The sequence below is a fragment of the Microcaecilia unicolor genome, chromosome 3 (genome assembly GCF_901765095.1).
Source record: "Microcaecilia unicolor chromosome 3, aMicUni1.1, whole genome shotgun sequence".
NCBI lineage: Eukaryota > Metazoa > Chordata > Amphibia > Gymnophiona > Siphonopidae > Microcaecilia > Microcaecilia unicolor.
In genome coordinates this window covers 17,917,116-17,989,204 of record NC_044033.1, presented here as the reverse complement: position 1 = coordinate 17,989,204, position 72,089 = coordinate 17,917,116, and positions in this window count along the sequence as shown.

Sequence of the window (72,089 nt, the reverse complement as noted above, 5' to 3'; positions counted from 1 at the left end):
AGCTCTTCAAAACAGACCAAAGATGGTCAATATAGTTTGTAAACTTTGTAAACCATAATTAATCTATATTGCGCATCTTTGGTCTGTTTTGAAGAGCCTGATTCTGTTCCCACTCTTCGTTTTATCGTGTGATTCCTCATTGGACATTGGTGTTCCTTCCGCTTCTGTGGTTTCTCTGCCCAACTCAGAACACCATTTATAGAATAGCAGTCTGCACTCATTTTTTTCAGCACCGATTTTTCGACATCATATATAGGATTTGGTCCATTTTGTACAATTCTGGAGACCACGTCTTCAAAAAGATATAAACTAGATAGAGTCACTCCAGAGGATGGCTACCAAAATGGTAAGTGATCTTCTTCATGAAGCATATGGGGTTAGACTTAGAGATCTTAATACGGATAATTTGAAGAAAGGTGAGAGAGGGATGATATGATAGAGACATTTAAATACCTACGTGGTAAAAATGTGAGTCTCTTTCAATTGAAAGGAGGCTCTGGAATGAGAGGGCATAGGAGAAGGTGAAAGGGGATAGAATCAGAAGTAGCCTGAAGAAATACTTCTTTCCACAAAGGGTGATGAATTCTTGGATGGACCTCCTGGTGAAGATGGTGGAAACGAAAACAGTATCTGAATTAAAGAGATCTTGGGACAAGTACATAGGATCTTTAAGGAGAGTAGGTGGCATAGATGGGCACACTGGATAGCCATATGGTCTTTATCTGTCTTCATTTTTCTATGTGTCTATGTTTTCACTGGCTACTGACATACCGTAAGTTTCTTCAGATTGACAACTGCAAACATTTCATTAGACACAGTGAAAAGTAATGGAGATAGGGGGCAGTGACGATCCTAGGTCAGCTGCCACCCGGGGCGGATCGCCGATGCGCACCCCCCGGGTGCAGCATGACCCCCCCTGGCGAAATGACACCCCCCCGGCGCATCAACCCCCCTCCCCGGGTGCATTTTACCTGTGGGGAGCAGCTGTGTGGCTCTCGGCTCCGCTCGCTCCCTGCTCCCTCTGCCCCGGAACAGGAAGTAACCTGTTCCGGGGCAGAAGGAGCAGGGAATCAGCGGATCCGACAGGCGCGCGGCACCCCCCCCCCCAGTAGCGTGCACCCGGGGCGGACCGCCCCCACTGCCCCGCCCTTGGTACGCCGCTGAGAGGGGGCACCCTTAATCTGTTCCTCTTTTTAATAAGTGGGAAGACACCTTTGCTTAACCAAGACTGTATCTGAAGGGGAATGATAGAGGGTTCTTATCTATAGCAAAAAGTTTGGTCCAAATCCTACTTTGAGAGGACACAAAACAGGTATTGTCACTAACCCATGCCAAATGCTTCTTCAGTGTCAAACAATACCCAGTTTACATTCAAGGTTCTTAATTCGATAGATAATATTGATAAAAGTGCCTGACATTGCCAGAGTCATAAACGTTCTTTATAAATCCTGCTTGATCAGGTTGAATAATTTGTCCCATTTGATCTTCAATCCAAAAGCTTAAACTTCCTGAGCCCATACGTCTTGCCCCATCCTTGGCCACTTTTAAATCTAGACTGAAAGCCCACCTCTTTAACATTGCTTTTGACTCATAACCACTTGTAACCACTCGCCTCCACCTACCCTCCTCTCCGCGTTCCTGTACACATTAATTGATTTGATTTGCTTACTTTATTTTTTGTCTATTAGATTGTAAGCTCTTTGAGCAGGGACTGTCTTTCTTCTATGTTTGTGCAGCACTGCGTACGCCTTGTAGCGCTATAGAAATGCTAAATAGTAGTAGTAGTAGTCTCTTGTAACCAGAGCTAATATTGTGATGTCATAATGCCTCAGTCCACCAATAAGAGCCAACCTCATCAGTGATGTCACAATGGCTTGATTGTCCTATACTTGGCTCACTTTTATTACATAGCTCTTTGAGCAGGGACTGTCTTTCTTCTATGTTTGTGCAGCGCTGCGTACGCCTTGTAGCACTATAGAAATGCTAAATAGTAGTAGTAGTAGTAGTAATTTTTCTAAAGATGTTATAATCGATATTCAACAAAGAGTCTGTACTTATATTGTGGGTCTGTATTGTGGTATCTCTCCCTTCTTTTGGAATTGCTGAAATAATTTGCCTATAGTTATTTCTTCTTAATTATACACCGTCAATAGTAATGGTGCTATGTGGTCTCCTAAGCTTTGTTAAAGTTCAACTGGTAAACCATCTGGTCCAGCTGCCTCATGATTATTATTATTATTTAGAGAAGCAATTACTCTCCTAACCTTATCTATTATAAACTATTTCTCCACGATATCTTTTGCTGTAATATCTAATTGAAGAACTTTCCTTTTTTTTTTCTAACCGCCTATCAATGTTTTGAATTGGGATAGAAGAGTTCAAGGTATATAATTGCTGATAGTATTTTGCAAAACAATTTATAATTTGGACTGACTCCCAGATAAAACTGCCAGTTTTAGTTTTAATTTTCAAAATCTTCTGTTTAGCTTTGATTCTCTTTAATTGCAATAACAAAAGCTTATTAGGCTCATTAGCATGTTCATAAAAGAATCTTCTAGTCATATAATAAGCTGTGTGTGAAGTTTCTACTGCATTAAGTTCTCTTTTTATCTGAATTGATCTGCTGTGCACTCAGAGCTATGCATGGCTTTGTGTTGTGCTTCAAGTTAAGCGACTTTGCTGTTCTAGCTTTCAGATTTTCCTTCCCTTTGTTACCTAATGTTTGAAGGGAGAGAGGTGCTATGTCCCCTTCAAACTGCCTTTCATGCTTCCCAAACAGTACGAGCTGCCATATCAGAGTTATAATTAAAAATCAATTATACCTTTCATAATTGTATTAATTAGCCTGCAAATTGTGTGTTTGAGAACAATCACCTAGTCGAAGCCCATCTACATGGCGCTGAGTCTTCCAATTCATAGAACTCCTAAAGTAATGGGACCATAGTCGGAAATCAATATGTTCCCAATAGAGCATCAAGAAATCTTTCTAAATAACTCTCAAGGGAGAAGCCAATGATCTAATGATCAAACTGCCCAAAACACAGCAGCCAGACGTAGGAGTGGCCTAGTGGTTAGGGTGGTGGACTTTGGTCCTGGGGAACTGAGGAACTGAGTTCGATTCCCACTTCAGGCACAGGCAGCTCCTTGTGACTCTGGGCAAGTCACTTAACCCTCCACTGCCCTGTGTAAGCCGCATTGAGCCTGCCATGAGTGGGAAAGCGCAGGGTACAAATGTAACAAAAATAAAATAGATACTATTGGAGATTCTACATGGAATGTTGCTACTATTGGAGATTCTACATGGAATGTTGCTACTATTGGACATTCTACATGGAATGTTGCTATTCCACTAGCAACATTCCATGTAGAAGGCTGCGCAGGCTTCTGTTTCTGTGAGTCTGACGTCCTGCACGTACGTGCAGGACGTCAGACTCACAGAAGCAGAAGCCTGCGCGGCCACATTGGTGATCTGCAAGGGCCGACTTCTACATGGAATGTTGCTAGTGGAATAGCAACATTCCATGTAGAATCTCAAATAGCAACAGTGGAGGAGTGGCCTAGTGGTTAGGGTGGTGGACTTTGGTCCTGAGGAACTGAGTTCGATTTCCACTTCAAGCACAGGCAGCTCCTTGTGACTCTGGGCAAGTCACTTAACCCTCCATTGCCCCATGTAAGCCGCATTGAGCCTGCCATGAGTGGGAAAGCACGGGGTACAAATGTAACAAAAATAAATAAATAAAAAATATTTGGAAAAATGAAATATGAAAGCGCCAAACCCCTAAGAGAAAAGCTACACTGGCTCTCACTAAAGGAACAAATTGCGTTCAAAGTTTGCACCTTGGTCCATAAAATTGTTCATGGTGAAGCCCCAATCTATATGTCGGACCTCATAGACCTGCCAACCCGGAACACAAAAGGATCAGCATGCACATTCTTGAACCTACACTACCCCAGTTGAAGAGGACTTAAATACAAATCAACATATGCATCCAGTTTCTCCTACATAAGCACGCAACTATGGAACGCACTACCTAATGTTATAAAAACAATGCATGACCTAACAATCTTCCGAAAACTACTGAAAACCAACTTGTTCAAAAAAGCATACCTCAATGATCCATCCTAAATACTAGAAAACGAAACCTCACCAAAATTAGACAAAACGGAACACTCTACACTTAACAGTTTCATCCGTTCAGCCACTAATGAACGTTTCGCATTACTCACTACCACTCTACTTCTCATCCAGAATATGAACTTTCTACATTTGATTATCTAACTTACTCTATAATCTACTCTATCATTTATGAACTTTAATGCAAAACTACCTTATAATCTATCTTATCATTTATGAACCCTAATGCAATATCACTTTGTATTTCTCAACCCGGAAGCGGCGATCGCCACTCCGGCACAATGTAAGCCACATTGAGCCTGCAAATAGGTGGGAAAATGTGGGGTACAAATGCAAAAAATAAATAAAAATAAAAAAATCAATTTAATGAAAATGAATAAATAATAAAAAAAAACATCTAGCCAAGAGTAAGAGCTATATGTTACCCAATAAAATCTGTAATCTCACCTCTATGAAGCTGCTGCCACATACGCTGGGGAAATTCTATAAATGGCAATGAAAATTAGGTCAACCAACCAAATCTTCTATAGATCTTGTTACCATACATACAAGTAGTACAGCACCTCTATAAATCTTGCATGGTATCTTAATTACAAACCTTTTTACCCTTCTCAGTGTTTAATTGATGTGAATGTAAAAATTGAAAATTAGGATTTTTTATACTTTGGGCTAGATTTAGTAAATGGTGCTGTTAAACAGGAAGTGCATCAGAGAGAGCCGGAGGACGCGGCAAAGGGGAGCGGGAACGAGGCTGCCTGTGAGAATGAATGGCAGCGCTGACAGCGAAGGACAAAAATGCTGCAGGGAGTCAGAGACCGAGGCAGCGCCGGCGGGGAAGAGCGAGGCAGCATGCTGGCTGGTGGCAGGGAGACAGGGAGAGACAGTCACAGGAGCACTGTTGAGGTGATGGGGTAATGCTAGGTAGAGGTGAGCGAGAGAGGTGGGGAATGTTGGTGGGGGGAGATGCATGGGGGAGAGAGAGGGAGAAATAATACTGGATGTGGAGGAGGAGGGAGGGACAGCAAGAGAAAAGGGGAAATGTTGGAACATGGAAGTGGGAGGGAGGGAGACAGAGAGATGCTGTATGGGGATGGGAGAGATGCTAAAAGGGGAAGGAAGAGAACGAAAGAGATAGATGTTGGGCCCAGGGTGCAAGGAAGGGAGATACTGAGAGTGATGTGGGCAGTGAGAGAGAAGATGGAGGGAAGAGAGGTTGTACATGGGGATGGATGAGAGGGAGGGATAGATATACACTAGAGGGGAAAGAGAAAAAGAGGGAGATTGTGGATCCAGGGACAGAAGGGAGTGAGGGAGAAATGCTGGACAATTGGAGGGAGGGAAGAGAGAGAGGAAGAAATGCTGGACCACAGGGAAGTGGGGGCTGGAAGATGCTGGGGTGTGGGTGTGTGTGTGGAAGGGACAGGGAGATATTAGGCTACAATGGGAGAAAGGGAGCAGGCGTGCTGGGCTAGAAGGTTGGAGGGAGGAAGATGCTGCAAATGGTGGAACTATTTGGGAGAGGCCAAAGGGGAGGTGGGAAGGAAACAAATGAGAGGATGATTGTGATGGGGGGGGGGGGGGCAGAAATGTGGTAAGGGAGAGTTGATTAAAGATGAAAGGAAATGAAAGGTTGGAGGAAGGACTGAGAAGAGGAATGGGGCAGCTAGTGGGTGAGAGAAAGAAATGGAATTTGATAGCTGAAAACTAAAAAGGAGAAGGATGAGGACGAGGGTGAAATTTAAGTGATCATAAGTACATAAGTACATAAGTAGTGCCATACTGGGAAAGACCAAAGGTCCATCTAGCCCAGCATCCTGTCACCGACAGTGGCCAATCCAGGTCAAGGGCACCTGGCACGCTCCCCAAACGTAAAAACATTCCAGACAAGTTATACCTAAAAATGCGGAATTTTTCCAAGTCCATTTAATAGCGGTCTATGGACTTGTCCTTTAGGAATCTATCTAACCCCTTTTTAAACTCCGTCAAGCTAACCGCCCGTACCACGTTCTCCGGCAACGAATTCCAGAGTCTAATTACACGTTGGGTGAAGAAAAATTTTCTCCGATTCGTTTTAAATTTACCACACTGTAGCTTCAACTCATGCCCTCTAGTCCTAGTATTTTTGGATAGCGTGAACAGTCGCTTCACATCCACCCGATCCATTCCACTCATTATTTTATACACTTCTATCATATCTCCCCTCAGCCGTCTCTTCTCCAAGCTGAAAAGCCCTAGCCTTCTCAGCCTCTCTTCATAGGAAAGTCGTCCCATCCCCACTATCATTTTCGTCGCCCTTCGCTGTACCTTTTCCAATTCTACTATATCTTTTTTGAGATACGGAGACCAGTACTGAACACAATACTCCAGGTGCGGTCGCACCATGGAGCGATACAACGGCATTATAACATCCGCACACCTGGACTCCATACCCTTCCTAATAACACCCAACTTTCTATTCGCTTTCCTAGCCGCAGCAGCACACTGAGCAGAAGGTTTCAGCGTATCATCGACGACGACACCCAGATCCCTTTCTTGATCCGTAACTCCTAACGCGGAACCTTGCAAGACGTAGCTATAATTCGGGTTCCTCTTACCCACATGCATCACTTTGCACTTGTCAACATTGAACTTCATCTGCCACTTGCACGCCCATTCTCCCAGTCTCGCAAGGTCCTCCTGTAATCGTTCACATTCCTCCTGCGACTTGACGACCCTGAATAATTTTGTGTCATCTGCGAATTTAATTACCTCACTAGTTATTCCCATCTCTAGGTCATTTATAAATACATTAAAAAGCAACGGACCCAGCACAGACCCCTGCGGGACCCCACTAACTACCCTCCTCCACTGAGAATACTGGCCACGCAATCCTACTCTCTGCTTCCTATCTTTCAACCAGTTCTTAATCCATAATAATACCCTACCTCCGATTCCATGACTCTGCAATTTCTTCAGGAGTCTTTCGTGCGGCACTTTGTCAAACGCCTTCTGAAAATCCAGATATACAATATCAACCGGCTCCCATTGTCCACATGTTTGCTTACCCCCTCAAAAAAATGCATTAGATTGGTGAGGCAAGACTTCCCTTCACTAAATCCGTGCTGACTTTGTCTCATCAGTCCATGTTTTTGTATATGCTCTGCAATTTTATTCTTAATAATAGCCTCCACCATCTTGCCCGGCACCGACGGCAGACTCACCGGTCTATAATTTCCCGGATCTCCTCTGGAACCCTTCTTAAAAATCGGAGTAACATTGGCTACCCTCCAGTCTTCCGGTACTACACTCGATTTTAGGGACAGATTGCATATTTCTAACAGTAGCTCCGCAAGTTCATTTTTTAGTTCTATTAATACTCTGGGATGAATACCATCAGGTCCCGGTGATTTACTACTCTTCAGCTTGCTGAACTGACCCATTACATCCTCCAAGGTTACAGAGAATTTGTTTAGTTTCTCCGACTCCCCCGCTTCAAATATTCTTTCCGGCACCGGTGTCCCCCCCCAAATCCTCCTCGGTGAAGACCGAAGCAAAGAATTCATTTAATTTCTCCGCTACGGCTTTGTCCTCCTTGATCGCCCCTTTAACACCATTTTCGTCCAGCGGCCCAACCGACTCTTTGGCCGGTTTCCTGCTTTTAATGTATCTAAAAAAAATTTTACTATGTATTTTTGCTTCCAACGCTAATTTCTTCTCAAAGTCCTTTTTTTTGTGTCAAAGGTAGGTGTAGTGAAGGAATGGAATACGACAGGAGAGAAGAGAAAAGACAAATGGACAGCAAGCAGTTGAAGGAGAATTAGCAGAAAGACAGGAAAAGAGGAAACTGGAAACAGCATGATTGAACAGTAAAATGTCCAGACAACAAAGGTACAAAAAAGTATTTTATTTTGAATCTATTAAATGGAATATCAAATGGAAAGAAGACACTGCATAAAACAGAAGACACTGGGACCAAAGCGAATAGAAAAACTAAATGATCAGACAACAAAGGTAGAAAAACGTATTTTATTCAGAATTTATTAATTGGAATATGTCAGCTTTCTGTGAAATTTTGCATGTAAGTTTCAATTTTTCTGGTATTGCTGCATGCTGAGTCTGACTTCTTGAGTTAACTTTCCAGTTCAGTATTTTGCCTTCATATTTTTTGCTTTCTAGTTCCTTGTGTCATGTCTGTTGTGTCATGTGTTTTTCACGAGGTAGTGTATTGGTGTTTTAGAGCCTGGTGTAATTACAGTTCTGCCTTTTCACGCATAAGGTTGCAGCTCATCCTGTCCTTGGAATTAGTGCTGTTATGGTTTAGTAAGGTTATGAGTGTGTTTTTGCACAAGTTTGTGTATAGTGTGTTGCAGTGGAGAGATTGTGTGTTGGCTTTACTGAGGTGGCACCAAAACATCAGAACGGGTGTAGAGCCTAAATCATGACACACTACCTCTTGAAGGATCTACATATAGAGCTTATGCATTTCTAAGGTCAACACTGGCATGGTATGGGAAAGGGGGTGGGGAAATACTACTGGAGTGGAAGAAGGAAAGAAGGAAGGAAGGGAGAAAGAGCTGGCTTGATATCTCATACATATTCATTATGGTTATTCCCAAAAAAAGCCAGCTTTTTTTCCCTTCCTTCCTTCCTCCATATTAGCATATTCATTTGCATATGTATATATGTATCCTATATATCTTTATTCCAGCCTCTGGGGCACACTTCTTTTAGCTTAAACACTTTCACAAGCTTAAACAGTTCTTCCAGCTTAACCATTTCTTCCTACTCAGTGCAATCTTCCAGCTTAAACATTTCTTCTTGCACAGTGCAAACCCAACAGATTTCTTCCCCCTGAGCCCTCTCACACAGGCATCTGGGCTCAGTACTAACTCCGTCCTGGACACACAGTCCTTCCTTGTAGCACACAGCTCTTATACTTGATACTCTAGGGCCTTCTTACCCCAGCCGTATTAACTCAGTCCTTCTTGGTAACACACCGTTCTAGACACACAGTCTTTTCATCTTGGACACACAGTCCCTCTTTGAACACACAGTTCTTATACCTAACACTTTAGGGCCTTCTTACCCCCCAGCCAGCTTCCTTGCTTTAAACATAGTTCACCACCAGTCCAAAGGGCTCAGCCAGTACTTCTCATGGGGATCCTCCTGCTTCAGCTACCAGCTCTCTTCTTTAGCTGCTAGCTCTCCTCTTCCCTCACACTCAGGTGGGGTCTTAAGTGGATAATGGCTAAACAGGACCCAGCCCATAACCTGCTGCACCTGTTTCCTCCTCCAGGACTCTCCTCGATCCTAGCGACCTCCTGCTATACATCCCCTTACTGGCTCCCTGACTCACCCAGCCCTTCTCCCTGGACATTTTAGGGGAACAGCGCCCTCTAGGGGCCTAACCAGGGTAGGATAGCCTCTTCCTTCTCACACCTCTCACTCCCCTCCATATCCAGCGATTCTCCCCTCCCCTCCATGTCCCACGATTCTGGCCTCCCCTCCATGTCCACCGATTCTCCACTGCCCTGCCCTCCCAACTGTGTCCCGCGATTCTCCCCTCGCCTCCCATCCCATCCATGTCCAGCGATTCTCCTCTGCCCTGCCCTCCCATCCCATCCATGTCCAGCGATTCTCCTCTGCCCTGCCCTCCCATCCATGTCCAGCGATTCTCCCCTCCCCTTCATGGCCAGTGACTCTGTCCTTCCTGCCGCCCTCTTTATGCCGTTCACCTTACCTCAGGTCGCAGCGGCAGCAGGCTCAACTCGCGTCGCCTACAGCCTTTCCTTGCCTTCTCTCTTGGTGTCCCGCCTTCCTCTGATGTCATTTCGTCTTTCCGCGAGGGCGTGACACCGAGAGGGAAGGGAACGCTGAAGGCGAGCTGATGTCAGCATGCTGTTACGAACCCAGCCATCCAGCTATCCAGGGAAGCAGAGTGACCAATTATTATATAGATTAGGATTTCCTACGCTGCTTTACCCAACAAACGGAACCAAGTGGTTTACTGGCTAAATTCAGAAAGCAGAAATGAAGAACTACAAATCTGTAACAGGACAGTAAACCAGACATGGCAGAATTAGTCAGAAAGGGGCTGATATAGACAACAGGATAGACAGGGGCAGGCCCATCCACCTTTGCCCAAGGCCTACCCAGAGATGGTGCACTGCCTTCCCTCCCACACTTCTGGGATTGCTGTCGCTTCCTTCTTCTTCCCCCAACACCATTGCTGCAACGCTTGCAGCTTACATATTAAGGCCATCCCCGATTCACACAGGCACTCCGTGGCCTTCCCTCTGCCACACCCGGCCCTCACATAAACAGGAAGTTGCATCAGAGAGGGCTGGACGGAAGGCCCTGGAGTGCCTGTGTGAATCGTGGACGGCCTGAAAATGTAATCTGCAAGCAATGCAACGGTGGCGGGGGAAGGAGAAGGAAGCGGCAGCGATCCCGGACCTGTGGGAAGGAAGGCAGCGAGTGATGCTGGATTGTGGGTAGACGGGGTGCATCATCTCTGGGTATTGATGGGCTCCACTTGCCCTAACAGCATTGCTTCTTTCCTGCAATGTCCTGCTTACTGTGCTCGTCGCTCACCGCTCCACTGTTGGGTGGAAAAAAAAACTAGATGAAAGTGAAAAAAAATGTATCTTTAGTGACATGCTGCAGCCAAGGCTTTTAAATGCCTTGTTATTTCCAAGAAAATGTGTTGCCACAACTGGAAAGTTTTTGATGCTGTGTTTTCCATGCCATGCAGTTGTACTAGACTGCGCATTTGGTTTGCTATTCTCTAAGCATCTTACAAAATTTAACAGGCAAAAAATTCAACAGGAATTAGAGAGAATTAAAAAGCTTTACTCACCCACCAGCACAGCATCAGATATCAATTTCAAGTTATAACAAACTTACACAATCTACCATCGGTACCTCTAGTAATTATAAGTAATCAGACTAATTATATAAAGAAGAGAAAAAGAAGGAAGAAAGGTTTGTTCCTTATACAAAGGTCACAGAACAGAGAGAAAGAAAGGAAGAAAGAAAGATTCTTAGATATAGAGAATTAGTTTCTACGAAGGGGGGAGAACACCCCCTTCGGGAAAAAATAGGCCATTGGACGGATCTGAAACTCTCTTTCCAAGCATGCCTAGTTTTTCAGAGTTTCTTTGTCTGCAGCGTGGTTTTCTAGGCTGTGGTGAGCATCCACCTCTCCTCTACCTTGGACCAATCAATCATAGGTGCTGCATATGTGCTGGAGACTTGTAATTGGGTCTTTCATATGTGCTGGAGATTTGCAATTGGCGTCCTTGCCATACCTCTTCTCAGTAAATTACTTTTGTAACAGGATATCTGAGTTGCCTTAGCAACGGTGAGCACCAGAAATTCCTGCTTATGGCTGATAGGAAAAGAGAGAAGGGGGATGGGAAATAATGCAGCATACCTGAAGTAGTACTTTATAGCTTATAGCTAAAAATTATAGGACATCTTCCCTCTTGGCTCCCGTTAAAGGGGAAAGGGAGGCAAAACCAGAGTTGAGGTATTGGCAGATTCTTTAGCAAGGAAGTGTGGTAGGATGTGGGAGTGGTGAGAGGCATTAGTAAGTGGAGAGGTAGAATAGATGAGAGCAGAAATTTCATTAAGCAAAATTTTTGGTAAAGGTGTAGAGAACAATTTCTTACTCAGGGAGAGAACAGGGGAATAAGGAGAAAACTAGAAAACTAAGGAGTTCAAGAGGGAGACCTCGAAGAAAGGGAAGAAAATGAGAAAAACAGGAAGTGATGAGACAGCACTAGGAAGAGGCAGCAATAGAAAGAATAGGTATAAAATCAGCAACATTTGGTGTAGCAAGAGTAATAAGGTTTTCCATAGCATGGTGAACAATGTATAAGCAATTAATATCAACAGTACATAAAACACCTTCCACCTTATAATTGAAAGAGAAAAACGCCTAGATTTCGACCCAAATCGGGAGATGGACGTTTATCTCACAAAAACGAATAAATCGGTATAATGGAAAGCCGATTTTGGACGTTTTCAACTGCACTCCATCGCGGAAGCGTACAAAGTTGACGGGGGCGTGGCGAAGGTGGAACTGGGGCGTGGTTATCGGCCGAGGAGAGATGGGTGCCTTTCGCCGATAATGGAAAAAAAGTATGCGTTTGTAGCTAGAATTTAGGGCACTTTTCCTGGACCCTGTTTTTTCACGAATAAGGCCCCAAAAAGTGCCCTAAATGACCAGATTACCACCAGAGGGAATCGGGGATGACCTCCCCTGACTCCCCCAGTGGTCACTAACCCCCTCCCACCACAAAAAAATGATGTTTCACAACTTTTTATTTTCACCCTCAAATGTCATACCCACCTCCCTGGCAGCAGTATGCAGGTCCCTGGAGCAGTTGTTAGGGGGTGCAGTGGACTTCAGGCAGGTGGACCCAGGCCCATCCCCCCTACCTGTTACAATTGTGCTGCTTAATGCTTAGTTGTCCAACCCCCCCAAACCCACTGTACCCACATGTAGATGCCCCCCTTCACCCCTTAGGGCTATAGTAATGGTGTAGACTTGTGGGCAGTGGGTTTTGAGGGGGATTTGGGGGGCTCAACACACAAGGGAAGGGTGCTATGCACCTGGGAGCTCTTTTACCTTTTTTTTTTTTGTTTTTGTAAAAGTGCCCCCTAGGGTGCCCGGTTGGTGTCCTGGCATGTGAGGGGGACCAGTGCACTACGACTCCTGGCCCCTCCCACGAACAAATGCCTTGGATTTATTCATTTTTGAGCTGGGCGCTTTCATTTTCCATTTTCGCTGAAAAACAAAAACGCCCAGCTCACAAATTGTCGAATAAAACATGGACGTCTATTTTTTTTCGAAAAGACGGTTCGGTCCGCCCCTTCACGGACCCGTTCTCGGAGATAAACGCCCATGGAGATAGACGTTTTCGTTCAATTATGCCCCTCCTTGTGATGTAAGAAGATAATTCAGAAATAAAAATTTAGAAAAGTCCATAATGTGTGGTTTTGAAATGTACACAGCTAGAAAGTAGGGTATTCAAAGTCACTTTAAACTTTGTTGATTTGATAGGTAGACAATCCTGGCATTAGACAAATTGACAGAGGTCAGTGTAGGTTCTGATATTATGAAGCAGCAGTCTGTACACAGTTGCAAGGTTCACACAGGCAGGGGTTCGCATGGAAGGCATCACGTTGCATCTGGAAGGCTTCCGCTTAGAGGGTTTCATGGTTTCCAGCAAGTTAATCAGTCCACGTAATAATTATTCAGTTCCTTAACGACATGGCATTAACTCAAGGGTGTTCTCTGATTTCACGCTTTACACAGTTCAAGGTATATATAGGATACAATAAAAATCAATGGCCATGCTAGTCTGATCAAAAAGAGGGTACCAGAAATCATATACCGTATTTTTCGGACCATAAGACGCACCGGACCATAAGACGCACCTAGGTTTTAGAGGAGGGAAATAGGAAAAAAAAAAATTTCCTCTTTCCCTCCTCTAAAACCTAGGTGCTCCGGTGCGTCTTGTCCGGGTTTTGGACCTCCGTTCTGTACTTACAGGATTCCATGTTCCCTGGTGGTCTAGTGACGTCGGGGCAGGAAAGAGCCCCCTCTTTCCTGCCCATCGCGCTGCTCTCCGTGCTGCTCAATGCTTTCTGACGGTCTCGGCGAGATTCAAAATGGCCGCCGAGAATCTCGGCGGCCATTTTGAATCTCGCCGAGACCATCAGAAAGCATTGAGAAGCACGGAGAGCAGCGCGATGGGCAGGAAAGAGGGGGCTCTTTCCTGCCCCGACGTCACTAGACCACCAGGGAACATGGAATCCTGTAAGTACAGAACGGAGGTCCAAAAACGCTACCTTCGGACTATAAGACGCACCCCCCATTTTCCTCCCAAATTTTGGGGGAAAAAAGTGCGTCTTATAGTCCGAAAAATACGGTACATGTCCCTGTACAAACATTTCTGCATAGATTCAGTTTACACATGCATATTTTCAGCTCTCATTATAAACAGACCTTCTCATTTGTTTAAACATTTCCGTAACTTTCTACATAACATTTTCCAAAATTGAATGGGAGAATGCTTTCAACTTCTGCACAATTGTACTCCATACAATTCAACCTATTATTTTCAATCTTTATCATAGGGGTGTGCTGGGTAACTAGGGCTGTTACAAACAAGCCTCTTAAAAGCATTAGACAGTGCATGAGCAAATGCATCATCTTGGATGCAAAGACATCTTCCTTTATCTTTGTTTCACTTAAGCTTGGAAATTTTACAATGGAGTTACTTGAAAGTTGCTTTTGTCTTGTCCATGGTCTTGAAAAGGATTTGTCATTAGACCTAGCTTGGTGTGTAAGGGTGGCTACAAAAACTTCTTCGACTCAACAAACAACGGACGATGAACACTTTTTCTTCCAGGCTCCAATGATTGTCGGGGGGGGGGGGGGGGCAGTCTCTCTTGATGTAGTGGAGATCTCTTGCATAACTATCCCATTCACAGAGATAGCAGCAGTATTTTCTGTATCCAGTTTGCAGGCCAAGCAAGAGAAGAACCACTTTCCAGTTGCAACAAAGCTTCCACTGATGCTGGTCATAGATTATGCACCTTAACTGTTGTTTCATCTTGACATAGGTTTCCTTCAGACGAAGTGCATGGCCAACTGGAATTAGTGGGAAAACATTGCAACTATGCAGCAATACAGTTTCTATGACTCATCTTCAGTGGATCAGTGAACAGTCTCCACTTTGAATCGTGAACGATGTTGAGAGCTGCCATTAGACCACTGACGTTGTTGCAAGCTACAAGATAACCTTCCATGAAGAAAAACGGGACAAGATCTTTTTGACGGACACTGAACCTAGAAACTCTAATAATGCCTGTCAGGAGATTCCACTACTTATTGTTATAGTCTGGGGTCCAACAGTTATGCCTTACTCTTAGATAGCTCCAAATTCCTGACAAGACCATTCAGTTCACCGTGTTCTATGAGGTGTGGTTCAGATGAGGAGGATGGGAAAAAATCTGGATCATGTGAAGTTGATGGTTCAGGACCAGAAGTTTCACCCTCTTCCGTTTCCTCATCAGATTCAAATGAGAATGATTCTGATGCATCAGTAATCGGCAGTCCTTCTCTGTGAGGTACCGGGGGGGGGGGGGGTACATCTGATGGAATGTTTGGATGCTACACAGTCCACTTTTTCTTTTTTGACTGCCCTGGGCCCTCAGGTACTGTCCAAATGGTCAGTCCGCACCTGCTTTAATGACTGTATCAATATGAGACTTTAAGGATAAAGTTATATCAAAATAGACCCCACATATCTTAGTAACATTGTCAACTTTTAATGTAAAACACAAAAAAGTACCAAGAGCCTTTTATTTCACAATGTAGATCAATCGTGTACATCAAAAACTCAATCATGTACATCAATAACCCAACAAGAGCCGTGTTTCAGCACACAGCACCTGCATCAGGAGTCTAAATTAAAAATAATAAACTTACAGTGAAACATGTGAATAATTCAAACATGAGAACAAAAATAATGAAAAATAAAACATAAAACAAAATGTTGATGGAGTTGATACATGAACCAACGTTTTGTTTTATGTTTTATTTTAGCCTAAGTAATTTAGTTTTTTTTTTCTCTCTTAAGTCTGAACCCACGTACTGTACTTAATATTTACAATTTATTTTATTATTATTATTATTTTAGATCTGCCGCTTGCTCCATGATGACTGGATCATGTAGCATGGCAGTGCACAGGCATATCTTAACTCGAACGAAACTACGCATCATCTTTGATCGCTGTCTCCTTTAAGTTTAGCAGGCATAAAATATAAAATATGGAGATTAACTGCAAGCCAGTCAAAGCTCAACTTTCAGTGGGACTGGACAGTAAATTATAAATAGATAGATTGCAAAATAATGAGCAGGAACGTCTATTGGGCTTTGCAGTTTATACCTAATGGTCACAAGGCATGATTTACTAAAGCTTTTATCTTATTCCATGTCTATGAGAGAATAAAAGCTTAATACATCAGACCCAAAGTCTCTGAAACAGGCAGGAAAATGATGTGGATTGTGGATTGCATGACGCACAAGTCAAAGGTGAGAGCCAGATCTTTCAGAACGAGATGAGTTTCTGTGAGCGGGAAGTATTTGCAGCCCTTTCTGATCTGAGTGAGGCCCTCAAAGGGCTGTACTGACTCTGACCTCAAGCACAGGAGCCAACTTTTCAAAGTGAATGCCCGCAGCACCCATAGAGCTGGCGCCTATAACCCAATGATATTTTGCCTCCCAACCCAAAAGGCTTTTTTTTTTAAATTTTTACAAGCGATAAAACAACTTGCTGGAAATGCAGAGAAAGTAATATATAGGAATTATTTCAATCAGGTAATTCTATTCTCTTCCTTAGACCACTAAATAGGGAGAGTGAATCAAGACAAGGAGATCAATTAAACAGTAAACAGAAAAAAAAAACGTGGTATTAACCTGATTATCCCCAGATATTACTCGTCTAATTCATTATTCCACATTGATCATCTGATTGGCTTCTTCAAGGCCAATACGGTGTAAAGTCAAATCATTTCATTGAAAACATACTTATTGTCCAATATTAGTTAGAAATAATACATCTGATTACATTCTTTCTCTTTTAAAAACCAGAAGTTATTTAACAATACATATACTTAACTCTTTAGTTCAAATTCACCCAAAAGGCTTTTTATAACAACAGTGCAAAGTAAACTTTGTAGCAACATGAGTGGAAAGTGGGTAATGAACTCATTAGCAATATCTACTGGAACTTTACTATCTCTGTGAGAGCTGCAGCTGATTTTATGTCTTATCTAGGTTTGTTGTTTTTTTTTTTGGGGGGGGGGATGAGAGTTCGTTTTTGAATTGTGAATTGGCTGTAAAGTAGTGGTGTTCACGAACAATCCTTGAGGGCCGCAAATGGTTCCGATTTTCAGGACATCCCTAATGAATATGCATTCCCTTCTAATGAGTAATTCAATTCCACTCGAGTTATAGAATCAATGCCTCCTTTGCAAGTAACTACAATCGTTATTTTCTCGTTCAATGTTATTGAAAATTATCATTATGAAAACAATTTTCCAAATTATAAATTTGATCAGCTTCTCTATGCTACTTATATCAAATACACTGTTGGCGGTTCACTCTGTGTATGCAGCCGATGTAGGGTTGAAACCATTAATAAGGTAAAAACTCATCTACATTTTTAAGGTTGTAAGAGGGTTGGGGGGAATAGTGAAGGTATCGGTTTTCTCCATGCTGCGTCATTTTTTTAAAATATTTAGTTAAACCCCTGATGACGCATTTTGTGAAACGCAGCGATTGTGTCGGGGTTGACGCCAGCTCCAACTGCAGAATGACTCAATACGAAGAGTGCCGTAAAGGATCCAAGTTAATGGACATAAATTTGTCACTTGATCCAAGAAGGGAATAAGGATTGTTGGTTTGACTGATAAATATGGTACAAGCACTTTGACATTGGGTTCAGTTGGTCATTGGTGAGATGCACCTAATGAAGGATGTATTAATCGTAAGGTGCTATTGGTTGTCTGTAGCTGCATTTAACGAAGGACGTATAAGACATAATAAGTTACACGTAACATGCTATTAGAGTTGTCAGTGTATTAAAAACGTGAGAGATAAAGAGTGAAGCTGTAAGATAAACATCTGTTAGAATGGAACGGAGCCAGTATATGTATATATATCCTTCCTTCAGAAGATAGAGGGTAATTATATTTTAATTCTAACAGTGGAATGTGAATGTGGTTGAATGTGTGTGAGTGTATTCGATACAGTACGTGTTTTCTAGCAAAAAAGGTGCAGGTACTCAAATGCCAGGCTACCCTTCAGGGGTGGGGTGATCACTGAGGGACCCACCCCACAATAGCCAGGCCCCCTGCAACCAGTCACAGAATCTATGACAAGGCAGAATTGGTGTGTAGAGCCTGAGCTCTTTCATTAAAACTTGGGATCCATGGGTCAATTTTTGCAGACAATGGAAAAGGTGCCGGTACTCAGTACCCCCAAGTACCCCCCTCAAAAAAAGCCCTGATTTGATATCAGTAGAGAAGCTGATCAGATTTAAAAATTTAAAAACTGTTTTCATAACGATTGCAGTTACTTGTAAAGGAGTTAATGAATATGCATGAGACAGATTTGCATCAATCTACCTCATGTATATTCATTAGAGATATCCTGAAGACTCAATCCATTTGTGGTCCTTCATAGTGGAAGTGAACACCACTACTGCCACTTTTCACCGCACAAAATGGATGGTGTTCTAGGAGCCACATTCATTGTGTTGTTGTGTCTTGTTTTGGCAAGTGACACTGATTGTGCAAAAAGACAGCAAATTCCAAGATGGCTGATAAAAGTTCTGTTTCCCCCCTCCACAGTGTCATAACAACCATATATTACAAATCAGATATTATGTGACCGATCAAGCTTAGTGTCTGCAGGAATAAATGTGCAAATCAGTACACAAGAGTGGCTACACAAACAGCAATCAGCAAAAAGTCATTTTGAGACCATGAAATTGGAGATGCACTTGAGAGAAGGAGGCCCTAGGACAGTCATATTGCACATTCTACAGTTTCGTTCTCTTAGCTAACATCATTTATTCTCCACTTCACTGGACACCCTGCTCATTGTGTGTCTGCAAGCTTCATTCCGAAATCACTCCAAGAGAGGAATAAACAAGTACAAAATGAATCTCCCCCAAACAACTTTGTGCTACGTTTGTCCTCAATTGTCTGTTTTAAATTATTCTGACTTTAGATTAGTTTGCCCTTGAAGGCAAGCATGCCTACAGGAAATCAAAGCTCTCAGAGGTAAATAAGAGATTTTCCATTTTCAGCATGCTCCCATGCTCGGAAATAAGTGAGGTGGCTCTCCAAAATTAAGTTGAAAGATCAGCTTACGATGAGAATGGTTCCTGAAGGGAAGAGTATTTTGTGAGGTTGTTGTGGTTAATCATTGAAGAAGGTGATTGAGAAGAACAGATACTTTAATCTGAGGCTAAAAGCTTCATTTGGAGAACCTCTTTATTCAGCTTCTGCCAGTCAATATTTTCAGAATAAATATTAAATTGCAAATAGAGGCGAGATGCTATGTCTGATCTATTAGGGGCTGCAGCTTTGTTGCCGATTAATATTCACGGGTAGAGCTGATGCTTTTGTTTATAGATATGTGAATCAGTGGCATTACTCAAAGCTGTGAACTCTCTTTATGTCTACGCTGTGATCAAGTCCAGATTTCCTAACGAAGATTGGCCCCGTGGAGAAGTGGTGAGCATGTTGCACTGAAGAATGAGACATCAGGGCTCTCCTCGTGATTCTGGTTCCTGATTCTTTGACTAAAGGAACTGTAAGTCAGCTTCTGAGGGAATATTCCAGGCAATAACTAGATTGCTGGTAGCATTATTCTAAGCAGCAGACCTACTGTGATCCTGAATGAATTATAGCCTAGTATCAGTCTTGTGTTGCTTGAAAACAGGCAATAGCAGGGGAGCTGGAAGATGACAGGCCCTAGAGTGAAGCAGAGAAAGATGATCTTAGGTGTAGCAACTACTGCACCTCCAGACTATAGGACATTCCCATGGTGCAGCTCCTCAGTACCTCTCCACTCTCATCTCTCCCTACATTCCTCCCCGGGAACTCCGTTCACTGGGTAAATCTCTCTTATCTGCACCCTTCTCCTCCACCGCTAACTCCAGACTCAGTTCCTTTTATCTTGCCTGGAATAGACTTCCTGAGCTGGTACGTCAAGCTCCATCTCTGTCCGTCTTCAAATCTAAGCTAAAAGCCCACCTTTTTGATGCTGCTTTTAACTCCTAACCCTTATTCACTTGTTCAGAACCCTTATTTTATCATCCTCACTTTAATATTCCCTTATCTCGTTTGTCCTGTTTGTCTGTCCTAATTAGATTGTAAGCTCTGTTGAGCAGGGACTGTCTCTTCATGTTCAAGTGTACAGCGCTGCGTACATCTAGTAGCGCTTTAGAAATGATAAGTAGTAGTAGTAAGTAGTAAAAATCACCCCCTTTTTTTAAAAGGCTGGCCTTCCTCTACCTCTCCTGTATCAATCAAGAGCAAAGCTTTCATTTTGTGAACAGATTTAATTTAATTTTGCAACCATAAATTAAAAGAACATCATGAGAAACCAAGTGTAAAACCAATGATCCTATGAAAAATAACATGACTTAAGAATTTCATGCCCAGTGAATCATGAAGTCCTGAACGTCAAGACCTACAATCATCCCTCTGACCAAGGCGAGGCCCGGAGCAAGTCAAACTCCTGAAAGCATAAAAATGTATTTTAAGTCATTGAGGGGCCCTTTTACTAAGTCATGCAAGCGGGTATGTGCACCCTAGCCACATCAATTTTGAGCTACCGCGGAATCTCGATTTTGACGCGTGTCTGCTCCGCTACGTGCGCCGGAAAATATTTTTTTATTTTTCGGCACGTGGTGCTAACTAGGCGGTAATCGGCATTGTACGCCTGCTGACGATTACCGTCCAGTTAACGCGCGAGATCTTACCGCTAAGTCAATGGGTGGCGGTAAGGTATCAGGCCCAAAATGGATGCGTGGCAAAAAAAAAAGGGCCTTTTTTCTCTGGTGCGCTGAAAAATGGACCTGCACACACCCAATACCTGTGCATACACCAGCACGGGCCATTTTTCAGTGCACCTTAGTAAAAGGACCCTTTAGGACCATGTTTACTGTAGGCATACTAGCGTTTTTAGCGTGCGCTAAAAATTAGTGCACACTAATGCTAGAGACACCTATATATTCCTATAGGTACTCTAGTGTTAGCTCGCACTAAAAATGCTATTGAGACAGACATGGGGAAGCCACTGCTTGCCTTGCGATCTGTAGCATGGACTGTTGCTACTATTTGGGTGTCTGCCAGGTGACCTGGATTGGCTACTGTTGGAAAAGGGATACTGGGCTAGATGGACTATTGGACTGACCCAGTATGGCTAGTCTTATGTTCTTAGCTGTTGTAGTTGGTGTTTCAATCATTAGGTGAGTAGATAGCTAGGTGGCTGGTGGACATGAGGATTGCGTGATCACTTGCCTGCCTGGTGCAAAGCTGGATGACCTCATGTGTCACCTAGATGGGAATTTAGACAGGTACTTGTGACCTGGATCGGCCACTGTTGGAAACAGGATACTGGGCAAGATGGGTCATTGGTCTGATCCAGATTGGCTATTTTTATGGCCTACAATTCTCCATCTGTTGGATGTTCATCTTATCCTTCTTCAATAGCAGGCATACAACCTCCTGCCTCAGTCCCCTGGAATTGGGTCCTGAGATAAAGAGGTATTTATCAATTCGGTCCATTTATCAAGGATCATTGGTCCCAATGCCTTTATCAAAAAGGTGGGACAAAGATCCAGGGGGCAAGTGATGAACCTAGCAGTCTGCAGAATCTGACCCATTTCTTCCTCTCTGACTAAGTTGAACATACCAATTAGACCTTCTCTCCACTATCTCTTCCTGTGCTTCTGCCCCATCAGATAAGATAGAGATAGGTCCTATCTCTACCTTATCTCCCATTTCTTGAACAACATCCTTCATATTCTCCTTATCCTATTCCTGTAGCATCCTGTGGTATCCCCTGACAACTAAAATGAACTGTACTATCGTATTGACCTTTAAATGCATCCACTCTGCAGCCCCCCCCATTACCTCTCCACTCTCATCTCTCCCTACATTCCTCCCCGTGAACTCTGCTCACTGGACAAATCTCTCTTGTCGTCCCCTTTCTCCTCTACCGCTAACTCCAGGCTTCGTTCCTTTTCCCTCGCGGCACCTTATGCCTGGAATGGTCTTCCTGAGCCTGTACGCCTAGCTCCATCTCTACCTGTTTTCAAATCTATGCTGAAAACCCACCTTTTCACTGCTGCTTTTTAGCTCCTAGCCACTACTCAATTGCCCTCCCCTTGACCCTTTCTTCCTTCTTACCTATTACTTCCCTCACTCGTAACTGTCTTGTCTGTCTGTATTATTTAGATTGTAAGCTCTTTTGAGCAGGGACTGTCTTTGTATCAGATTTTCAGCGCTGTGTGCGTCTGGTAGCGCTATACAAATGCTAATAATAATAATAATAAGGCCAGGGCTTTTTTTTCAGAGGGTACTGAGTACCAGCACTTTTTCCATTGTCCACTAAAATTGACTCATGCCCCCAAGTATTAATGAAAGAGCCCAGGCTCTGCATGCCAAATGTGCCTTTTCTTAGCTTCTATGGCTGGTTGTAGAGGGCCAGGCTATTGTGGGGGTGGGTACCTCAGTGATCACCCTACTCCTGAAGGATGACCTGGCATCTGAGCACTGGCATCTTTTTTTGCTAGAAAAAATGCACTGGATAAGGCTTTTAGAGACCCTTTAACAAAGGTGCGCTGAAAAATGGCCTGCAGTAATGTAGATGCGTGCTTTGAGTGCGCGCAAAATCATTTTTAAGCGCACCTGTAAAAACTGCCTGTGTAATATTTTTGTCGAAAATGGATGTGCAGCAAAATGAAAATTGCTGTGCATCCATTTTGGGTCTGAGACCTTACCGCCAGCCACTGACTTGGCGGTAAAGTCTCATGCTGTAACCGGGTAATGACCTGCACATATCAAATGCCAGTTGGTGCGCGTCTGAAAATAAAAATTATTTTTCAGAAGCGCGTATCAGACACGCCAAAAATGAAATTACTGCAAGAACCACTCAGTAGCCGAGTGGTAACTCCATTTTGGCGCATAGATGCTTATGCGGCTTAGTAAAAGGGCTCCTTAGATTGCCTTCCCATTTTCTCACCTAATCAATGTCACTTTAATTCTGACATAGGACTGCGTAATGGGGCAGAATTATCCCTTGAGGTCTGCAGGGCCGGAGGTAATCCAACCTCAGATGGACACCCCTGAGATATTGAAAAGTGGAAGCAGGGCCGCCGAGAGGGGGGGGCAGGGGGGACAAAATTCCCCGGGCCTGGGCCTCCAAGGGAGAGCCCGGCGCCGCAGTCCCTTCCACTCGCCACCCTCCGTCCACCACCGGGCCCGCCCCCCCTCCCCGAGGTCATCGTCGTCGCCACCCCCCTCCGTCCACCATAGCGCCTCACCTTGACCTCGCCCCGTGTGAAAGAAGTGCAGCACCAGCAGTCTGCAGATTGCCTCCCTTCGGGCCTTCCCTCCCTGTGTCCCGCCCTCGAGGGTGGAACAAAGGGAGGGAAGGCCCGAAGGGAGGCGATCTGCAGACTGCTGCTGCACTTCTTTCACACGGAGCGAGGTCGAGGTGAGGTGCTATGGTGGACGGAGGGGGGGTGGCGACGACGATGACCTCGGGGGGGGGCGGGCCTGGCCTAGTCTCTTGGCAGCCCTGAGTGGAAGGTGCTGGGGCTCCTTCCCCACCCATTCTCCTGAAGAACTGATCTTAGACACGAAGGAGTTACATTTACCATAGCACACGAGGTCCCTCAAGGCCTTAATTGATTCCCTCACAGAAGTATGACCCTGCTTGGCAGCAGTGGTTGGAATGAATTCAAAACAACTTAGAGTAGATTTTGCAATCCTGAGAAGGATTTTTATTTTAATAGAGCTCCTGCAAATTTCTAGGCAATTATTTTCTTTGGTTTTTTTTGTTTTTATTTCTTTAAGGTACTGGGATATTTATAAAAAATATATACAACAGGCTGAACAAGAAAGAACAATAGTCTTCCTACATCAATAGTGCAACTCAGAGCCAACTGTTGAACGATCAGAGAAGTAGGCTATATTTATCCATTCTCTTCGTTATTGCTAAGAGTGGAAGAAACAGGCAGCAGTAACCATGGCAGCTGATATACTGCATGGTACGGGGACTGACAGTATGCCAAAGCCATGAACAAAGCTTCTTAACACGTAACAGCAGGCGGGACCTCAAAAAGCTGCTGCTTGTGTATGCATGCTGCCACGGAACTGGAGCTAGGAGTATTTGAATATGTTTCCATCCTCTCGAACTCATCCTTCCGTGGAGGTGTTGTGACCTAAAAACAGCTGCCACCGCTGTGGTAACCCCTCCTGGCTAACAAAAAACAAAACCCTGTGGTACTGATAAGGCTCATAGAAGATTTCCTTCCAACCTTCAAAGTTGATGACACTTCTAATGTCATCCTGACCCTCTGCTCAGTCTTGGGGATAATAAGAGGGATGCTATGAAGAGATAAAAATTGGACAACACAACTCAGCCAAACCTTGTGTTTCTATTATAGAAAAGGACATTTACAGGGGTTCTTCTATAACTGGGCACCTGACTGGCACATAATCTATAAAGGAAAGGAGGCACCCAGGGGGATTCTAGAAATAGCGTTCAGAATTCAGCACGGGAAAAAATCATTGCTATGCGCAATTCCATAAATGAAATCTCTAACTACCGTCCAGTAGCATCCATTCCGTTGTCAGTCAAGCTGATGGAAAGCATGGTAGCCAAACAACTTACAGATTATATAAACAAATTCTCAATATTACACGAATCACCGTCAGGTTTTCGTCCCCTCCACAGCACAGAAATAGTACTACTCACTCTCCTAGCCAAATTCAAGCAGGAAATAGCAATAGGCAAAAACATCCTCTTCCTCCAATTTGACATGTCTAGTGCATTCAACGTGGTAAGCCATAATATATTAATAAGATCGGGATTGGTGGAAACATACTTAGCTGGATCAAGGGTTTCCTAACCACAAGAACATATCAAGTAAAATCAAACTCAAACATATCATCACCGTAGAAAGCAGACTGTGGAGTACGCAAGGATCACCGCTATCACCGATCCTCTTCAGCCTAATGATGACCCCACTAGCCAAGACCTTATCCAACCAAGGCCTTAACCCTTTCATCTATGCAGACGATGTCATAATATTCATTCCTTACAAATCTAAACTGACTGAAATCACTAACGAAATCAAGATCTCATCCTCTCATCCTCTCATCCCTACACAGCGCGGACAACCCCACTATTATCAACACCCCAGATTACATCATCCCTATCTCAGACAGCCTGAAATTCCTCGGCGTTACAGTGGACCACAACTTAACACTAGAGAGCCAAGTGACATCCACAACAAAGAAAATGTTCCACTCATTGTGGAAACTCAAACGCGTGAGACAATTCTTCCTGAGGGGAACATTTCGCAACCTGATACAATCAATGGTACTAAGCCATGTAGACTACTGCAATGGAATTTATGCGGGATGCAAAGAACAAACCTTAAAGAAACTTCAGACCGCTCAAAACACGGCAGCTAGGCTTATCGTTGGAAAAACGTGATTTGAAAGTGCAAAACCTCTCCGTGAAAAACTACACAGGCTGCCAATCAAAGAATGCATTGCTTTCAAAATCTGCACTCTGGTTCACAAAATTATCTACGGTGAAGCCCCGGGATGCATGACAGACTTGATCGACCTACTAACTAGAAACACATCCGAATCAACACGAACGTACCTAAATCTGCACTACCCAAGCTGCAAAGGACTCAAATACAAATCAACTTACGCGTCCAGTTTTTCCTACATAAGCACACAACTGTGGAACGCATTACCAAAAGCCTTGAAAACTACGAATGACCACCTAAACTTGCGGAAATCACTAAAAGCCAACCTGTTTAAAAAGGCATACCCTACCGATCCAACTTAAATGCCTAATCTCTGCAACACAACCAAACTAAAGCACGTAATGGACATAACACAACTCTTCCATTTTCCGATTTCATAATGTGGCTGTGCCACATGAACTTGATGTTACCACATCACCCTGTATTTGTTCACACCGGAGCCTGCAAAGGCCTCTCCGGTACTATGTAAGCCACATTGAGCCTACAAATAGGTGGGAGAATGTGGGATATAAATGTAACAAATAAAATAAATAAAGGGCACACAGCCTTTATTGAGTAGCGATTAAAGTGGATTCCCATGCTGAACACTGGGTTGTTGGAGTTATGCCAGCTGAAACCTGGTGTAAATCCTGCTGTGCGAGTTGTGTGCAGTTCCCCGATCCACTGCAACACTGCATCCAACATTTCTAGTACCCCTGACTTGCCCATGCAACTGCCATGGCCATGCTCCCTTTTGGGGGATTTGGGGGAGGGAATTGGGCATGGACCTGGGGGTTCTGAGAAGGTGGTCTTGCCACATCAGGGGGTGGAAGGTGGGTATTGCCACATTGAGGGGTTAGAGCGGGAGGGGAATATGGATCTTACCGGGGGGGGGGGGGGGGGGGGGGGGGCGGTAGGGACTTGCTATGTCGGGATGGGAGGGAGGGGGATTAAAATAGGAGCACTATGCTTACAGGCAAGTGAGAGGGAGGGAGGGAGATTGGGGAAAATTGTGTTTGCAGGGGGGGGGAGGGAGGGGAATCAGAAGGGGTACTTTGTGCTTCCCCAGGGGAGAGGGAGCTGGTAAACTGGACACCGGCCGATATTAAGAACAGTGCTCAGTTAATTACTACTTACTACTACTACTTATCATTTGTATAGCGCTACCGGACGTACGCAGCGCTTCACATTTGAACATGGAGAGACAGTCCCTGCTCAATAGAGCTTACAATCTAATTACGACAGACAGACAGACAGGACAAGTAAGGGATAAGGGTTAGGACATACAGGACATATCAGGGATAGGGAACAGTTGAAGGTTTAGGTTTAGGAGTTAAAAGCAGCATCGAAGAGGTGGGTTTTTAGCCTAGATTTGAAGATGGCCAAAGATGAGGCTTGGCGTACCGGCTCAGGAAGTTTATTCCAGGCATACGGTGCAGCAAGATATTCTGTTCCAACTGGGAAAATCGCCACAAGCCAGCTAAGCTTCTGCTCTGCCCAAACTCTATTGCCCACAAACTAGTCAGTTTTAGCATGGGTAGTTAGAGAAGATATCCTGCGACACTATACAGTTAAGTGCTACTGAATATCCCTGGGTAGCCATGCACAAGCGATTGCGCCTCTCCTGATCATTTAAATCACTTAGGGGCCAATATTCAGCACTAATTAACTGGGAAGGACCGAGTCCCCACAGGATCATTGGTAGCATATAACCAGATAACGTTGCTGAACATCCATCCTGTCTGAAGGCCGTGGGACCATCTGGTTAGTGCCTGGTAGTGGGGACGGAGTCAGGCTGGAGTTGGGCGTTACCAGGGCACTGCAAATGTTCAGCTGCAATACTTAGAGAAGTATCCGGCTAACTTAAAAAACGTCTTCAGCACCGGTCTCCGGTGCAGCCGCGTTCGCTGCCCTGCTCTTTCTTCTTGCTGGCGTCCTGTGCACGCTCCTTCACGTGAAACTGAGCATGCTCAGTTTCACTTACATAGTAACATAGTAGATGACGGCAGAAAAAGACCTGCACGGTCCAAACCGGTCTGCCTAAGAAATGTGCCACTTTTTTGTGTATACCTTACCTTGATTTGTACTTGACTTTTTCAGGACACAGACCGTACAAGTCTGCCCAGCACTATCCCCCCTCCCACCATTAGCTCTGGCACAGACCGTATGGAACGTGCAGGACGTCAGAGGAAAAAAGAGCGCAGGGCAGGGAACACGGCGTGCCAGAGACCGGCGCTGAAGAAGGCTTCGGCTGGTGGGGGTTGGGGACCCCTGCCAGTAAAACCAGGGGCCTGGACAAAATTTGGGGGGTCCAGGCCCCTGTGGCCCCACCTAGCTATGCCACTGGGGGTGAGTAACTTCTCTGGGAGGATTTAGGAGTTAAGAAAAGTCATTGCATGAGAAAGCACATGGTCTTTTGGTTGCTTATGGGTTTTTTTTTTTTTACAAAGATGCACTAAACACTAGAGATACCCATAGACATATATGGATGGCTCTAATGTTTAGCTCATGCTTATTTTTAGCGTGTGCAAAACACGCTAGCATGCCTTTCTGAAAGGACCCCTATGTCTTTTGGCTGTCTGAAAATTCCCTGCCAATAGATCAAAAGAAGAGAGGAGACTCTACTACTACTACTATTTAACATTTCTATAGCGCTACAAGGCATACGCAACGCTGTACACCATACACAAAACAGACAGTCCCTGCTCGAAGAGCTTACCATCTAGATAAGACAGGTAAACAGACAGAACAGTTAAGGGGAAGGGAATAAAGAGGTGAGGATGAAGGACAGGGCAAATGAGTAGAGGTTAGGAGTTAAAAGCAATGGCAAAGAGGTGGGCCTTAAGTTTGGACTTGAAAACGACCAAAGACGGGGCTAGACGCACAGGCTCGGGAAGTCTATTCCAGGCGTGAGGTGCAGCAAGACTAAAGGAACAGAGTCTAGAATTAGCAGTAGAGGAGAAGGGGACGGATAAGAGAGATTTATCTACAGAACGGAGTACCCAAGGGGTCCTGTTGGAAGGAATGTAACCTTTGGCTGACAAGGAGGGGGCCACTCCACAAAGTGGCAACCGGTGAATTACAAGAGCTACGGATGGGCAGAGAAGGGTCCCAGCCCGGAAGCAGTTGGATTGGAGCCAAGGAGAGCTCAGTCCCAGGTCCAGGGTGGATCTTGACAGAGGTCACCACTGGAGAAGAGTCAGACAGTGAGGAGTCTGAGCCGCTGGAGAAATTTGATTGAGAGAGGAGAAGAAAGTTTGAGGCATGGACGGGAGAACTTGTCTCTATGTAAATAGTCCTGACATATCCCTGTAAATCAGGGGCGTAGCTACGGGTGGGCCTGGGTGGGCCCAGGCCCACCCAATCACAGCTCAGGCCCGCCCAGTTTTCCCTACTCCTCCAACCAACCAGTGCACAGCCTTTCAGTCCTGCCATGGCAGCGTACCCGACAGGAAAACAGCACCGTCTCCCCGCTCCCGCCGCAGACTGCAGTGATGCTGCGGCCACCATCACTCCCAGTCCCGAGCACCGCGAGCGCCAGCTTCCTCCTCCTGCACCGCATGGCCCGGAGCTGCAGCTCCTCCTCCCCGGTCAACCCCCGATGTCGCCTCCTCTCGGATCAAGGCCCTCACTGCTCCCATCTTTCTCTTCTTCCAGCATTGCAGCGCCATTGCTCCCCCCTCCCGAGTCCTCCAATCCCCGAGCCGCCGGCAGCAACGAGAAAGCAGTACACACGCTGCTTTAGACCTGCCAAAGAAGCCTTTCTCTCTGCTTCAACTTCCTGTTCCCGTGTAGGAGGGAAACTGTAGGAGAGAGAAAGGCTTCCGAGTTAGGTCTAAAGCAGCGTGTGTACTGCTTTCTTGTTGAAGCTGCTGGCGACTCCAGGGATTGGAAGACGTGGGGGGGGGGGGGGGGGTGAGACCGGCTGGCGAAGGCTAAAAAAAAAATGAGACCACCGGGGGTGGGGGATGGGAAGAGAGTAAGAGTGAGATGGAGGAGTACAAGATGGGACTAAGGGGTGTGAGAGAAGGGAGAGGGAGGGAGCAGAAGATGGATGGGACTAGTGGGAGAGAGTAGGAACAGCAGATGGATGCAAGTAGGGGTATGGGAGAAGGGGAACAGAGAAGAAGATGAGTGGGACTTGGTGGGGGAGGCACTGGGAGAGGGAGCAGAAGATGGATGAGACTAGAGGGTATGGGTGGAGGGAGGGAGAAGGAGCAGTAGATGGATGTGACTAGGGGTGTGGGGGGAAGGGGAACAGAGCAGAAGATGAGTGGGACTTGGGGATTGAATGGAAAGGATGACAAGAGGAGAGACAAGAAATGGAAAAGACAGCCTGGAAAAGAATTTAGAAGACTGACACATGGAAAGTGGAAGAGCGTGGGACTAACCCGAAAAAAATATTTTTATTTAATATTGTTTAAAGATTGAGATGTGCCTGCTTTGTGAAATGTACCTTTTTAAAAAATGTAAAATGTTTATTATTTTTTTAGTTTTGTATTTTGCAGAGTACAGGAGAAAAAAAACCCATGTATATTTCTCTGTTACCCGTATTGCCCTGCTTGTAGAGACTGGCTTTCTTGGGTGGAGGAAAATGGGGGTGGGGGGGGGGTCTCCATTTCAGTTTTTGTCTGAATGTTTTTTGTGAGTGTAATGTTGGTGGTGGGCTTCTGGTTGGGGATGGGCTCTTTACTGCCTAGGGGAACAAAGGTATATTTAATCTTTTTTACCTAGCCAGTGAAGAGCCCACCCCCACCCAGTAACTCACCAATAATGTTGGGGTAGGCTCATTGCACAAGTTAAAAAAACAAACAAACCTTTTTTTTTAAATTTTATGTTGGTGGGTTTTGGGGTAGGGATGGTCTCTGCAGTGCCCAGGTTTAAAATAAAAAAAAAACCTTTATATTTAATGTAGGCAGGTTCCTGGATAGGGGTGATATTAAAAAACAAAAAGTTTTATATTTAATGCTGGTGTGCTTCAGGGTTGGGAGGGGGGGTGCCAGACTATGGGGGATGGGTAGGGGATAGGACAGGACTGACACTAGACTATAGGGAGGGGTGGGGGTTAGGGTGGGGCTGATGCATAGCAGTGGGATGGATGATGAGGAAGGGAAGGGCTGATGCTGGGCTATGGGTGGGTGGGGGGGGGGGTAGAGAAGAGAAGGGCTGATGCCGGGCTATGGGACTGGATGGAGGGGTAGAGAAGCAAAGTTTGAAGGATAATATCATTGCTGTAATTATACCGTAGGATCCTGTCATGTGTGTTGAGATGTTTACTGTTATAGTAGACTTACGCCTGGTCAAGGTTAAGATGTGGGATAATGTAACCATGTTTAAAAATATTGGTTTTTCCATATGTTGATGCAGGGCAGATGTTGGGCATACTACTTATTAATCCATCATCAAGTGCATTGTAATGCATTATTTTGTAGCAAGAAACATTACTCATACCTACATACACAGTGCCCACCCATATTAGCTCTGGGCCCACCCAAAATGTTAGGTCTGGCTACGCCACTGCTGTAAATATGCCCATGAAGTAAGTGATATAGGTTTTCCCTACAGAACAACAAAAGCTGACTTTAAAGAGTTCTTCAATCAATTGTGTTACCAGTATATATATATATTTTTTTTTTTTGTTACATTTGTACCCTGCGCTTTCCCACTCATGGCAGGCTCAATGCGGCTTACATGGGGCAATGGAGGGTTAAGTGACTTGCCCAGAGTCACAAGGAGCTGCCTGTGCCTGAAGTGGGAATCGAACTCAGTTCCTCAGGACCAAAGTCCGCCACCTTAATCAGTAGGCCACGCCTCCACTGTTGCTACTATTTGAGATTCTACATGGAATGTTGCTATTCCACTAGCGAAGTCGGCCCTTGCAGATCACCAATGTGGCCGCGCAGGCTTCTGCTTCTGTGAGTCTGACGTCCTGCACGTACGTACAGGACGTCAGACTCACAGAAACAGAAGCCTGCGCAGCCTTCTACATGGAATGTTGCTAGTGGAATAGCAACATTCCATGTAGAATCTCCAATAGTATCTATTTTATTTTTGTTGCATTTGTACCCTGCGCTTTCCCACTCATGGCAGGCTCAATGCGGCTTACATGGGGCAATGGAGGGTTAAGTGACTTGCCCAGAGTCACAAGGAGCTGCCGGTGCCTGAAGTGGGAATCAAACTCAGTTCCTCAGGACTAAAGTCCACCACCCTAACCGCTAGGCCACTCCTCCACTCCATTCATTTACCAGCTGCTTGTTGCAGAAGTTCAATAAAAGTTGAGTTGTTGTTAAGCTCCAGAGTGCAGCGTGGTTCCTGCACTGAAGAGCTGAGTGGAACCCTAAATGGCAAAGTATCTCCCAAACCCCCAGATTGCTATTCCGGACCATTGACCCACCCCAGCTTGACTGTAAGTGGTCTGAAAGGTGGTGGGGGGTAAGAGTGGCCCCCAACCGTGAAAGCGAAGACTGCGAGGTTTGAAATGAGAAAGATAGTGAACATTCTTTTGTGGCCTGGGTCCAGAGATAGAACCGGGTGAGACCCGGGTTACACATACATTTATGGATGCAAGTGTTGTATAACTGTAAACACTGTTAATTACAGAATTCCCCTTTTAGCTTGCATGCAAAGCTCTAGTACATTGATCCCAAAATACTGAAATACTGTGTCATTTTATTTTACACACCACCCCTGATTTGATAAAAGTCAGCAAAATTTGTGTGCCTGATTTGCACATTGTAACCAGGTCATCCTTCCAGGTGAGGCCAAGGCTGTTCCTGCTTAACTTCAACCGGACCAGATAAACCAGCCCAACTCTTGACAGGGACCTCCTCCTTCCCGTTCTGTGTCTCCCTCTGTTAGTCAGCACCCTTCATGCTCACTCATCATAGGATCCCATCACTCAAGCCAACTTTTCAGGATTATTGGGGGTGCTAAGCTGAATGGAAATAACCCCTCCCTGGACACATACAAGGAATTCTCTCAATATTGGGGGTGCTCAAGCACCCACAGCACCCACAAAGGCGGCTCCTATGGATCCCATGGACTCCAACACGCTCAAGATTCTTAGAAAAACACTAGGCTTTATTGTTCAAGCTCTTTCATCACAGCATTAAGCCTTCATTTGATCACCTCCTTCACCTGGAGGATTCAGCTTAACATTTACATTCACTTCCTCAACACAGTTCAGTTCTATTTCCAAACAGCAACTGCTGGTCTCGCTCAGAAACATATCATAACCCTCGTCAGCACTACCTTCTATAAGCAGACAGTTGCTGGGTTAATTGCTTCCACCAGTTTCTTCCCCACTGGCTCACTTTGGCTCCCCCCATCCTCCACAATCTAGGGAATACAGAAGCCACCAAAGCTTTTTACCTTTCCTCCTTGAGTTTGAGCAAAACCAGACACCTCCATACCAGGGTTGCCAGGTGGAAAATTTTTTTCCCACCCAAACGAGCCCAAATCCAGCCCAAAACCCGCCCAAACTCAAACCCCACCCCTGACACCCCCACCCCCGCGTCATCACCCCGCCCCCGCTGTTATCAACCCCGCCCCGCCGTCATTGGCCCCGCCTCCCCCGTCATCGGCCCCGCCTCCCCGTCATTGGCCCCGCCCAAAACATCACTAACCCTGCCCCCCGCGGCCTTAAAAACGCTTAAAAAACCGCCCAAAAGACACAAAACAAGCCCAAAAAACCGCAACCCGCCGCGGGCAAAAATTTCCCGCGGCGGGTCACGGAAAACCGCCCAATTGGGCGGTAAAACCGGCCACCTGGCAACACTGCTCCATACACTCTACCCCTTCTTCTTCCCCTTCTTCCTCTTTATTGCATTCCATATCCTCCTCCACCCTGAGCTCCCCCCCCCCCCCAGCTGATGCTCATTCCCTGAATCAGAACTCATTTCCCAGTCATTCATTCCTCCCTCCCCTTCCTGAGAGTCCTGATGGAACCGCAGTGGCTTCTGGGGAGGGTAGTTCCTTCCCTGAACTAGTGGCTTCTGGGGGAAGTAGTTCTTTCCCTGAACTAAAGACTTCACCGGCACTTTGGCCACCAGAGGGCGACCTGCTCGTCTAGAAGGGGTGACAGAGGAAGGACACTGACTTTTAAAGGAACAGCTCCCCCCCTTGTTCTTGCCCTAGCACTGCAGAGTGCTCACAGCATGCAGTTTATTAGAATAACAAGCTAATTAGTGGTAGTAACTGGCTTTTTTAACAAGTAATTATTGGTAGTAATTAGATTTTATTGGGGCTAACATATGTAAATTTAGGCATGGGATCCGCCCCTAAAATTTATATAGGGCTTGAAAAAGGGTGCGCGGAAATGGCACGGTCATAGGCATTTTGGGGCAGATAGGGGGTGTGGTTTTGAGTTACACACGTAATTATAGAATAACGGTGCTCTGCGCGTAAATTTCGGCGCGGGCATTTCTGCCACGTTTTTGTTGGTGCAAGTGGCAGCGCCTCAATTTACATGCGACCTCTCCGCTTAAGCATCATTCTGAAACAGCGCAAAACTTTAGGCACGACTTATAGAATACCGTTTAAACGTCTTATTTTTTTTAGGTGTCATATAGGGCTCCTTTTACAAAGTGGCGGTAAGCCCAACACGGGCTTACTACTCGCTAAAAAGAAAGTACCGCTGGGCTACCGCAGCAGCCCAGTGGTTGTTCCCACCCCCGGTGCGCCATCATATCCGGCGCTACAAAAATATTTTTATACTGTAGCGCCAGTGTGTACCCGGCGGTAATCGGGCAGTGCCGTGTGCTGCCTGGTTACCGCTGAGTTTGCATGGGAGTCATTACTGCCACCTCAATGGGTGGCGGTAAGGGCTCCCCCCACCCCCACAATGGCTGGCAGCAACTGCTTCACTTGCCGCACGGCCATTTCCTGAAAAAAAGAAAGACCTACCTTTTACCCGCTGTGGTAAAAACACGCACTGATGCCAGAGCAGGTCCCCCTTCTGCCGCAGCTTGGTAAAAGGGTCCCATAATGAATCTGGCCCCGTATTCACAGATTATCGACTTATGGGCGTCAGGCGATGTTCCCACATTCATTTCTCTGAAACCAGCTTTTCACATCACTTTAAAATTCTTTGACTTCCCTTTATACGTTGGGAAATAAAAAAGGATCATACGGGTGTAAATCAAGGCAGTGGAACTGTGTACACCGAGAGATGGGCAGATGAATAGATTAGAAACACTTGAACGGTCTTATTCAGCTCATTATAGCTGCAGATGAAGAACCTGATCCAATATTCAACAGCTGCGGCGCTGCTGTCAGATTCTTCTTTTACAGGTAACTTACGAGCCTCAGAGAGAATGCTGAAGACCGCCAAGAAAAAAGAAGCCATTTACGGCCTGATTTCAAAGTAGTTGAAATGCAGAATACAGGGTGGCGGAGCCTCTCCTGCACCTCAGCACAAATAAGAAAGACATTTCTAATCAACTGGGAAAAGACCAACCAAATGTGTGTGTTTTCCAAGTGCTTTGCCTTATTTACTGCCTCTGAAAACGTGTCAGCTCTTTGTACGGAGCTCTCACTGATCCATTAGAGGGAAATTACCATAGATTTGCTTCTCCCAGTCATAGTCTGTGCAATTTATGGTGGCTATGCTTTTTCTTTTCTTTTCTTAATCTCGTTTTGCAACATTCTCCCCGTCCTCTTCATAGGGTCTACATTTGAAACGATTACAGTAGAGGAAAGTCCTCTTCAAAGCTTTCCAGGACCTGTGGGAACATGAATGAAAATATATCACCAGGAGTTGGTGCTGATTATTTCATTAGTCACATTGGTCACTTTCTCGGTCAGTTTCCTGAACAAACTTAGAAGGGAATTCTATAACTTGGCGTCTTCATTTAAGAGTACCAATTCTATAACGATATCTACGTACTAAGATACTATTATACAATACTAATATATATTAATATATATGAGCCTGCAAATAGGTGGGATAATGTGGGATACAAATGCAATAAATAAATACCCAAATTGGTGTGCCCAAATTTTGGTGCTGTCACACACGCCAGGCCAATGGCAGGCATTAATGGGCGTGCCTAAGTGCAGTATGCAAATTATGTAATTTACAGAATTCTATAAGATATACAGTTAAGTTGGAGACATGCCCATAGCTCTCCCATGCTCTGCCCACATGTATGTCACCAGTGGCGTAGCCAAGGGTGGGCCCACGCCTACCCAGTTTGGGCTCAGACCCACCCAGTAGCAGCACACCTATGATGTGGCTGGCAGGGATCCCCAAGCCCCACCAGCTGAAAACTCCCAACAACTGTCCCTCCTGCAGACCTTGTAAATAACAGCTTTGCGTGCAGTGAGCAGCGACCGATACCTACTGCTCACACTGGCCCCCCCCAGCCTTGCCTCTGATGTATTCCCGCCTATGCAGAAACAGGAAGATGCATCAGAGAGAAGGCTGTGGGGTCAACATTAGCAGTGTGTATTAGTTGCTGCTTGCTGCCAGTGAAAATCTGCCACTTAAAAGGTATGTGTGGGGAGATGGGTTGTTTGAGAGACCATATAGCATGCAGGTGAGAGAGGAGAGACCAAATCACTTGAGGGACAAAGCAGAGTTCTTCTGCCCACCCATTTTGGACCCAGGCCCACCCAAAATTGGATGTCTGGCTACGCCGTCACTTTTGCAGTTACGCGTTTGCCCTTTTAAATTAGTCCTTTGGGACAGGAAAATACCTGAATCTAACTCACCTTAAGCTACTAGTGAAAAGGCATGAGTTAAATCCAAATTTTTATTTTAGTTACATTTGTACCCTGCGCTTTCCCACTCATGGCTTTCCCACTCATGGCAGGCTCAATACGGCTTACATGGGACAATGGAGGGTTAAGTGACTTGCCCAGAGTCACAAGGAGCTGCCTGTGCCTGAAGTGGGAATTGAACTCAGTTCCTCAGGACCAGAGTCCACCACCCTAACCACTAGGCCACTCCTCCAAATCCTTTTACCTCCAGATTCTATATATGGCACTTTGAGTTACTAATGCAAATTTGGGGCGCATGCCCAATGTGCATACGCAATTTAATTGAATAACGAGCCAATTAGCACCAGGGCCGCCGAGAGACTGAGCCAGGCCTGGGACAAGGCCACCTCCGGGCCCCCCCCCCCCACCCAAGGACGCCGGACCCTCTCTCCACCCCCGGGCCCTCTGCACTGACCTTAAGCGCCTCACCTTTGAAAGCGCAGCAACAAGCAGCGGCAGACCACTCCTTCCTTCCGTGTCCCATCCTCGCGGCAGTTACGTCAGGCGAGGGCGGAACACGGAAGGAAGGAGTGGTCTGCCGCTGCTTGCTGCACTTTCGAAGGTGAGGCGCTTAAGTTCAATGCCAGGGAGCGACAGAGGGCAGGCCGGTCGGACTGCGGTGCCGGCCCCCCCCCCCCCTGGAGGCCCGGGGAATTTTGTCCCCCCTGTCCCCCCCTCTCGGCGGCCCTGATTAGCACTGATAATTGGTATCCTAACAAACCATTATTAGTGCTAATTGAATTTAATTAGCAGTTATGCACATACATTTAGGTGCCGGATCCACACCTAAATTTGAAGATCAGGGGCATTCCTATAATTTATGCACGTAATTCTAGAATGATGGGGATACACCTAATTTAGGCACAAAGATTTGCACCTCATTTCAGGTGATGCAAATGGCCGCGCCTAAAGTCAGGCACGATTCCCAGGCGTAAGCACTATTCTATAAACTGTGCCTAACTTTAATCACTGTTTATATAATAGCAATTTGGTTTTTTGGTGTCACGTATAGAATCTAACCCTTGGTGTTTACCTTCACCCTATGTCTTGGACCGATCTTGCTTAACTCTCCTGTCAGCCAAACCCTACATTTCCTCTTGTTGCTCAGCATTGGCCCCCTCCTGCCCCCCTTTTGTAGGGATATCCTTTTCTTAGTGCCCATTTGGTTTGTTATTCTTATTAAAAATTTTACATATCACACACAACATCAAGAAAACGTCAAATCAGAGCACGTACTAAATTAAAAGATTCATAAAATCACAGCTCATCTACAAACACTAGACAAGACAACTTGAAAACAAATCTTGCTGCCCATTAGGGATGTGACTTCATTTCAAGTGACATAGGAAATGCCATTTTTGTGTCAATTTTAATTCAAAATGGACAGGGAAAAAAACCTGAAATGTTGGCTTTTTTAGAAACATAGAAACATGACAGCAGATAAGGGCCAAGTTGCCCATCCAATCTGCCCTTCCTCAGTACCTACTAACTCCTCCTTTTCCTAAGGGATCCCACGTGCCTATCTCATGCTTTCTTAAATTCTGACACAGTCTTTGTCTCCACGACCTCCACCGGGAGGCCATTCCATGCATCCACCACCCTTTCCGTAAAAGAGTATTTTCTTAGATTCCTCCTACGCCTATTTCCTCTTAACTTCATCCTATTGTCCTCTCATTCCAGAATTTTCTTTCATTTGAAAAAGGTTCACCTCCTGTACATTAACGCCACTGAGGTATTTAAATGTCTCTATCATATCCCCTCTCTCCCACCTCTCTTCCAGCGTATACATGTTGAGATTCATGAGCCTATCACTATATGTTTCATGACCAAGACTGCTTACCAGTTTGGTAGCCGCCTTCGGACCGACTCCATCCTGTTTATATCTTTCCATAGGTGAGGTCTCCAGAATTGCACGCAGTACTCTAAATGAGGCCTCACCAGAGACATATACAAGGGCATTATCACTTTTTTTTCCTGCTGGTCATCCCACTTCTTATGCACCCAAGCATCCTTCTGGCTTTGACCGTCACCTTTTCTACCTGTTTGGCCACCTTAAGGTCATCAGACACAATCACCCCCAAGTCCCGCTCTTCTTTTGTTCACAGGAACACTTCACCCCCTATATTGTATCGTGCCCTTGTGTAACCCGCTCCTCTCACCAAGAAGTGGGTTCACACTCAGGAGGTGAACTCCTTGAGTTAATCTTAGGTTTGGGAGACTGTGTGCTCAATACTCACTTCAGGGTCCCTCCAGGTCACACATAGGAACCACAGAGCAACCAGGAGAGTCAAGAAAAAGTAACTGAACTTTATTTAACAATCGGAACTCTGCAACAACAGTTATAAGAATCCTCAACACACAGCTATGATGGTAATCATTCACGATCTTATGCAGTTACAAGAGCAATTAGCCTGTCCGTATTGGACTGTGTACTCATGCACATCTCCTTTCACCTGACCTGCAACCAGTTGGTATAAATCACCATCTATGGAGAAATGGATCAGCATTCACTGTCCAAGCCTTTCAGGGTTCACCCTGGAAGGGATCACCAGCTAAGGGCAGTCAGCGTACTACCCTTGAGCCTGGGTTGCAGCGAGATTCCCCAATCTCCAGCCTGCAAGTTGGCTTCTCAATACAGCTCAAGGAGTTAACAGCAATGCTTAAATCCTGCTCCTTTCTCAAGGTCTTAGCAGGTACCCCTCTTCAACACCAACGGGTCTCTTGGTGTGTGTGTGTGTGTGTGTGGGGGGGGGGGGGGGTTCTGGTCTTCTAGAATACAGGCAACCAAGGGCAAGTTTACATAGCACTGTCTTCCCTTAAATAGCAAATGCATCAGCTCCACCCCACACTGGGATTCCACTAATCAGGACATCCTCCAGTGTGCGATAGACTCATGATTATTTCCATGCTGGGTTCCTTCCACACAAGGCTCAAACACAATAGTGGATTACACTTGGATTCTTGTAACCCAAGTGCATGACCCTACATTTCTTAGCATTAAATCTTAGTTGCCAGTTGTTGGATCATTCTTCAAGCTTCGCTAGATCCTTCTTCATGCCATCCACACCCTCCGGGGTGTCCACCCTATTACAGAGTTTGGTATCATCCACAAAGAGACAAACCTTACCAACAGCCCTTCTGCAATATCACTCACAAAGATGTTAAAAAGAGTTGGCCCTGCGGTACACCACTGATAACATCCCTTTCCTCAGAGCAAGTTCCATTACCATTACCCTCTGTCTCCTCTCGTTTAACCAGTTTTTAACCCAATCACTCACTTTAGGTCCCATACCGAGGACATTCAGTTTATTAATCAGTCACCTGGCGCGGAACTGTGTCAAAGGCTTTGCTAAAATCTAAGTATGCCACATCTAGCGCCCCTCCCACATCCAGTTGTTTGGTCACCCAATCAAAGAAACTAATCAGATTTGTCTGACACGACCTGCCTCAAGTGAAGCCATGCTGCCTTGGGTCCTGCAGGCCATTTGATTCGAGAAACCTCACGATCCTCCACGTTAGAAGCGTTTCCATTAGTTTACTGACCACCAAGGTCAGACCGACAGGTCTGTAATTCCCAACCTTCTCCTTACTTTTGCTCTTGTGCAGAGGAACCATATCTGCCCTTCTCCAGGCCTCCGGGACCACTCCAGACTCTATGGAAGCATTGAAGAGATCTGACAGTGGAGTCGTCATAACATCTCCTGAGTTCCTTAAGTACCGTCGGATGTATCCCATCAGCCCCCATCACTTTGTCTACTTTTAGTTTAGCTAGCTCCTCACGAACATAGGCCGCTGAGAATCGGTCTTGTCTACCATACTTCCATCGCATTAGCGTTTGTTTTGTGAGGTCCAACGCCTCGCCTTTCATCCGTGAACATAGAACAGAAGCAATTGTTAAGCAGTTCAGCTTTATCCTTATCAGCTTCTACATACTCCTCCCCCTCAGCATTGAGCCTCACAATGCTATTATGGCACTCCCTCCTGTCACTTATATATCTGAAAAATGTCTTGTCCCACAATTTTATCATGTCAAACTCTTTGCAAATATTCCAGCTGATATTCAGACTGCGGGAGGCAGGCCATCTAAGTGCAGCAATCAGCGTTGAGCCCAGATATCCAATGCCAGGCTATTTCCGGTGACCGGCATTGAATATCCATTTTTCTTTTTGGCTAGCTTAAACTTAATCAGCTAAATTAATATTCAGTGCTGGATGATTTAGTAGCCAAAGACACAATTGATATTTACGTGGTCTGATTAGGCCGCTATACTTATCTAGCGAGGCACTGAGTATGTGGCCAAAGATAGGATTGCTGTTTACGCAGTCCGATGTGGCCACTATACTTAGCTAGCGAAGAACTGAATATATATCATGCGATATAGCTGGTTAGGCACTAACCACTAATACTCAGCTGAGATAACCGGCTATCTTGCGCTGAATATTAGTGTTGTCATGAATTCTGCCACACAACAAAACTCAAGTACGTAATGGACATTACTCAACTCTTCCGTTGTACGACTCCGTAATGTGACAGTGCTACATGAACTCTATCCTATCACAACATTACCTTGTATTTGTTCACCGGAGACTTCAAAGCCTCTCCGGTACTATGTAAGCCACATTGAGCCTCAAATAGGTGGGAAAATGTGGGATACAAATGTAACAAATAAATAAATAAATTACCAAAACCTCATAATAGATCAACAACCGAAACACAAATAAAAATACTAGGAATCATTCTCGACAAACATCGGACCCTGGAAGACCAAATTGCTGCAATCATATCAAAAAAGCTTCAAAACACTATAGAAACTGAGAAGAATCAGAGACTATTTTCCCAGACAGTCATTTCATCTTAAGTATAGACACTGATATTGTCCCAACAAGACTACAGTAATGCAGCAAATGTCAGCTGCAAAGAAAACCTACTACGATAATTGCAGACTGTCCAAAACATAGCAGTGAGATTGATATTCAAAAAGTCAAAATATGATATAGCAAACCCAGTATTCATAATGCTGTTTGGCATGTCAGCGGACTACATGTTAGACATGATCAAACTATCACCAAGAAATGCAAACTCAGGAACCAGAGTTCACCTACATACTATACAAGTCCACCTGGACAGCAGGATTTAGCTACCTGGGTTCAAAATGGTGGAACTTAATTTCCATAGTCATAAGAAGCATCACAAACCACCTCCAGTTCAGAAAAGACCTAAAGACCTACTTCTTCAGGAAAGTCTATGAGTAAAATAAGCACTAATCATTATGGAATAACAATACACAACACAACCTCCAACTGTAATGCATCTGTTCATTTAAGAAATGAACTAAGACATATGTTCTCAAGAAACCCAATGACTATTCCATATGCACTAATAGTTATCTTGCCAACTACTGTAAAACACAGCATCATACAACCCTGTAAATATTGTTGAATCAATAAAAATGTAAATAAATAAATAAGTGCTATTTTACCGGCCAGGAGCCGTTCCTGGTCAGTTAAATAGCACTGAATATATTGGATGGACTGTGCACTATTTATGCCATTACCCCCAAACAAAAGTTTTAAAAAACAAAAACCCAACAAAGGAAAAATATGTGCTCTTGTGTGGTACAACCAAAGCAGTTTACCTACTACATACAGGAACTTTCTCTGTCCCTAGTGGGCTCACAATTTAAGGGCACTGTTACTAAGGCGCGTTAGCATTTTTAACGCACTGTGGCTTGTTAACTTGAGGCCCCAATATCTTGGAGTATAACCTTGGCACACAGTCACACCTGGAGTCTCTATTATTTTTTTGAAGCCTCTTTTATTTGAATAAATCACAGATAATTTACTCACAGACAGATGTTCAGAAGTGCTGCTCCAGGGCACAGAGACTCCTTCATCTGAGAGCTGTTGGAGGTGGAGATCTGAGGAGAGGTAGCTTTATTGCAGGGGAGAAAGATAGTTGGACAGGTAGAAATGGTTCAAAGCTGGGTGACTGGAATGTGCGATATCTCATTAGGGAGGAGATATTTTCAAGGTAAAAAACCAGGTTCGTTGCAGGGAGTTTCAGCAGGACAGAGCTGTCTGGAATAAGATGGTGCATGCTCCATGTCTCTAGCAAGATGGTGGAATGCCTCATGGCTGAAGGGACAAAGAGGTGTTGAGCCTCACACAGGCTCAGGGAGGAACAGATAGAGACCAATGGGGACAGAGCCTGCCATCGGGTAGCAAGGGTCCTAGAGGACGGCTCTCGATTGGAGGCAAAGGTCATACCTGGCTGACCTCTCAGGACAGAGATAGTAAGACTGAACAGGAAATGATAGCAGGAAGACACAGGATCCAGGCTTGGCAGAGAGAGAGAGAGGAGGTCTGGGCAGCCTCACAACCAGTGGCAACAGTTCTTACACAGCCAAGCAAGTGTGGTTGCATTGCTTATGAACTACATTACACACAATGCCTTGCTCACATACATTTGCAGAGTGAGAACTGCAGCAAGGATAGTCCTTAGAAATGAGAATAACAGTAAAGGCATTACACACATTTTAGGATCACGTTATAAACTAGTGTGAGGCTGTCAGAGGACGGAACATGCACCTACAATTAGCACATGCGCTAACTGTGTAGTCGCCTACAGGGATATTGTAGGCGCATACACAGTTAAAGTGTGTACATGGTTAACACGCGTTAAAAATGCTAATGCGTCTATAACACGGCTTAGTAAACAGGGCCCTAAATTTTGTACACGGTTAAGGGATCTTTTTACTAAGCCACGGTAAAAAGTGGCCTGCGGTAGTGCACGCTGGGCCAGTTTCTACTGCGTCTGCAAAAAAGGGCTTTTTTTTAATGGGACAGGAAAAGGGCCTGCGGTAAAACTGAAATTGACGCACGTCCCAAACCGGCCTGAGCCGTTAACACCACCCATTGATTTAGCAGAAAGGGCTCACGTGCCACATGCGCAGTAACCGGTCGGCATTCGCCAACTGCTGATTATCGCTGGAAACGACGTGCGTGGAAGGAAATAAATAAATCATCCAGGCGTTATGAGCATGCGCTAAATCTGAAATTACTGTCGGGGGGGGGGGGGGGGCGATCTGGCCTGGCGGTAATCTCATTTTGATGCATGCTGCATGTGCATAGAGCCTACTGCAGCTTAGTAAAAGGGCCCAGCGACTTGCTTGGGGTCACAAGAAGCCAGAGTGGGAATCAAACTTTACCCCCCTTGGTTCTTAGGCTACTGTTCTAACCATTAGCTACTTCTACATACAAAGGAAACTAAATGAAACAAAACATTTTGGGCTGCACATCCTTACTACCCACTGTACCAAGCCAGACCCCCTCAGCATGACCCCATATCATCCACCTGTCCCCTTGCAAACAGATAGGTCTGAAGAAACTTGACATTTCTTAAAATCAGTTTCCGTTCTAATCTCACTAGGTATTTTATTCTTCCACGGAGGTGCCATAATGAGAACATCCTGTTTTTTTTCAATCTGGCCCCTTTCACCTCTTTCCATGATGGTATCTGCAAAGGTAAATCTGAGCTTGACCTCAGGAATGTACTTGGAATGTAGTTTCCATACTAAATCTTTAGGATTATTATGTGTACTGCCCTATGGGGCCAGTTTACTATAGTGTGGTACATTTTTGCCAGATTCTATATAAGGCGCCTACAAAATCTGTGCGGTAAACATTTCCGGCTAAGCGTATTCTACAAGCGGCACCTAGATTTAGGCACGGCATATAGATTACGCTTAGTTGATATCCCAGCGCCTAACACTACACGCTTCCATTTACACCAATGGAAATGTGGCATAAATCCCTGCGCATAGATTTATGCGCAAAGGGCCATATTTTATAGCTATGTGCGTACATTTTGGAATGCCCATTTTCACACCTGTAACCACGCTCCTTTTCAACTGCACACAATAGAATTTAGGCGCAGTTCATTACAGAATACAACTTAGCGAGTTGCATGTGTAAATTCTAATTATTTCCAATTAGTGCTCATTATTGCTTGTTAGGTGTTGTTATCAACGCTCATTAGCTTAAGCCAATTAAGTTGCACACATTGTTATGGAATACGCTTCGATTTCATCGCAGAACGCTAGGAGCACTATATAGAATCCAGCAGTAAATACACAAAGGTTATGCACTATTAGTGGGCATGTCCAGCTTGTCCCTATTCAGTTCGTGCACCTTGACATGAGGGAACTCACCAGTGGCGGAACTATTGGGGGGCCATGGGGGCCTGGGCCCCCGAAATTGGCTCTGGGGTCCCCGGTTTGGCTTGCGGGGGTCCCTAACCTCTTCCGGTTAAAGCGTTTGTCTCAAGCTGGTCTCACATTACCTAGCGTACTGTCCTGTTTTCACGCCATTGATTTACCAGAAAGGGCTCATGTGCTACACGCGCAGTAACCGGTCGGCATGCGCCAACTGCTGATTACTGCCAGAAATGACGTGCGTGGAAGGAAATAAATAAATCATCCAGGCGTTATGAGCATGCGCTAAATCTGAAATTACTACCAGGGGGACAATCTTGAGCATGCTGTTTCATTAAAATGAGCGTGGACAGCAACTGAAAACAGAGCAAGGCGCCAGGCAATGTGAGACCAGCATGGGACAAACGCTTTAGCTGGCGGGGTTTGGGGATCCCCGTCAGCCAAGGTACCTTCGCAGTGGCGGTGTAGGGGGGGAACGGCGGCAGGGGCGGAAGCGGTGGCAGGAGGGCGGCGGCGGGGAGGCAGTAGCAGCCGCAGGGGGTCAGAGGTGGCAGCAAAAGGGTGGCAGCGGGGAGGTGGGCCAAAATGTGCCCCCCCTCACCTTGGGCTCTGGCCCCCCTCCCGTCGAGGTCTGGCTACGCCCCTGGAACTCACACCCTGGATTGGTAGCATAGCTAAGAGATCTAGGCCCCAGGAGTTGCAAAATAGAGACAAATAGATCCAGAACCACGAGCAAGGAAATAACAGGACAAAATGAACCAAGAACCAAGAAAAGTGATGAAGAGATAAACATGGCCAGAGGAACAGTGTAACCACAGAACAAACCCACTGGAAACTGCTGAACCAGCACGGATGTGTCTGTCTGACTCTGCTTTTATTTGGTCTCTAATCAAGGGGCCGGTCAGGCAAACTTTCAGTCTATGCTATGTGTAGGATATATTAAATAGATACTGATAGAGGATTTATGACGTTTTGGCTGTTAGGGACCTCATAAATCCTTTTGAAAATTGATTCAATTAATTTTTTAAGGCACGCTAATGAACTGAATAAGAGCTATCAAATACACCTCCCAAGAGATGAGCTCCACGGAGAGAAACTGAACGAAGAAAGATTACCAAAGCTTTAGCAGTGGATAAAGTACACTAGGAGCACCAGGGAGGAAGACAAGGTTCCCAACTCCATGTAACCCTCATCCTGTCTCCTTAGAAAAATGGGAGCACAGGGTTTTGTTTTTCTCCAACAGGGTAAAGCCTTAATTCTAGGCCCGTTGGGTACAATGAGACTGTATTCAGAATAACAGTCTCTATACCCAAAAAGATTCAACATAGGGGGAAATTCGATATATAGTGCCTAAAAAATCAACGCTGAAATCAATGCCGACTAAGCGCATTCTATAATTGGTGCCCAGATTTAGGTGCCGATTACAGAATACACTTAGTTAATATCTGAGCACCATCTAAAACTACATGCATCCATGTACACCAACGAAAACGTAGTGTAAATCCTGGTGCATAGATTTCTTTATTTGTTACATTTGTACCCCACATTTTCCCACTTATTTGCAGGCTCAGTGTGGCTTACATAGTACCGGAGAGGTGTATGTGGTCTCCGGAGTAAACAAATACAAGGTTATGATTGTGATAAGAAAGGTTCATGTGGGAGGACCACATGAAGGAATCGTGTGTCGGTATCGTTGTTTAGTGAACCATTACGAACTTTAGTGTTGCTGTGTCACGTAGATCGGGCATTTAAGTTGGCTCGGGAGGGTATGCCTTTTTAAACAGGTGAGTTTTTAGTGTTTTTTTCTGAAGTGTAGGTGGCCATATGTGCTTTTCACGGCTTTGGGTAGCGCGTTCCACAGGAAAAGCCGTATGCGTAGGTTGTTTTGTATTTTAGGCCTTTGCAGCTAGGGTAGTGCAGATTTAGGGATGTTCGTGATGTTGTGGAAGTGTTTCTGGTGGGTAGGTTGATCAAGTCTGTCATGTATCCCGGTGCTCACTGGGTTGTATTCTATAACTACGCACATAAATTTTGGAATGCCCATTTCCCTGTCTGTAACCATGCCGCTTTTATTTATTTATTTATTTATTTGCAGCGTTTGTATCCCACATTTTCCCACACACAAGCAGGCTCAATGTGGCTTACAAGTCAATAAGAAATAGGGACAGGTAAGGGAGGGGTACAGGTACAAAATAATAAGGAATAAAATGGTCCTTTGAGGCAATATAATGTAGAGTCTATTGGGTAGCATCAGTAGGGTAGGCCTTACAAAACAGATAGGTCTTTAAAGAGCGCCTAAAGTCTTCATGATCATGCAGCGTTTTCACACAGTTCGGTAATGCATTCCACATCTGCGTTCCTAAGTAGGAGAAATTAGACGCGTAGGTGGTTTTGTCTGCATGCGTTAGAAGTTCAGCGTACTTCATTACAGAATATGCTTAGGGGGTCTTTTACAAAGGCGCGCTAAATGCTAGAAACACTCGTGTGGAAGTCTAGGCGCATTCTATAACTACACGCTGTTAAGTTTCTCCCCTTCACTCCGAGGTTGCAGCTCCCCAAACAAAAGAACACTCTCCAGCCGTGCTCACCTCCAACTCAAAATAAAGCTGTTTATTGCATAGGAAGGGCATCCCTCCTTCTCTCAAGTGCAGCTCCAAAACACAAAACAAATCCCTGTTACCATGTACCTTACTCAAGCCGGTTTGGTACACAGGCCAGGCTTCAGCAGCTGCGTCCTCTCTCTTCCTCTCCTAGAGAGGAGCAGCTAAAAGCAAAAAAAAAAACCCCGGTTCAGTTTAGCTAGGCTTACCAAAATACAGTTCAGTTGAACCAGGCTTTAAAACCCCAGCCTGGCCTTCAAAACACAGTTCAGGCTAGCCAGGCTTTCAAAACACAGCCAGGCTTTCAAAGCACAGTTCAGGTTAGCCAGGCTTTCAAAACACAGTTCAGGTTAGCCAGGCTTTCAAAACACAGCCAGGCTTTCAAAACACAGTTCAGGTTAGCCAGGCTTTCAAAACACAGCCAGGCTTTCAAAGCACAGTTCAGGTTAGCCAGGCTTTCAAAACACAGCCAGGCTTTCAAAACACAGTTCACTTTCTATTCCAGCTTTAAAACACAATATGGCTCTGCGTGGGCTCAAAGCCTAGGGTCCCACCCTCTTGGTCAGTCATACTCCTACCTGACCTCCTCCCGCATGACCCGGCTTGGCCCCGCTACTTCCTTGGCATTCGCTGAGCCAGAGCTGCAAAGTCCATCGGCTCTTCCAGGGTGTTCTCCGGTTCAGTCAACTCCATAGGGCAAGGCTCACTCTCTGCCTCTCTCTCCTCAGGAGCCCAATCCATATTCTCTTCACCCCGCCCTTCTCCCAGCTGCTCACCCTTTCTGTCATTAAAGCTCTTTGGTGTCTCTTCTTTCTCCACCCACCTGTTCCACCACCTCTTCCACCAGGTTGGAGAATCAGCCTTACTCCTTCCCCTTCGGCCCCCCTCTGGAGACTCCTGGGAATGCACATAGTTTCTCTGATCCTCAGGTTCCCTTGGAGCATGTTGGGAGTTGTAGTTCCTTATTTCTAGTTTTTTCTTGGGGAATGCCTGCCTATGACGGGGGTATTCTTGCTTAGCCCAGGGTTCCACTGAGGCATGCAGGGATTTGTAGTTTCTGGCTCTCCTCTTTTCTTTCTGTTCCCCAGAGCTGCCTACATACTCTTTACAACGCGTAGATTAATTGTTTTACAAGCTGTTAAGCATTGTTAATGGCTCTTAACAAGCAATAATGAGCACTAATTTGCACGTGTACATTGTTAAGCATATTCTGTAATGTACCGCGCCTAAGCTCTAACACATACAGGTGAAAAGGGGTGTGCTTAGGGGCGTGGAAACGGGCATTTCATTGGTGTTCCCAAATCTATGCGTGCTTTTATAAAATATGGCCCAGTACACATAAATCTATATGCAGGGATTTACACCAGCTTTTTGTTGGCGTAAATGGACGCGAGTCACGTATTTAGTCACATGAACTATGCCTAAGTGTATTCAAAATACTGTGCATAGATTTACATGCGGTATTTAGAATGCACTTAGGCATGATTGCTTATTGCGTGTTAATTTTAGGCACCCTATGTAGAATTGGGCCCTAATTGGGGAAATTAGCACATGCCCATTAAAGAAAAATATGGATATGTGGCCATTTTCCCGCCATGCTAAAAGTGGCCTCAGCACACGGGAAAACCCATGCACTACATAAGTAATGCCACACTGGGAAAAGACCAAGGGTCCATCGAGCCCAGCATCCTGTCCACGACAGCGGCCAATCCAGGCCAAGGGCACCTGGCGAGCTTCCCAAACGTACAAACATTCTATACATGTTATTCCTGGAATTGTGGATTTTTCCCAAGTCTATTTAGTAGTGGTTTATGGACTTGTCCTTTAGGAAACCGTCTAACCCCTTTTTAAACTCTGCCAAGCTAACTGCCTTCACCACGTTCTCCTGACAACAGAACCGGCTATTTTTTAGCACAGCTTAGTAAAATATCCCCTTAGTCTTTATCATTTGGATGTTTTAACAATAATTAAGTAGAGAGGTGTGTTAGTCCACTCTTAAAGGTTATCAATAGAAATCAAACAAAATAAAACATGGAAAAGAAAATAAGATGATACCTTTTTATTGGACATAACTTAATACATTTCTTGATTAGCTTTCGAAGGTTGCCCTTCTTCGTCAGATCGGAAATAAGCAAACGTGGTAGCAGATAGTATATATAAGAGAAACATCAGAGCATTACTTTGACAGTCTGACAGAGAGGGAGGGTGTGGGTATGCATGGGGACATCAAAGCATTTCATTGATATTCTAACAGAATGGGTGTTGATAGGTGAGAGGAGGGTAATAAACAGAGAAATACAGCTTTATGGTTTATAATGGGTTAGAAACCCCAGATCCTTATTAAGTCCTGTTTGTTGGGTGTCAGACAAGATTCAATCTGCACAGACATCACATGAAAATAGCCGGTGCCAGTCAAGCCCCCACCCCTGTGGGCCAACACTTCACAAGACCAGAACACTGCACCAGTGATTTCACAGCAAGAATACTGAAAGGTACTTTTAAAACAATACAGGAACGTAAGACCTTTGAAATAAGAATGATTGAATATTTTGACACCCAACAAACAGGACTTAATAAGGATCTGGGTTTTCGAACCCATTATAAACCATAAAGCTGTATTTATCTGTTTATTACTCTCCTCTCACCTACCAACACCCATCCCGTTAGAATATCAATGAAATGCTTTGATGTCCCCATGCATACCCCCACCCTCCCACTCTGTCAGACTGTCAAAGTAATGCTTTGATGTTTCTCTTATATATACTATCTGCTACCACATTTGCTTATTTCCGATCTGACGAAGAAGGGCAACCTTCGAAAGCTAATCAAGAAATGTATTAAGTTATGTCCAATAAAAAAGGTGTCATCTTATTTTCTTTTCCATGTTTTATTTTGTTTGATTTCTATTGATTAACAATAATTGAAACTTGATTCCATGACGGGAAATCAACTTACCTGTACAAAGCCAGTCCACCCCACCCCCCATTTTTCTTTTCATCATTGCCATTGATTAATCAAACGAGAAGGCAGTATGGTAATTTATGTTCATAATACTGTTAGTTCAGAGGAGATATCATGGCTTGTATCAAATCATAGTGAGACTGATTATATGAATAGTAGGTTCAATACCTATGCATTGTCTCTGGTATTACTGTGCTCCTTTGGTCAGTTTGGTGCTTTTCCATGAATTGAGTGGATTAATCTTTGATTTTACCCTTCTGTTAGATACTTTGATAATTCAGGGTGATATTAATATGCCTTTGGATAATGAACGCTCTTTCATTGCATCATTGGAGGCCTTAGGATTTACACTTCCGTTTATACTCATGTTTCGGGACATTGCTTGGATCTTGAGACTATTCATTCGTCTTCTAAAATGAGATCTTCTTCCTGTCTGATGCCCTGGATGGATCAGTACTTTATAGGTTCAAAGATAGTACATTGAAAGGGATAGCAAACCAAAAAGAAAGCAGATCTAAAAAATAAAAACAAAACAAAAACAGAACAAGGAGAAGTGGTTTATTACAAAGGTTAAGATAACGCTGCCAGTTACGAGAGCGGAGTAAACTGAACAGCAGTGTGAAGTGTGTTGAGTGGTTATAGGACTACTATTAGGGGTTTACTTTGTTCTTTACCCCTATTAGTTTTTTGTACCCCTGATGCAGCCTGAGGATGAAACGTGGCCAAGTCGGGTAACCTTTGTAATAAACCACTTTTCCTGTTACCCTCTTGTTCTGTTGTTTTTTGTTGTTGTTGTTGTCTTTTTGGTCTGTTTTATTTTTGGTTTCCTATTTCATTGGCAGATCATTGCCTTTTATTGCTTTTTTCAACGAAAGGTATATACAGAAACTATCTTATTTGTAACGGAGATGTATCTTGGCTATGAATAAAGAAGGTTTTTTGAAAACCTATATCTCTAACTTCAAACTCTATGAAATTGCTTTTCTAAATCATAAAGGGGCCCTTTTACTAATGTGCATGGGCGCCTATGCACATCCAACGCACACCAAATTGGAGCCAAATCTCAACATTTAGGTCGACCTTAGAGATGGTCGACCTAAATGTTGAGATGGTCGTCCTTAGAGATGGGCGACCTCGGTTTTCAGCGATAATGGAAACCGAGGACGCCCATCTCAAAAATGACCAAATCCAAGGCATTTGGTCGTTGGAGGAGCCAGCATTCATAGTGCACTGGTCCCCCTCACATGCCAGGACATCAACCGGGCACCCTAGGGGGCACTGCAGTGGACTTCACAAATTGCTCCCAGGTGCATAGCTCCCTTACCTTCAGTGCTGAGCCCCCTAACCCCCCCCCCCAAAATCCACTCCCCACAACTGTACACCACTACCATAGCCTTTAGGGATGAAAGGGGGCACCTACATGTGAGTACAGTGGGTTTCAGGTGGGTTTTGGAGGGCTCACATTTACCACAACAAGTGTAACAGGTGTGGGGGGGGGGGATGGGTCTGAAGTGCACTGCACCCACTAAAAACTGCTCCAGGGATCTACATACTGCTGTGATGGAGCTGGGTATGACAATTGAGGCTGGCATAGAGGCTGGCAAAAAATGTTTTTTAATTTTTTTTTTTTTTTTTGGGGGGGGGGGGGGTTGTTGGTGACCAATGGGGGAGTAAGGGGGGGGAATCCCGATTCCCTCCGGTGGTCATCTGGTCAGTTTGGGCACCTTTTCAAGGCTTGGTCTCGAAAAAAAAGGGACCAAATAAAGTCGTCCAAATGCTCGTCAGTGACGCCCTTTTTTTCATTATCGGCCGAGGATGACCATTTCTTAACCACACCCCCGTCCCGCCTTCGCTACGCTGCCGACACGCCCCCGTGAACTTTGGTCGTCCCCGTGACGGAAAGCAGTTGAGGATGCCCAAAATCGGCTTTCGATTATGCCGATCTGGGCGACCCTGAGAGAAGGACGCCCATCTCCCGATTTGTGTCGAAAGATGGGCGCCCTTCTCTTTCCATTATGCCCCTGAAAGTGTTGTCATGGTTTGACACTTTACAACTTTTTTTTTCTTTTTAGATAAATGTGTTACTAAACTGTTACAACAAATTAAGCCATTGCTTTAAAAATCCTTTTTTTACTAACGAGCTTTGTCCATTAGAACACTTCTATGCCAAGCTGAATGAAGACTGAGGAAGAATTCCTCCACGTTAAATCTTGAAGTGTACAGAACGTCTTCCATAAGTGTGAACTGATGCTTAGATCAGCGAAATGAGAACATGTTTCCAATCTTATTTCTTCTGATGAGAATTGTTTTGTATAGTTCGTGCTCTCTCTCCATATGATATTTCTGCTACATTTCTTTCAGAAATATCTCCAGATCAATTCCAGAGCTTTATGTCGAACAAAGTATTATCTCTGCTTGGTCAACCCTTTTGTATATTCATTACGTTGCTGCATTGCCTTCTCCCAATTCAACCCAGAACTGTAATAATAAGAACGTGTCAATGAGTTCTTTAATCCACTTTACTCCTTTGACACCTTTTTCCTAAGGGAAATTGATATCCTACATAAGAACATAAGACTAATCCAGGTTACAAGTACCTGGCAAGATCCCAAAACAGTGTAATGCATTTTATACTGTTCTTCCACTTTACAAGGTCATATTCCCCCACAATTGATTGAAGGTCCTCCCCAATATTTTTAGATATTTTAAGTACTAGTCTATCAGAGGGACTGTTCAAGTGTACAGCACTGCATACGTCTAGTAGGGCTATAGAAATGATAAGTAGTATTAGTAGTACTGTTCCCAAATTTCCGGCCCTGTTTACTAAGGTGCGTTAGTGTTTGTAGCGTGCCTACACTTAGCGCACACACTATCCATGTAGGCACCTCGAATATTGTGTTCAATTCTGGTCACCGCATCTCAAAAAAGATATAGTGGAATTAGAAAAGGTGCAGAGAAGGGTGACAAAAATGATAAAGGGGATGGGACGACTTCCCTATGAGGAAAGGCTAAAGTGGCTAGGGCTCTTCAGCTTGGAGAAAAGGCGGCTGAGGGGAGATCTGATAGAGGTCTATAAAATAATGAGTGGAGTTGAACGGGTAGATGTGAAACATCTGTTCATGCTTTCCAAAAATACTAGGACTAGGGGGCATGCGATGAAGCTACATTGTAGTAAATTTAAAACGAATCAGAGAAAATTTTCCTTCACTCAACGTGTAATTAAACTCTGGAATTTGTTGCCAGAGAATGTGGTAAAGGCGGTTAGCTTAGCGGAGTTTTAAAAAGGAAAAGTCCATAGACCATTATTAAATGGACTTGGGGAAAATCCACTATTTCTGGGATAAGCAGTATAAAATGCTTTGTACTTTTTTGGGATCTTGCCAGGTATTTGTGACCTGGATTGGCCACTGTTGGAAACAGGATGCTGGGCTCGATGGACCTTTGGTCTTTCCCAGTATGGCAATACTTATGTACTTATGATATTGTAGGCATGTATATGGCTAATGCGTGTTAAAAACAATGCATCTATAACACTGCTTAGTAAACAGGACCCTTAGGGAAGTGTTCTATGATTCAAACTTTGCTCAAGAAACCTAACTTCGCCCAATCAGACTCAGCTAATTATAGACCTGTTTCAAACTTTCCTTTCATAGCTAAACTCTGAAAAATCAGTTGCTGAACAAGTAGTTCAATTACAGGATGCAGCTACTGTAATGCTTTCCATCCTTGTCATTCGGGATTTTGTAAGGTCATAGTACAGAACAGTGGCTCCCGTAGATTTGTCCCTGGACCCCCCTTGCCGACGACCCTCTCGACCCCCCTCCCGCCGCCAACCCTCCTCCGCCATCACTGTCGCTTACCTTTGCTGGCTGGGGACCCCAACCCCCACCAGCCGAGGTCCTCTTCTTCCGGCATAAGGCTTCGTTCTGTTTCTCTGAGTCTGACGTCCTTGCGCCGGAAGAAGAGGACCTCGGCTGGTGGGGGTTGGGGTCCCCAGCCAGCAAAGGTAAGCGACGGTGATGGCGGGGGAGGGTTGGCGGCGGGAGGGGGGTCGAAACTCTCGGCAGGGTCATCAGCAGGGGGGGGATCAATGTTTGTGGTGGTGGTGGTGGCGGCGGGGGGGGGGGGGGGTTGGCAATGGCAGGGGTGTCGGTGGCACCGGAGGGGGCGAAGTCTGGCTACGCCGCTGGTACAGAAACATTACTAGTAAAGATGTTGGGTGAGATAATTACAGGGATAATTGTAAGGACGTTCTTCGATTGGGTTGAACTGTTGTGATTGATCATACCTTTGTCTGACTAGGCTTGAAAAGATTGTTGCCTTAGGAGTGGTAATACATTGGTTTGATCATATTTCTCAGGGTGGATCTTCCAAGGTCTTATTAATAAACATCCTTCCCCTATTTTACCACTGTCTTTTGGGGTGCCACAAGGGATCCTTTCTTGATTGCATACTCCTCTGCTTCCTTACTGACCATCCTGATACTTGTGCTTCTCACAGAGAAATTAATGGTTTTCCATCGCATACCAAATTATGGCTTGATTTTTCACTTTGAAGCTGTATGGACCCTACACTTTGGAATTCTCTTCCTTTAGAACTTAGGAGGCTTCTTACCAGAAATTTAAAGTAGGCCGGAAGACCTGGTTTTCAAAGCAATCTTTCATTCTGGCAGAATGAGACATGCCTATATCATTGTCGTGTACAGGATGAGGACAAAAAAAAAACCTACCCCCTTATTTGCCATTTTCTCAGCGACTGCTTCAAATTTCATCAAGAAATCTTATGTACTTATTTAGTCATCATGCCTACATATTACTATTAAATAATATTTAATTATTTTAAGCTATGTTGATATTACTGAGATTTTAGTGTGACTAACTAGCGACTTTTACACGTTAAAAATGTTCGAGCTAGAACACAACAAAATAACATCATTCAAACGATACAGTTGACCATGTGTCAGAATTTCACAATCAATGTCAATGCTCAAAGTGTCCATGTCCGGCTTTAACACAGGCCTTCAGTCAATTTGGGAAGTTCTCGTCAATCAGTCTATCCCAGATCACCTGCAACGCTTCCTCGATTTTGGCGATTGTTTGCGGCTTTGGGTTTCGCTTGTGATAGGCCTCCAACAGTGCTCCCTACACAAAAGTCTACATCGCTACATCGTTAACAGTAAGCTGGTATCCCATTTTTTTTTTTTCAAATAATGATAGTTTTACAGTGCAAACATTTAGTACCTGAATATATGTAAACCGCTATGAATGTAGTTGCAAAAACCTCAGAAAGGCGGTATATCAAGGCCCATTTCTCTTTCCATATTGGAGATTCTACATGGAATGTTGCTACTATTGGAGATTCTACATGGAATGTTGCTACTATCGAGATTCTGTTGCTACTATTTGTGATTCTACATGGAATGTTAATGTTGCTATTCCACTAGCAACATTCCATGTAGAAGCCTGCTCTTGCAGATCAGCAACGCGGCTGCGCAGGCTTCTGTTTCTGTGAGTCTGACGTCCTGCACGTACGTGCAGGACGTCAGACTCACAGAAACAGAAGCCTGCGCGGCCGCATTGCTGATCTGCAAGGGCAGGCTTCTACATGGACTGTTGCTAGTGGAGGAGTAGCCCACTAGTTAGTGCAGCAGACTCTGATTCTGGGGAACTGGGTTCAATTCCCACTGCAGCTCCTTGTGACTCTGGGCAAGTCACTTAACCCTCCTTTGCCCCTGGTACGAAATAAGTACTTGAATATATGTAAACCACTTTGAATGTAGTTGCAAAAACCTCAGAAAGGCGATATATCAAGGCCCATTTCTTTTTCCATATTGGAGATTCTACAAGGAATGTTGCTACTATTGGAGATTCTACATGGAATGTTGCTACTATCGAGATTCTGTTGCTACTATTTGTGATTCTACATGGAATGTTAATGTTGCTATTCCACTAGCAACATTCCATGTAGAAGCCTGCTCTTGCAGATCAGCAACGCGGCCGCGCAGGCTTCTGTTTCTGTGAGTCTGACGTCCTGCACGTACGTGCAGGACGTCAGACTCACAGAAACAGAAGCCTGCGCGGCCGCATTGCTGATCTGCAAGGGCAGGCTTCTACATGGACTGTTGCTAGTGGAGGAGTAGCCCACTGGTTAGTGCAGCAGACTCTGATTCTGGGGAACTGGGTTCAATTCCCACTGCAGCTCCTCGTGACTGTGGGAAAGTTACTTAACCGTCCATTGCCCCAGGTACAAAATATGTAAACTGCTTTGAATGTAGTTGCAAAATACCACAGAATGGTGGTATATCAAGGCCCATTTCCCTTTCCCTTTGTGCGCATGAAAATTGCTGGGTGGTCAGGCTAAAACGTCTGTAACTTCGCCCAGTTTAAAGATAATCTCATTCTTTCCCTTTTGTGTTCCCTATAGAAATGTCAATTTTTATCTTGTTCTATGTTCTGCTTTAGAGGGTTTTTAAAAATTTTTTATTTATACACTTTTACAATCTTAACATTCAAAGAATAAACTTATAAATGATAATGGAAATATCAAGTAAAAACGATAACAAGTACAATTGAAACTGCTAGATTGGATAATTGCCAAGGAAGGTGAATTGAATTTACCCTTTACAGATCCTGCAAGTTAAAGTTTTTAATGTATTTCTCGTCCTTTGAATCTGTATTGTGTACCGCTTTGATACTACCATGCTCAAGGTGAATCCATATTGTATTCAAATAATTCTCTTTAATTTCCAAAGAAATGAGTTGGTAAAATAAATCAGGCTCATTCATACTCTTGAAGACATTTTTTTTTTTAAAAAGCATCTGCAGGGATAAATATTACACATCTAGAAACCCGAAGGGTAAAATTGATGTAGTTAATGAATTTCCTACAGCCTGGAACTAATGTTTGCCAACTTGTATAAACCAATTATTGCAACTCACCACTGATAAAAATTAGAACATGCAGAGATGACAATGAGATTAAGAAAGCCCTAGAAAAATTGTTACAGATGGATCAGACTTTTTTTTCCCCCAGATATACCACATTTTGTAATTTTCACCTTCCGAAAGGTTTTGGTTTTGACAGACCAGCTAGGCAGTAGACAATGGCAGATGACATTTAATGTGAGCAAGTGCAAAGTGATGCATGTGGGAAAGAGGAACCTGAATTATAGCTACGTCATGCAAGGTTCCACGTTAGGAGTCACAGACCAAGAAAGGGATCTAGGTGTCGTCTTTGATGATACGTTGAAACCTTCCGCTCAGTGTGCTGCTGCGGCTAAGAAAGCAAATAGAATGTTAGGTATTATTAGGAAAGGAATGGAAAACAAAAATGAGGATGTTATAATGCCTTTGTATCGCTCCATGGTGTGACCACACCTCGAATATTGTGTTCAATTCTGGTTGCCGCATCTCAAAAAAGTTATAGTGGAATTAGAAAAGGTGCAGAGAAGGGCGACAAAAATGATAAAGGAGATGGGACGACTTCCCTATGAGGATAGGCTAAAGCAGCTAGGGCTCTTCAGCTTGGAGAAAAGGCGGCTGAGGGGAGATATGATAGAGGTCTATAAAATAATGAGTGGAGTTGAACGGGTAGATGTGAAGCATCTGTTTACGCTTTCGAAAAATACTAGGACTAGGGGGCATGCGATGAAGCTACAATGTAGTAAATTTAAAATGAATTGGAGAAACTTTCTCTTCACTCAACGTGTAATTAAACTCTGGAATTCGTTGCCAGAGAATGTGGTAAAGGCGGTTAGCTTAGCGGAGTTTTAAAAAGGTTTTAACGGCTTCCTGAAGGAAAAGTCCATAGACCGTTATTAAATGGGCTTGGGGAAAATCCACTATTTCTGGGATAAGCAGTATAAAATGTTTTGTACTTTTTGGGATCTTGCCAGGTATTTGTGATCTGGATTGGCCACTGTTGGAAAAAGGATGCTGGGCTTGATGGACCTTTGGTCTTTCCCAGTATGGCAATACTTATGTACTTATGACTTAATGTTAGGTCTTCTTTCAACCTAGACCAATAAAAAAGGGAAGAAACTATGGGGTCCTTTTACTAAGGTGCGCTGAAAAATGGCTTGTGGTAGTGGAGGGGCGGGTTGTGGGTGCGCGCCGATCCATATAACTACTTTAATCAATCCTTTCCTTCCTCTTTCTACCCTTACTTAACCTCTGCACAATATTAAATGTAACTGTCACCCTGCAATGACAATGTTAACAAAACTATGTAAGCCACATTGAGCCTGCAAATAGGTGGGATAATGTGGGATACAAATGCAATAAATAAATAATAATATTTTAGCGCGCCTGTAAAAAAGGCCTTTTTTGGGGCCGAAAATGGACGCGTGGAAAAATCATTACTTTTCCCTCTTGGTTCAGGGTTCCTACATCTTGTCACAGATACTGGTGCCACAGGGTAATGACCTACACCAATCAAATGCCTCTTGACATGTGTCCATTACACGCCCCCCAAAATAAAAAATATTTTTCAGACATGCCTATCGGACATGCGCCAAAAATGAAATTACTGCAAGATCCACTTGGTAGTCAGGAGGTAACTCCAATTTACGGCACGTTGGGCATGCGTAGACGCTTCCGCAGCTTAGTAAAAGGGCCCCTAACTTCCGCAAAGGGAAAGATGTACATTTTTTGCCAAATAACATGTACTAGAAAGCAAAATCATGTTCAAATCATGTGGAGGAGTAGCATAATGCAGTGGCGTAGCCATGTGGGGCCACGGGGGCAGGGGGCCCCGTAGATTTGGCCCTGGACCCCCCCCCCTGCCAACGACCCTCTTGACCCCCCATCCCGCTGCCAACCCGCCGTCGCCAACCTTTGCTGGCAGGGGATCCCAACCCCTGCCAGCCGAGGTCCTCTTCTTCCCGCGCAAGGCTTCATTCTGACTGTTTCTGACAGGAATGGCCTAGTGCTTAGAGTGGTGGACTGTGGTCCTGGGGAACTGGGTTCGATTCCCACTGCAGGCACAGGCATATCCTTGTGACTCTGGGCAAGTCACTTAACCCTCCATTGTCCCAGGTACAAATAAGTACCTAAGCCGCATTGAGCATGCCATGAGTGGGAAAGCGCAGGGTACAAATGTAACAACAACATGAAATGTTGCTACTATTGGAGATTCTAGATGGAATGTTGCTACTATTGGAGATTCTACATGGAATGTTGCTACTATTTGAGATTCTACATGGAATGTTAATGTTGCTATTCCACTAGCAACATTCCATGTAGAAGCCTGCCCTTGCAGATCAGCAACGCGGCCGTGCAGGCTTCTGTTTCTGTGAGTCTGACGTCCTGCACGTACGTGCAGGATGTCAGACTCACAGAAACAGAAGCCTGCTCAGCCACATTGAGTGGCCTAGTGGTTAGAGTGGTGGACTTTGGTCCTGGGGAACTGGGTTCAATTGAAAATGGTATAATAGAACAGTATGAGCTGTTCCCCTTACTTTCGTAATCTAATACCACAATACTGGTGAAACAGCAAAAAATAAACCCAAAGGGTAAAATAGTTTACAGTACTTAATCTATGGGTATAGCCCTCAGAGACCGAGGATTAACCAAGGTCTGACCTGCAAGACCCCAATATTTACACGAGATTATAGTGTCTGCGGTCCTATCTCTTTCATAGGGCTAATATGTACCCATATTGATTTGCTTATGTACAAAGAATCATTTTTATGGTTTGTATCAAAACATTAATTCTTTTTGCTGAATATTGCAATCTGAAAAAGCAACAGTGAAGACTTCAAAAAAACACTTAGCTTTCACTGAAGTAGCACAATAACCCCTCTGGTTAAATAAACAACGGGGCCCATATCGTTTCGCCTTTTTACAGGCTTCTTCAGGCTTTTCCAATATGAATATTAGACCGGGGTATCACTTAACCATACAGCGGCGCCAAAACAGGGACCGATTCTCAACAGGTCCTAGAATCTTCCTAGGAAGCCTGTAAAAAGGCGAAACGATATGGGCCCCGTTGTTTATTTAACCAGAGGGGTTATTGCGCTACTTCAGTGAAAGCTAAGTGTTTTTTTGAAGTCTTCACTGTTGCTTTTTCAGATTGCAATATTCAGCAAAAAGAATTAATGTTTTGATACAAACCATAAAAATGATTCTTTGTACATAAGCAAATCAATATGGGTACATATTAGCCCTAAGAAAAAGATAGGACCGCAGACACTATAATCTCGTGTAAATATTGGGGTCTTGCAGGTCAGACCTTGGTTAATCCTCGGTCTCTGAGGGCTATACCCATAGATTAAGTACTGTAAACTATTTTACCCTTTGGGTTTATTTTTTGCTGTTTCACCAGTATTGTGGAACTGGGTTCAATTCCCACTGCAGGCACAGGCAGCTCCTTGTGACTCTGGGCAAGTCACTTAACCCTCCATTGCCCCAGGTACAAATAAATACCTAAGTTGCATTGAGCCTGCCATGAGTGGGAAAGCGCGGGGTACAAATAAAGAAAAAAAAAGATACTTGCCATACCTCCATTTTATTTCTTTTATTAGATTTTAATTATACAACAAATTCAAAAGGTAACACAACAGAATAAAATACACAATACACAATACACAATAAAGCTGAGTTCAAATCATAATGTTAGTCCGCAGTTGAAAGAAAAAGGCCTAAAGATGTCCATTTTTGAAGACCAGTTTTATGACTAAGAATGGAAATTACTGCAGACTGCTCGTATTTCCATATTATATATTTGGGTAGAAAAGATTCATGAAATCCAAAAATCTCTTTCAATTTTCCCCAAACATCTGACCAGAATCTTACAAGATTAGGACATTCCAACAACAGATGTACAAGAGTTCCAGTTTTTCCTTTTTTACATGACCAACACAAATCACACCTAGAAGACCCAGACAATTTACTCATTCTAGGCATCCAAAGGGCCCTGTGGTTCAATGATGGTGTAATCTAGCACCAACACTTCCATCAGAGATAAGTGGTTTTAAAACAACTGAGAGGAGTTTTTCCTTTTGATGAACATCTCTGGCTAATAAGCAATTGGTTCACGTCTTGATTCAATGTTTTATACTATCTCAGCTGAATGCTACCGTTTACCCCCGGATTCTATATAGTGCACTTAGATTTCGGCACCAAAATCGGCACGGATTCTATAACATTGCACGTAACTCAATTGGCTTATCAAGCTAATGAGTGCTGATAACAGCACTTAAGCAATAATGAGCGCTAATCGGCACTGATTAGAATTTAGACGCACAACTCACTAAGCGTATTCTGTAACAAAGTGCGCCAAACTTCAAACGCATGGAGGCAAAAAGGGGCATGGTTATAGGTGGGAAAATGGCCATTCCAAAATGTAAGCGCCTAGTTATAGAATATGGCCCAGTGCTCCTAAATCTATGTGCTGGGATTTACACCAGGTTTTCAATGGTGTAAATAGACGCGCGCAGCTATTGGCGCTGAAATATTAACTAAGAATATTCTATAATCGGTACCTAAATCTAGGTGCCGATTATAGAATGTGCTTAAACCAGTGCCAATATTTTTTAGGCGTGAAACAAAAAAGTGAGGAAAACGAATGAGGATAACAAAAAATGCTTTATTCTATAAAAAAACGACCCGACACGGCCGTGTTTCGGCCCAAAGGCCTGCCTCAGGGGTCTCGAACAACCTCAGATGGTATGGTGTAAAATGTACACTGTTGAAAATGTGCTACAACGAAAGCTTCTTTGGTCTCCTCTCTTCCAAAAAAATATATAAAACGTCAATACCAGGAACAAGCCTGTTCTGCGTCTCTCCTGAAGGAACGTGTGTACAATTGCCAACTGACATGTCATACCATCTGAGGTTGTTCGAGACCCCTGAGGCAGGCCTTTGGGCTGAAACACGACCGTGTCGGGTCGTTTTTTTATAGAATAAAGCATTTTTTGGTATCCTCATTCGTTTTCCTCACTTTTTTGTTTCACATCTCACGGTATCGTGAGGGTTTTCACCTCCTTTTTTCTTGTGGCTGATATTTTTTAGGCACCATATATAGAATCTCCTCCTTAGCGACTAGCCCGGTCACTGGCTATGTTGTGTGACATAGAGGGGCATAATCGAACGGCGCTGGCCATCTATATGGCCGGCGCGGTAAAGTGGCGGCCGAACCGTATTATCGAAAAAGATAGCCGGCTATCTTTTGTCTTAATAATACAGTTGGAGCCGGCCAAATGTCAGCATTTGGGCCGGCTTTAGAGATGGCCGGCATCGGTTTCTGGCGATAATGGAAACTAATGCCGGCGATCTCAAACCCGGCCAAATGCAAGGCATTTGGTCGTGGGAGTAGCCAGCATTTGTAGTGCACTGGCCCCCCTGACATACCAGGATACCAAACGGGCACCCTAGGGGGCACTGCAGTGGACTTCAAAAATTGTTCCCAGGTGCATACCTCCCTTACCTTGGGTGCTGAGCTCCCCAAATCCCCCCCCCAAACCCACTCCCCACAACTCTACAGCACTACCATAGCCCTAAGGGATGAAGGGGGGGCATCTACATGTGGGTACAGGGGGTTTGGGTTTTTTTTTTGAGGGCTCAACATTTACCACCACAAATGTAACAGGTGGGGGGGGGGGGATGGGCGTGGGTCCACCTGCCTGAAGTGCACTGCACTCACTAAAAACTGCTCCAGGGACCTGCATACTGCTGTCAGGGAGCTGGGTATGACATTTCAGGCTGGGAGGGGGTTGGTGACCACTGGGGGAATAAGGGGAGGTCATCTCCGATTCCCTCTGGTGGTCATCTGGTCAATTGGGGCACTTTTTTGAGACTTGGTCCTAAAAATAAATGGACCAAATGAAGCCAGCGAAATGCTCGTCAGAGCCGGCCTTCTTTTTTCCATTATCGGGTGAAGCCAGCCATCTCGTAACCACGCCCACGTCCCGCATTTGCTACCCTACTGAAATGCCCCCTTGAAGTTTGGCCAGCTCCGCGACGGAAAACAGTTGACATCGGCCAAAATTGGCTTTCAATTATACCGATTTGGCCGGGTTCAGGAGATCGCCGCCCACCTCCCGATTTGTGTCGGAAGATGGCCGGCAATTTCCTTCAAAAATAAGCTGGATAGCCAGTTAGTGCTACGTTTAGAAGCCAGATAGATCTGCATCAATAGCAGGTCTATCTTTGGCTGCTATTATTTAGCCGGTCAGCAGATGATTTTAGTGACCAAATAAAAAAAAAAAAGAAAATCACCCTGGCGTTGAATTTCTGGGTTCGTCACTGACCACGGGAGTTAGAAAGGCTCCCTCCCACAGTAATTAAACTCTGGAATTTGTTGCCAGCGAATGTGGTAAAAGCAGTTAGCTTAGCGGGGTTTAAAAAAGGTTTGGATAGCTTCCTAAAAGAAAAGTCCATAAGTCATTACTAAAATGGACTTGGGAAAATCCTTCTTATTTTTGGGATACACAGAATAAAATATATTGTACTGTTTTGGGATCTTGCCAGGTACTTGTGGCCTGGATTGGTCACTGTTGGAAACAGGATACTGGGCGTGATGGACCTTCGGTCTGGCTTATGTACTTATGTCTCAATAATGGACCCCTAACTTTTAACACCCTTTAAAGGATTGACCCATATGAATAAGAAAGAATGAACTGGTGTGTTTAATTGCATTGTATTGAAGTTCACCCTTTGATTTTGTAAAGCCTGAGGTAGTGTTGGTGAGATGTTCTTCGTTAGGTCCTGGTGCTGGTACTGTCCTTAAGTGGACTGATTCTTTTTTTGCAAGGGAGACCATTCTGGGTAACCATCAGAGAATCTTGGTAGCCTAGCTAGGAAACGTATTTTTTGGAGTTTTACTGGAGCTGAACAAGAGTGATAGGCTGGAAAAAAGTGAAGCTGAAAGGAATTAGCACAATGTATGGCTGGAACAGCATTGTTTTATTTTAATTAATAATTAGGAAATCCAATTTGATTATGGTAAAAAGAACTCACATTTTTCAGTGGAAGATTAGCTCTTAAATTTAGATGAAAATCACGCAGCTGTCTTATTTTTACTAGAATCCTCCTAAGATCTATGGAAGGCAGAGAAGTAAAAAAATATTAGGATTATGCAAGGTACAAACGTTTCATTCATTTTTGGGCCATTTGGCTTTTTTTCCCATGAATTTTCAGGGTGTTTTTTAAGTTCTTTTTATACATTTGTTTTAATAAGTTTCTTTTAAAATGCATATTAGGACATTTTATGCATATAAATTGGTTATATACTCATTCATTTGTAGACTAATATGCATTAAATTGATTTTGCATGCACTAAAGTTTTTACACACACAAATGAACTGAATGAATTTTATTTTTGTTACATTTGTACCCTGCGCTTTCCCACTCGTGGCAGGTTCAATGCGGCTTACATGGGGCAATGGAGGGTTAAGTGACTTGCCCAGAGTCACAAGGAGCTGCCTGTGCCTGAAGTGGGAATTGAACTCAGTTCCTCAGGACCAATGTCCACCACCCTAGGCCACTCCTCCACTGTTGCTACTCTTTGAGATTCTACATGTAGAAGTCGGCCCTTGCAGATCATCAATGTGGCCGCGCAGGCTTCTGCTTCTGTGAGTCTGACGTCCTGCACATGCAGGACGTCAGACTCACAGAAACAGAAGCCTGCGCAGCCTTCTACATGGAATGTTGCTAATGGAATAGCAACATTCCATGTAGAATCTCCAATAGTATCTATTTTATTTTTGTTACATTTGTACCCTGCGCTTTCCCACTCGTGGCAGGTTCAATGCGGCTTACATGGGGCAATGGAGGGTTAAGTGACTTGCCCAGAGTCACAAGAAGCTGCCTGTGCCTGAAGTGGGAATTGAACTCAGTTCCTCAGGACCAATGTCCACCACCCTAGGCCACTCCTCCACTGTTGCTACTCTTTGAGATTCTACATGTAGAAGTCGGCCCTTTCAGATCATCAATGTGGCCGCGCAGGCTTCTGCTTCTGTGAGTCTGACGTCCTGCACATGCAGGACGTCAGACTCACAGAAACAGAAGCCTGCGCAGCCTTCTACATGGAATGTTGCTAATGGAATAGCAACACTCCATGTAGAATCTCCAATAGTAGCAACATTCCATGTAGAATCTCCAATAGTAGCAACATTCCATGTAGAATCTCCAATAGTATCTATTTTATTTTTGTTACATTTGTACCCTGCGCTTTCCCACTCATGGCAGGTTCAATGCGGCTTACATGGGGCAATGGAGGGTTAAGTGACTTGCCCAGAGTCACAAGGAGCTGCCTGTGCCTGAAGTGGGAATCGAACTCAGTTCCTCAGGACCAAAGTCCACCACCCTAACCACTAGGCCACTCCTCCACTGTTGCTACTATGTGAGATTCTACATGGAATGTTGCTATTCCACTAGCAACATTCCATGTAGAAGTCGGCCCTTGCAGATCACCAATGTGGCCGCGCAGGCTTCTGCTTCTGTGAGTCTGACGTCCTGCACGTACGTGCAGGACGTCAGACTCACAGAAACAGAAGCCTGCGCAGCCTTCTACATGGAATGTTGCTAGTGGAATAGCAACATTCCATGTAGAATCTCCAATAGTAGCAACATTCCATGTAGAATCTCCAATAGTGGCAACATTCCATGTAGAATCTCCAATAGTATCTATTTTATTTTTGTTACATTTGTATCCTGCACTTTCCCACTCATGGCAGGCTCAATGCGGCTTACATGGGGCAATGGAGGGTTAAGTGACTTGCCCAGAGTCACAAGGAGCTGCCTGTGCCTGGAGTGGGAATCGAACTCAGTTCCTCAGGACCAAAGTCCACCACCCTAACCACTAGGCCACTCCTCCAATGTATATCCCTATTGGAAACATGGATGAAAGAAAAGCACAAAGGTTGCAGAACATGAACATCTGAAATATTCTAGAGGAAAGTTAGGTGGAAAAGTGACTATGGACAAAGTTAAAATAAGAGGTCACCAAGGATTGTATTCTTTTACTGACCCTGGTTTTGTCGCTCCCTACAGGTACGGCTGCTGATATGCTGTAGCGTCAAGGTCTTTGGGGCTGGTGGCTTCTTCTTTGTTTTCCTTGCTGCATGATTATCGCGTAAAAAGCTGAATCGCTGAAGAATAGTTAATCTTGCAAAAATGATAGGGCCGGTATTTAACCGCGGTGACCAGCATTTAAGCAAAACCCATGTCTAAAAAGAAGGACATCTTTATTTAGACCTGTACGCCCAGGGTACAAAAAGGTGCCTTGATTGAGCAACTGTCCACTGGAGCCTTGGAGCCGACGTTTCAAAATGATTGGGGTGCTCCTCCCCCTCGCCCTCTCCCCTCCTCCCTACCCATCCCTCTCCATCTCTCCCTTCCTCTCCCCTCCCTCCTCCCCTTCCCCTCCCTCCCCCTCGCTCTCCCCCTCCCCCTCTCCCCTTCTCCCCCTCCCTCCTCCCTCCGAGTTCCAGGCCTCCCTCCCTCCGAGTTCCAGGCCTCCCTCCCTCTAAGGTCCAGACCTGTCTGCCTCCCTCCCTCCGAGGTCCAGGCGTCCCTCCCTCCCTCCAAGTTCCAGGCCTCCCTCCCTCCGAGTTCCAGGCCCCTCTCCCTCCCTCTGCCCCTCTCCCTCCCTCTGAGTTCCAAATTTTGAAAGTCATCTTACCTCGGGGTCCCGGCAGCAGCAGTGAAAGGCGTGCAGGCTTGGTGCTTCAGCCTTCCCTTCTCTCTCTCTCTCAGCTCTGGTCCTGCCCTGGTGGCAACAGGAAATGAGGGCGGGACCAGAGCTGAGAGAGAGAGAAGGGAAGGCTGAAGTGCTGAGCCTGCAGGCCTTTCACTGCTGGTGTCGGGACCCCGAGGTAAGGTGACTTTTAAAATTTTGGGCAGCACACAGGAAAGCGAGGGCAGAGGACTGAGGGAGAAGAGGGCGGGCACCAGGCAGGTCGGGCTGGCAAAGGGAACTTCCGGTTCCAGCGGGTGAAATATTGGGGGTGCTCCAGCACCCACAGCACCCACGGAGTCGGCGCCTATGCAATGGAGTGATTAAGGCATGATGCTTCCTTAGTCTCCCAATGGCTGCTGTCCCCCTGCCTCTCCCCTGAAAGTGAAACTGAAAGGAGATACCAGGCTATAGGTAGGTATTATAAGCAATACCACAAAGCAAAAACAAGTTTGAGGAATAGCCTAGTAAACCAAGGGACCCATGGTCAAATCCCACTTCAACTGTTTATTTATTGTTGTAAGTCACCTGCAAACCTAAAGGCTATAGAAGTTGTGTACATTCAGGTACAGTAGGGTAAATTTTCTGTACCTGGAGGGCTCACAATTACAAAATAAAAGAGTTAAAGAGGGATTTAAACCCGAGTCCCTTGGTTCACAGTCCACTGCACTAACCACTTATGTTGCTAATCTGCTCTAAATGGAAGTCCGTATGGATTTCATACAGCGGTCTGTGTCCCTTGTTTTCCCCATTCATAATTTGGACGTTCTAATTTATAAACTGGATGTTCATGTTGGACATTTCCAGTGTATTTTATTTATTTTAGTTACATTTGTACCCCGCGCTTTCCCACTCATGGCAGGCTCAATGCGGCTTACATATACAGGTACTTATTTGTACCCAGGGCAATGGAGGGTTAAGTGACTTGCCCAGAGTCACAATGAGCTGTGCCTGAGGTGGGAATCAAACTAAGTTCCCCAGGAGCAGAGTCCACCCCCTAACCACTAGGCCACTCCTCCACTCCATGGATGTTGTGATGAGGCAAGGTTAGGAACCCCCATCAGAAGGAGAGACAAGAAGAAAACCGAACCCCTAGAACCACTTTGTAAGCAGAAACCGAAAGGAGACATTCAAGACCTGGAGAGGGAATCAGGAAGAATCTGTTAGAGAAAGGGTGGCTGTTGTGTTCACTAGAGGGGGCAGTAGGGATGAGGCCCAGTTCCCTTGGATAAAAGGACAGTATGTGATCCCTCTTAGCCGCATAGGGAGGAGTTCCCCTGAGCTGGAACTGAAAGCAACTAGTGATTTCCTGAGGAGCCGATGGTCTACACTGAGGAGGAGAAGGAGATACCACTAGAATCTTCTAGAGAGAACGGTGAAATGGGATGGGAAGCCTAACAAGTAAGCACTGCCGTGGGAGGACACAGCCAGAATCAAGCTGTGTAGAGGGAGGTGAGCTGCCAGGCCTTCTACTACTACTACTATTTAACATTTCTAGAGCGCTACTAGGTTTACGCAGCGCTGTACAATTTAACATAGAAGGACAGTCCCTGCTCAAGGAGCTTACAATCTAAAGGACAAATGTACAGTCAGTCAAATAGGGGCAGTCTAGATTTCCTGAAAGGTATAAAGGTTAGGTGCTGAAAGCAACATTGAAGAGGTGGGCTTTGAGCAAGGATTTGAAGATGGGTAGGGAGGGGGCTTGGCGTAAGGGCTCAGGAAGTTTATTCCAAGCATAGGCTGAGGCGAGGCAGAATGAGCAGAGCCTGGAGTTGGCGGTGGTGGAGAAGGGTACTGAGAGGAGGGATTTGTCCTGTGAGCAGAGGTTACGGGCGGGAACGTAAGGGGAAATGAGGGTAGAGAGGTAATGAGGGGCTACAGACTGAGTGCATTTGTAGGTAAGAAGGAGAAGCTTGAATTGAATGCGGTATCTGATCGGAAGCCAGTGAAGTGACTTGAGGAGAGGGGTGATATGAGTATATCGGTTCAGGCGGAATATAAGACGTGCAGCAGAGTTCTGAACGGATTGAAGGGGGGATAGATGGCTAAGTGGGAGGCCAGTGAGGAGTAGGTTGCAGTAGTCAAGGCGAGAGGTAATGAGAGCATGGACGAGAGTACGGGTGGTGTGCTCAGAAAGGAAAGGGCGAATTTTGCTGATGTTAAAGAGAAAGAAGCGACAGGTCTTGGCTATCTGCTGGATATGCGCAGAGAAGGAGAGGGAGGAGTCAAAGATGACTCCGAGGTTGCGGGCAGATGAGACGGGGAGGATGAGGGTGCCATCAACTGAGATAGAGAGTGGAGGAAGAGGAGAAGTGGGTTTTGGTGGAAAGACAATAAGCTCGGTCTTGGACATGTTCAGTTTCAGGTGGCGGTTGGACATCCATGCAGCAATGTCGGATAAGCGGGCTGATACCTTGGCCTGGGTCTCCGTGGTGATGTCTGGTGTGGAGAGATACAGCTGGGTGTCATCAGCATAAAGATGATATTGGAAACCATGAGATGAGATCAGCGAGCCCAGGGAAGAGGTGTAGATTGAAAAAAGAAGGGGTCCAAGGACAGATCCCTGGGGAACTCCAACAGAGAGCGGGAAGGGGGTGGAGGAAGATCCATGAGAGTGTACTCTGAAGGTGCGGTGGGAGAGATAGGAGGAGAACCAGGAGAGGACAGAACCCTGGAACCCAAATGAGGACAGTGTGACAAGAAGTAAATCATGATTGACAGTGTCAAATACGGCGGATAGATCAAGGAGGATGAGGATGGAGTAGTGGCCTCTGGATTTGGCAAGGAACAGGTCATTACAGACTTTAGAGAGTGCTGTTTCTGTCGAGTGTAGAGGGTGAAAACCGGATTGAAGTGGATCGAGGATGGCATGAGAGGAGAGAAAATCAAGGCAGCGGCTGTGAACAGCACGCTCAAGTATTTTGGAGAGGAAGGGTAGGAGGGAGATGGGGCGGTAGTTGGAGGGACAGGTAGGGTCTAGTGATGGTTTTTTGAGGAGTGGCGTGACTACGGCATGCTTGAAGGTGTCGGGGACAGTTGCAGTGGAGAGAGAGAGGTTGAGGATATGACAGATGGAGGGGGTGATAGTAGGAGAGATGGTGTTAAGTAAGTTGGTGGGGATGGGATCAGAGGAACAAGTGGTGCATTTCGAGGAGGAAAGAAGGCTGGCGGTTTCCTCCTCGGTGATATCAGGAAAGGAGGAGAAAGAGGCCTGGGTTGGTTGGTTGAGGGAGAGGGTTGAAGGGTGAAGAGGAAGAGGTGGCTTGGTAGTGAACTCAAGGTTGATCTTTTGCACCTTGTCGCGGAAGTAGTCAGCCTGTGATTGAGGTGAGAGTGAGGGGTGGGGGGTGGGAGCGGAGGGCACTTCTAGAGGTAATGGCTAGTTGCTGAGACCTGAGAGGTTTTTTTTTAACTGTTGAACTGTACAGGGTATGATACATACCTGTAGCAGTTGTTCTCCGAGGACAGCAGGCTGATTGTTCTCACGACTGGGTGACGTCCGCGGCAGCCCCCACCAACCGGAAAGAAGCTTCGCGGGACGGTCGGCACGCAGGCCACGCCCACCGCGCATGCGCGGCCGCCTTCCCGCCCGTGCGCGACCGCTCCCGCCAGTTGAATGACAAGCAATAAAATATGAAACACACAACTCCAAAGGGGAGGAGGGAGGGTAGGTGAGAACAATCAGCCTGCTGTCCTCGGAGAACAACTGCTACAGGTATGTATCATACCCTTTCTCCGAGGACAAGCAGGCTGCTTGTTCTCACGACTGGGGTATCCCTAGCTCTCAGGCTCACTCAAAACAAGAACCCAGGTCAATGGAACCTCGCAACGGCGAGGAAACAACAGGAATTGACCTACGAAGAACAACTAACTGAGAGTGCAGCCTGACCAGAATAAATTCGGGTCCTGGAGGGTGGAGTTGGATTTACACCCCAAACAGATTCTGCAGCACCGACTGCCCGAACCGACTGTCGCGTCGGGTATCCTGCTGGAGGCAGTAATGTGATGTGAATGTGTGGACAGATGACCACGTCGCAGCCTTGCAAATCTCTTCAATAGTGGCTGACTTCAAGTGGGCCACTGACGCTGCCATGGCTCTGACACTATGAGCCGTGACATGACCCTCAAGAGTCAGCCCAGCCTGGGCGTAAGTGAAGGAAATGCAATCTGTTAGCCAATTGGAGATGGTGCGTTTCCCGACAGCGACCCCTAGCCTGTTAGGGTCGAAAGAAATAAACAATTGGGCGGACTGTCTGTTGGGCTGTGTCCGCTCCAAGTAGAAGGCCAATGCTCTCTTGCAGTCCAATGTGTGCAACTGACGTTCAGCAGGGCGGGTATGCGGCCTGGGGAAGAATGTTGGCAAGACAATTGACTGGTTAAGATGGAACTCCGACACCACCTTCGGCAGGAACTTTGGGTGAGTGCGGAGCACTACTCTGTTGTGATGAAATTTAGTATATGGAGCATGAGCTACTAGGGCTTGAAGCTCACTGACCCTACGAGCTGAAGTAACTGCCACCAAGAAAATGACCTTCCAGGTCAAGTACTTCAGATGGCAGGTATTCAGTGGCTCAAAAGGAGGTTTCATCAGCTGGGTGAGGACGACGTTGAGATCCCATGACACAGTAGGAGGCTTGATAGGGGGCTTTGACAAAAGCAAGCCTCTCATGAATCGAACGACTAAAGGCTCTCCAGAGATGGCTTTACCTTCCACACGATAATGGTAAGCACTAATCGCACTAAGGTGATTCCTTACTGAGTTGGTCTTGAGGCCAGACTCTGATAAGTGCAGAAGGTATTCAAGCAGGTTCTGTGCAGGGCAAGAACGAGGTTCTAGGGCCTTGCTCTCACACCAAAAGACAAACCTCCTCCACTTGAAAAGTAACTCTTTTTAGTGGAATCCTTCCTAGAGGCAAGCAAGACCCGGGAGACACCCTCAGACAGACCCAACGCAGCGAAGTCTACGCCCTCAACATCCAGGCCGTGAGAGCCAGGGATTGAAGGTTGGGGTGCAGCAACGCTCCGTCGTTCTGCGAAATGAGAGTCGGAAAACACTCCAATCTCCACGGTTCTTCTGAGGACAACTCCAGAAGAAGAGGGAACCAGATCTGACGGGGCCAAAAGGGCGCTATCAGAATCATGGTGCCGCGGTCTTGCTTGAGCTTCAGTAAGGTCTTCCCCACCAAAGGTATGGGAGGATAAGCATACAGGAGGCCGGTCCCCCAATGAAGGAGAAAGGCATCTGACACTAGCCTGCCGTGTGTCTGAAGTCTGGAACAGAACAGAGGCAGCTTGTGGTTGGTCTGAGAGGCGAAAAGATCCACCGAGGGGGTGCCCCACTCTCGGAAGATCTTGCGTACCACTCTGGAATGGAGCGACCACTCGTGCGGTT